At 45.9% G+C, this 72089-nt stretch overlaps 1 protein-coding gene across 1 annotated transcript; it reads left to right on the forward strand.

Moving 5' to 3' along the window:
• The first annotated feature begins 12291 nt into the window (after nt 1-12291).
• Nucleotides 12292-32120, forward strand: RSPH3 (radial spoke head 3). Its single transcript, XM_053668701.1, has 9 exons — nt 12292-12339; nt 12590-12906; nt 16393-16480; nt 23906-24047; nt 25549-25694; nt 27112-27315; nt 29067-29229; nt 30986-31072; nt 31700-32120. The coding sequence occupies exons 1-9, from the start codon at nt 12292-12294 to the stop codon at nt 31972-31974; spliced, it is 1470 nt and encodes a 489-aa protein (XP_053524676.1). The 3' UTR covers nt 31975-32120.
• Nucleotides 32121-72089: the final 39969 nt, after the last annotated feature.

Below are 72089 nucleotides of genomic sequence, written 5' to 3' on the forward strand. Positions count from 1 at the left end.
ACGTCCCTCTCTCTCAAATTAGTAAACACATCTTCCAGTGAGAATAATAATAAAATAAAAAATTAAAAATAAATGTGAATTAAAAAATATATATCAATCTCCGACCAAAAGGCAATTATGGGACTTATGGGGAGACACTAGAGACTCCCGCTGAAGTCAACAAAAAGTCAGGTCGGCACTATTCGCATTTATGATCTATTATCAATTTCTCTGAAATCTCCCCGCTTCCCACTTTACTGGAGCACTTCTGTTCAGCCCACTGAGCGTAATTAATCATAATATGCTTTAACATGTTGTCTGACAGTTTCATCATTTCAGTCATCTCCACTTCATTTCTTTTGATTCTTTTCTCTTGAAAACATGTAGCATTTTCCTGGTTCTTTATATTTTCAACGGCCTGGGATGGTACCCTGGACACAGGGAAGGTTATGTAGTCAAGACCCCAAACTCTGTCGTGTCGATGTCCCTGGTGATGTTTCATTTGGACGCGCAGTGGACCGGGTCACACTCAGCGCGCTCACGCTGTCTTGCCTGTGACAGGGCGGGCGGGGGGCGGGGAGGCGGCCATGCGGATCTCAGGCCACGCCTCTTCCCCTCAGCTGCGAGATACTTTGAGTCCGCCTCCTGCCTGTGTGGTCAGTGGGTCAGCGAGAGACTCGGGTGGAGTTCAAACACAGGATTTAGGTCACCCCTTCTTGGGGTAATCCCTCACCTTCTCATTATGGTGATGGCCCCAGGGTCTACCTTCAGATTCCTTGGGCCAGAAATATGACAAGCCTTCCATTGGGGTCGTAGACACATACACACACACTCAGCCAGAGCCTGTCCTCTGGCCGAAGCTGGATACCAGGAAACTCCCGCCCTCGCAAAGACTCAGCCCCCTCTGCCTGCTGTTGTTCCCTCTCCCGACCCCTGAGGTGGTTGTTTTGGGGGGTTCACAGCTGCGATGTCTGGGAGGGCTGGTGTGTTAGGAGCCCACCCCACTGCACCACTGGGTGCAAGACTTCTTCAGAACGGCCCGTGGAATAGCTAACCAAGAGCTCTCGGCCAGGGGGCACCCCCCTAGGCTTATACAAGATAAAATTCTTTTGGCGTGTTAACTGCAAGTCCATAGGGGACATTTAGACATAGCTAGAAACTGACCAGTTTCCAAAGACGCATATGTGGCAACTTTTCAAATAAATGTTGAGAAATAAATATTAAAGTGCTAAGGACCCAGAGAGATGTCAAGAGGGGGACTCCTACAGTAGAGTGACAGGAAAGCCATCCTGTCACTTCATTCAGGACCCCAATTATTTTTATCTGTGAATCTGTAACCAAAAAAAAAAGTAATGAGGTTTTCACTATGGTTGGAAATCAGAAAAAAATGTTGCTTGCTTTCTGGCAAATTTCTGGGTGGTGTTGGTATTTGAACTGCGTGTACTTAGTTCCTAAAAAGAATTTATACAGCAAGGCTTAGCTGTCTCAACCTAAAGCCCTAAGGAACTACAAACACGCACAGACCCCAGGGGGCGCACTGAGGTGCACACAGTCCGAATTCATTCCTCTCAAGGTTTTTAATTACAAGGAAGGTTCAGCAGTCCTTTAAAGATAGGAGTTGTTTGCACATTCCACAAACCTTATAGCAGATCCAAACAGCAAAACAGTCTGTAAAATTAGGCACTTAGCCCCCAAGGAAACCCCCCCTCCGACTGCTAAGGTGGCAGTGCCAAATCCGGCCGTTCTTGCCCCAGAATGCTGACAGGTGTTTGTTCCCATGTGCAATGGTGGGTTGTTATCTGTATGAAGCAAGTCACCTGAGTCAAGTTTCCAGTCTCATTTGTGAGCATTGGTATCTGAGTACCCATCCCCACAGCAGAGATGGCGGCACCTTTTCACAACTTTCCGCCATTCCTGAAGATTAAAGAATTAGAAGGTAGAAAGGCAAAATTGGAACTGCAGTCTACCAGTCCAAGCTCATACATGAAATGTCCCGGCTGTAAAAATGTCTCATTTCGGATTCCGGCCTCCATCGCCCTCGCCATGCAACTGGCCTGCATCTGGGGCTGGGAAACCTCAGCTTTCGAACCCCACTCCATGGCGCTTACCACCCTCCAGCCCCACCCTCTCGCCCAGCCCAGGAGACAATGTCTGTCTGCTCCTGGGGTCCCCTTCATGGCCACTGTCACTACGCCCAGATGTGGCCCCTCACAGACTCGCCGCAGAAGCATGGCAGCCCAGGCCCCCAGGATGCCTGCTTCTGACCCTGTCCACTCCCCAGGCCCACTGCTCTGGGCGTTACCCCCACTGCAGCTCCCATGCCCCGGCAGAGCCGACCCCACCTGTGTTCGGTTCATTCCATTTCCTCAACCTGAACTTGTCTACAGGGCCCACACCCTTCGCCCCCGCCGTGCGGACACCTCCCCTCCCCCGGGGAGCACTCACTGAGCCTGCCTCCTCCCTGTACCCCACGTTTCCTTGGCCTTATTCTTTTCACAGCTTTCTCCCCTTAGTACACTCTAACTTCTCTGGGGGCAGGAGTGGGTCGCATTTCTGTTTGTCGTCCTCAGTCCTAGAAGACTTCCTGACATAGGTTCGATGTTCTTTACATGTCCGCTGAGTTAATGAAAGAACAATACAAATAAATGAACATGGGTCTTTAATTGAACCCCCAAAACAGGCAGTGGTTCCCTGCACACGGTTCATCTGCTCTCACTCCTCGGCTCCATGCAGAACTTCCTTTGCATTAGAATTTCTCCGAGCTGCCGTCATGGAATGCCGACCACCACTCCCTTCAATATTCGTCATCTCCGAAGGCCCGTGACCTCTCCCTTCCCCCGTGGTCCTTCCCCTCTGCGGTCTTCCAGATCCCAAGTTCTCTGGGAGGAGATTAGGAGATTAATGGAGTTATCTTTTGTTTTTGTGTTTTTTACTTCAAGCATATACTGAGCTGTGCCTGCCAGCTGCTGTAACTAGACGGGGAGTTCTTTGTTTCCTTTTGCCTTAAATTCACTGCTATCTTATTTAATTCTCACAACTTCACGAGGTGAATATTGAAATCCGAGTTTTTATAGATGAGAAGACTATGTAACTGGCCCATGGTCACTACTAACTCTTTTTCTGCATCCCAGCAAGCAGGATAAGGGGCAAATATTAGAGGCTGGTTTTATGTTCTTTCTGTAATAAAACTGTTATATTCCACAGACCTGAAATATTTTTAAAACCACAGAGTATTTCCATCAAAATGGGTGATGTTTATCTCTGATCAGAGGGAAAAGCAAAGAAACTCCTGGCTTTAAATTAAAACCACATAAATGTGAGAGTAATTTTATCACCCAAGTCCATTTTCCCTGTGTTTTGAACTCGGGTAAGACCCCCCGAGCCCAGTGAGTGCAGAGGGAGCTGATGGGCTCCCCCAGGACTGAAATCACAGACTCCTGAGTCTGATCACACCTGCCGATCTCCAAAAAAATCTACTCACGGCTCAGATCCTCTGACAAAAACAACTCTTATTTTTAAGAATAGGAAGTGTTAGGGGTTTTTTTAATATCTCTTCACAGGAAGTTTCCATCCACTGGCTTTGAATTTTACTCTTTATTCAAAAGCCCGGCATGTTTTGGTATTGAAAACTTCCCAGGAAGTTGAGCGCCCTTTTCTCACACTCTTGAGTCATGGGTTTACTCTGACTATAAAGTAAGCAGCACCCTCACGTTCAGACTAGAGAGAGACACGGAAACCTCTTAGATCAGAAGGAGGGGATCGGTAAACACCCCACATCTCAGGGCTTTGGTAGGAAGCGGGAAAACCGAGAAGCTGTAGTCCTAAAGACTAGCCTCGGACTTAAGTAGCAACTTCTCAGAAGGACAGGATTATCTGGAATTTGGGCTCCTTGAGGGCAAATGCAGGTTTTGAAGAGCCTGATCTGATAAAGCTTCAGAGGCCTCTTGTAAGAGAAAGAAGGCAAAATAACAATACAAATTTAAGAATGAACACAAATATTAATATAGAATGAGAAACAAAATCACACATTATGCATTTAATGAAGTTGACGTTGAATAAATTATAAATGTAATTAAACTAGGGGTTTTTTTGGTAACAGACAAAATTATGTAATATTTTTTATTAACACCCTTCTGAGAGAGTTTAATAATGCTTTTTCTACATTTTTTGGCTGTATATCCTTTTTAGTCACTTCTTCCTATAAATAAAGATCTTGTAATAGTTTCTGTAGAGAGAATAAAAGTTAATTCTTTTTTATGTTTACTTGATTACAATTTGGGGTTCTCTCCAACACTAAAAGTTTAGAATAATTTACTTCACCTTCTAAATTCATCATTGTGATGTCATGTACATTTTTAAGATTGTTGTCGAATTTGGAGAAACTGTTATGTCTGTTTCTATCTTACAAGAGCTGTGAAATCTAGGAAAAAACTGACGGTAGCTACCTTCTGGCTCCGTAGAGGTCAAATCTTGTTTCTCCTCCACTGCCCACGTGCTTTCAGCCTGAGGTTCTGTACAAGCCGTCCTCGGCTGTGCTCCTGCATGATGTCAAAGGCGAAATAGGCAGACCGGCCTGTGGGAATACCTCCAGCGGTCCCTCCTACCCAGGACAGCACCGGTAGCTTACCTATTCAAGGAAGTGACTGCAAACCACACAAATAAATCTCACTAAGCCCAAATGAAAAGTATCCATAAGCCAACTTTCCCTTAGCTCAGTCCCCAAATCCCCACAATCACTACAAGGGGTGGGAGTCAGGGCCAGGGGGCAGAGTGGAAAGAGACAGCCATCTTGATTATATTTAAAATACCTTTTGCAGATTTTGCAAGGCCACGTGGCCATGTGAATCTATTTTTGACCTTGACCCTTCCCAAAGCCTTAGGTGGGACTTGGGTAAGAGGCCCCCAGCTCAAGTCACTTTTGCTTCACTGTAAAAGTCCCCTCTGGGCTCCCTAGAGTTTTAGGCCTTTGCTCTCCCGCCTAAAAACCAGTGAAAAAAAAGACATGCAGGAGCTCTTCCAGGGCTTCAGCTTTCACCCCCCAACCCCCTCATCAACAAGGTTGTCGGATAAGTTATGGAGAACAGAGGCAAGGTCCGGTTGACCACAGACACCAGGCGACTGGTTGCTTTCATTCGCATCTCCCAGCAGCCCTGAGAACTGCGCCCCACATTCAGACTGGGAAACAGGCCCCAAGGTCTAACAGCAGGGCCCACAGAAGCCCCCTGAAGCCCTTGCTCTTTCTACTTTCGGTGGCTGCTTCCTACAGGTTTTCCCCCTTAAAGTAACATATACTCTTTAGAGAAAACATATTGAGTATAGAGAAATAGAAGAATTTTTTTTACAGTTACCAATAGCTGCATTACCTAGATACAACCATAGTAAGATTTTGGTTTATTTCCATGTTTTATGGAACACAGAAGTTGAAATGATTACATGCAATGAACCTATTTTTCCTGATTGTTGCAGAAACGCATTGCTTGTCAAAAATATTAAAAATATTGGAAAGTATAGTGTAAAGAAACTAAAAACCATCTGTATTAGTTTTCCAGGGCTGCTGTAACAAAACACCACATAATGGGTGGTTTAAACAATGGCAATTCCTTGTGTCCTAGTTGTGAAGTCAAGAAGTCCAAGGTCAAGGTGCGAGTCAGGCTGATTTCTTCCGAGGGCTGAGGGAGAATCTGTTTCACACCACTCTCCCAGCTGTTGGGATTCGCCAGACATCTTTGGCATTCATTGGCTTCTAGAAGCATAACGTCGATCTCTATCTTTATCTTCACAGAGTGTCCTCCCTGTGTGAGGGTCTGTCTCTACATTCCCCCTTCTTAAAAGGACATCAGTCCTATTGGGTCAGGGTTCCATTCCATTCCAGTATCATGACCTCATTCTAATTTAACTAAATACATCTGCAATTACCCCATTTCCAAATAAGGCCTTCACCATAAGAATTTCAGGGGAAGACAATTTAGCCTAGAAAGAAAACCAATGCTAGCAAAGTATTATCAGGTAGTTTTTTTTTTAATATGACCACAAATACTGTTGGCCTCCTTCCTACTGAAAGTGTCTTCTCTCCTTGAGCCTAGGCAAGTTGGCAGCTGCTCTGCTCAGGGTCCTATTCAAGTCATCACAGGCCAGGCACCAGATAGAGAGGGAAAGAGCTTCCAGATGGTTCCAGCTCACAGCTACCCAGTCGTCCCCTGTTTGAGCCTAAAGCCGTTGAGTTATCCCCAAGCCTCATGGAGCAAAGACAAACCATCCTTGCTGCTTCCTCTTCCAACATTCCTGATCCACAGAACCCTGGAGCCTAAGGAAATGGTTATTGTTTCAGCCACTTATTTCTGGGGGAACTAGTCACACAGAAATAATAACTAGAAATGTTAGGATTCTTCGTCTTTTCTTTGTCTGTGTCTTTAAGAATATGTTTCTTACTGAAGTGAGTGAGTCACTAACTTCTTAGATCAAGAGGAAATGATAACTAGTTTATATGAGATTCTGAGATTTCCTTCAAGGAACAGAGCAATAGATCGGCTACGTTTCTAAACATCAGCATCCTGTGTACTGGTACAAAATGAAGTATGCCATAGGTAACATGGTGGGGAGGAAGATGAAGTGAAGCTTAAGGACTGATGGTTTTCTAGTCTTGCCCAACTAAAAGCAACACAAATAAGGCAAGCCACAGAGTCATAAAGATGGGGAAAATACGTAACACCCCCACAGATGAAAATGATCAACACCTTGAACCCTTCAGCTCTCGCTTTGAGAAAGGGGGAGCGTGGGTTCTTCTGGGCAGCGCATCTCAACCAGGTAAATAGTTAGGCCAATATTAACAGATGCTGGAATGAAATTGGTTTTAAGTGCTCATCAAACATGACATATCTTCTGAAACGTGGGGTAAAGTATGTGGTGCGAGACATCCATCTTCTGGGAAACGGCATTGGCCTCAGGAGGAATAGCCCAAGGATCCAGGCCAATGGAATACCCGCATTTCGGTCCGAAGTAAACAGGTTGGCCTTATAAATCCTGGGGGGTCATAAATTCCTCGTTACTGAGTTTTTAACGTTGACTGCTCTCTTGGGTAACAGAAGCCTTTTTTTAACAAGGGACAGGGTGGTCTTGCAAATCTGCCTTGAAAGATGACTGACTTGGTTCAGTGTGAAGTTGTTTCCAGCTTCCCCCCCTCACCCCCGGAATCTCTATTCAGTATTTAATTATCTTCTGACCTTGGGTGTTGCAGAAAAGCCTAAAGCCATTGGGCTTTTATTCTTGAAGGGTAATTTGCTTCATTTTGTCTTGATGCACATAAGATCTGTTTCCTATATCCTTGTAATATAAAAATATTGCCATTAGTTTTTCTTGGGATATGGTGAATGCCTTGGGTCTGTGTTTTCAAGTACTTTTTCAACTCAGGAAACACTTGTTATATTGAGTCTTTAGTTGGCGTTTCCTGTGGGAATGTGGGTCCCACGTTCAATGTTGTCCCCTCTCCTGTGTGTCTATCATCTTCCATGCTGGGTCCATGCTGTTAACCCTTTCCTGCAGATTCTGGGGGCATTTCTTCAGATGGTTCTCCAAATCATGGATTCAACATTCAACAACGTTCTCTAGACTGTGGATTTGAGTTCTGCTATTGCATCTTTAACTCCTTTGAATCCTTTATTTCTTGATACTCTCTGCCTCCTATTCTGATGCAGACACATCGAACTCTAAATTCCTCAAAGTGCTAGGCAACCCCTCACCTCTCGGGCTTCACACACGTCATTCTTTTCCCCCCTGAACACATTTCCCCCTCGCTTCATCTGGCAACCCCCCACAATTTCAGGTGACTTGCGCTTCAGCACCCTTCTGCACAGGAAGCTCGCCCTCAGCCCGGTATGGTAATGCTGTGCATTACCACCCAGTATGGGAGCTGTGCATCCACCCCGTGCCCTTTCTCACCCTATCACCACACACACCACACTGGCTGTCGTACCAGCCCCTGTCTGGCTACCCCATTCGCCTCCTGAGGGCAAGAACCATGGCGACTCTATCTGTCATTATATTCTCAGCCTGGTCCAATTCTTGACACTTCAAAAGCATATTTGCCTATAACGTCACTCCCTTTCAGTCACATCTAATTGTCTCTTTTACTCTCAAGAATCCTCCTCCTCGTGGCTTTCTGCTCTTATTCCTGGTGCAGGATTGTGCTTTTAGGGACACCGGTTTCACTCCTTGAGATCAGTCTTCCTCTGTTCAGATGCTCGCTCTCTTCCTCCTGTTTGACAGCATATTTTCACAGATTTCACGTTTCTCCTCCCCCTCCCCCTCATCCTCCAAAGAGAGAAATGAACCCAGACCTGGTATCTGCCAGCAAACACAACATCATAGTTTCTCCTGGCCTCACTCTTCATCTGCCTGGCTGCATTTTAAATCTCCTCAAGCTAAAGCACAGGCTGCTATCCACACTCCTGTCCCCTCCCCGGGTCTGCATCTTCTAGACAGGTGAGGGGCTTCCCACTTCAGTCAATACCATTTTAAAACTGGAGGCTCCGACCCTTTCCTTTCAAACAAATCTCAGGATCAAAGACATCTTTGAATAATTTTGGAAAGAATCCTTGAACACACTTTAGAAGCCCTCGTTATGTCCTATATATTATACTTGTTTCTTATCAAAGAAACCTGAATGTTTCAGGACACTCACAGTTGAGACATATACACAATAAAGCGCAATCCCACCAGCACCACAACGTTTTCAAACTGCACATTAGCTGCATGGAGAGGAGGGAGCCGACCCCCTTGCTTCGAGGAGAGCGAATCATCTCTACTTTCCGGACGGTTCCCTGTTGGCCGGCAGGGGGCGCAGTGCACGTGTCTTGTCTCCCGGATTCCAACACAATCTCAGGGCTGGGAAGAGATTCCATCCATTCAGTGCAAGAAAGTTTATTTAAAAACTTGCTTCTGCTTCTTGCTAAGGGAATTCAGGGCAGGAGAATTTATTTTCAGATAAGACCTCAGAGATAACTAACATCACTCGTGACTGATTAACACAGATGCAGAAAAAATCAGTAATGGGGCTATTTAAGGGTTTGTTTGTTGTAAAAAGCAATTAATGCATTTGTTAGGGTTTAAAAGAAGTTAACTTATATTTAACTTATATGTAACTGTCAAGTGCACCTCAGAATATGGTGATATACATTCCTGAAGAGGTATATGAAAATAGGTTTATTTTTTTTTATTTTTTGACTTGGAATACCTCTTTCCAGCCCCTTCTTGCCTGTAAGGTCTCTTTTGAGAAATCCGCTGACAATCTGATGGGGACTCCTTTGTAGGTGACTGTCCCCTTAGCTCTTGCTGCTTCTAGGATTCTCTCCTTCATTTTAATCTTGGCTAATGTAATTACGATGTGCCTTGGTGTGTTCCTTCTTGGGTCCAACTTCTTTGGTACTCTCTGAGCTTCCTGGATTTCCTGGAAGTCTATTTCCTTTGCCAGATTGGGGAAATTCTCCTTTATTATTTGTTCAAATAAGTTTTCCACTGGTGGCTGTTCCTTTCCCCCTTCTGGTACCCCTATAATTCGGATGTTGGAGCGTTTAAAGATGTCCTGGAGGTTCCTAAGACTCTCCTCATTTCTTTGAATTCTTGCTTCTTGACTCTTTTCTGTTTGGCCATTATTTGCTTTCTTCTGGTCCACTCCATTGATTTGAGTCCCAGTTTCCTTTTCATTGCTATTGGTGTCCTGTGCAATTCCATTCATTTCAATTAGTTTCGCCTTCATATATTTGTCTAATTTGTCGGTATAATCAACCAGTTCTGTGAGGATCCTGATCACCAATTTTTTAAACTGTGCGTTTGTGAGTTTTGCTATTTCTTCATCACTTAGATTTATTTCTGGGGCTCTGAGATCCTCCTGCGCCATTCTTGGTCTGTTCGGGCTGTTTAAGTGTGAGAAGTGGCGGCTTGGACTCCCAGGTCGCTGGGTTGTGAGGCTGTATGTGGGGGCGTGGCCAGAGCGGGGAAATGGCGACCCCCTCTGCCGCTTCTCACAGCTAGGTGCGGAGGAGCAGTGCCTTAGGTGGTTTACCTGGGCCGGGCCACTCAGAGTCGCTGGGTTATGACGCTGTATGTGGAGGTGGGGTCAGAGCAGGGAAATGGCGGCGCCCTCCACTGCCGCTTGCCGTGGGGACCTGCTGGCCCGGTCCAACCGCCCACTCCCTCGCCTGTCCACCCTCGCACAAATGCGTGACCTCAGTCAACACACAGCCCCGGGCCCGGCTGTCTCCCCCGAGGTCACTCGCCTGGTTGCTCGCTGGGTCGCTCACCAGGTCTGACCCTGCGCCTGGATTCCGCGGACCCGAGTGTGTCTGGCCGAGTCCTCCCGTGCAATCCCGCTCCGCCAGCCGCTGGTTTCGCCCCTTACCGGTCAGGCTGAAGAATTTGTTGTTAACAGACTTCCGAAAAGTTCATTCTGGTCTGGTGTGTTTTTTTGTTATAATTTTTTTTTCTAATTGGTGGGGGGAAGACGGCACTAAAAATAGGTTTAGAATTAACATATGTTCCAGATCAGATGCCTTTTAAAAGAATACCATGTGAAATGTTTTAAATGAAGATTTGTAAAACAAATTTACACTTATGGTTTTACGGTAAATTTTCATTTTTTTAATCTCTGATTTCTTTACGAAGAAAATAATAATGGAATACTGTTTATTTCTTTTTAAATAAAGACATGCAGACCCAAAGATATTAGCCAACACATTGGAGGGTTTTTTTTTTATTTGAAGGTTAGTAATAAACTATGATGGCTTTTATAAATTCCAATTAGTATTTTCCTCGCCAAAGTCACGGTGATTTTATAGCACTTATTTCTCCAGCACTGGCTTCTCATCTTCTCAACCTACAGGATGATGTCATGTGGATGCCCTACAACGTTCACAATATTGGAATGTTGCCTATTGTGCGGAGGAGGCAAGTTGGAGCCAGAGAGTAAAGACCTCAAAGCTAAAAAGAAAGTTGGGGGCTGCTCATACTGGTGTCATGCAAATTGTGATTCCAGTGGTGCCTGAAGCCCGCTGTCCCCACAACACTGTCATTCCTGAAGTCACATGAACTACCCTGATAAATGTCAAAACATTCTCTTCTTGCCAAACAAGTTCAGATGGGTTTCTACCATTTATAACCGAGAGTTTTCACCAGTACAACTGTTCAATACAATAGCTATACAGCTCTAGAGTCATGCATAATTTTTATAAAATTGTTGTAAATCTTGTATGTACATAACACAATTTTCTAAACACTGCTACTTCTTTTGATATTTATAAATAACTAGGTAATACTGGTGAAGCAGCACCTATTATGTGCTATTTTATTGATAAAATTACAAAAATGTTGTCTTTGTCAATAAAGCAAAGAATCATTTAAATTTTGCTTGAGGTCACACAGCTCACACGTGCAAACCTGTAGTTAACTCCAGTCCCTGACCCCAAATCCAGAGCTCTGAACTCCCAACCCTGGTCTGGCTGACTCCTAGCCTCGGGCTCCAGGCGTCCCTTTACCCCTGTGTACGCTTGGCAAACACTCCGGCTCCTGAAAGGAAATCTTTCTACAATGTAAATAACTACCTTCTAGTTGCTTTACTTGTGCTGCAATTATTTTACTTACTAAACGCTAACAAAGAATCAGTGACACCTTGTGGCAGAAACTCGTAAATTCATGTGCTACTAGGACCACCCATGTTCAGCTGAAAGGCTGCTCCAAAGTCTGTATGCAGTTCACGAAGTAGTGGAGACAAAAGCAAGACTCCTGATAAGAATAATCTATGATTATAAATTCTACTCCTTATAATCAGATCTTTCAGGAAAACCTATACTTCACTTATACGAACGACAATAGGAAAACCAAAGTCTCTGCCCACGCGTTTTGGTACAGACCCACCCCATGATTTACAATTCTTCAGAGCCTAGGGCTTTAAACGATTGAAATATAGGGGCCTAACCGAAAGACAACGAAGCGCCCACTCCAATCCCAATATTTTGTCTGTGATGCTGCCAGTGTCGCTCTGGGGACAGCAACAGGGCAGTAAACAGAAAAGAAAGGAGGGAGGTGCAGGCCAGGCTGCGGAGCGCGGCGGCAGCCCGCCCTGGGTCGGGAGAGGTGACGGTGCTGGGAGACACCAGGGAAGCCCTCGCAGGGCCCCGGCACTCAACAGAGCTGGGAGCCTGGGTGCCACACGTGAGCGATCGATCGTACGTCAGCCGCCTGGGGCAGCGACGCAGCATCAAGGCAGCGGGGAAAACAACCGCGGAGATCCCCTAAGGAGCGGAATCAAGTGCACCTTGGGGAATGGCGCCAGCACCAGCCCCCGAAAGCCACGTTCAAAAGTGTAACTGGGTATTGCCGCTTTGCTCCCCAAAGACACAGTAGGGGCTTCCACGCCCCCTTCCTGGTCAGAAAACTGCAAACGCGCAGGCGCTTCGCGAGGAGAAGCGGGTGGGCGGGGCAAGGGTCGGAAGTGCGCATGCCCCGGGGCCTTTTCTGGTAACCGGCCTCTCCGAACTGTCTGGAGGTCCCGCCCCCAGGCGGAACTCGGTGTTGCTGGGCAACCGGTGGCGGCACCGTGGACCGGCCGTGTGCTCTCTAGAGCGAGCCCTGGGTAGCTCCCACTTCTAAATCCGGCAAATTCCCGTCACGCCGGCTTCCTCTCTTGCTGCCAATCCTCGCGCCCCGGAATCCCTGCCCTTGGCACAAAGGAAACCTCTCCGGCTGCCACGACGACTTAGCGCCTACCAGGGTCGAAGCCGAGTTCCATAGAAAGCTAAGTGCTTCGACCGCAGACGTGGCCTCCATATTGACCGACCGCGCCTCTCGGACCATGAGCACCTACACCTACACCTTCACCAGCCGGCCCCGGGTCCTGCCCTGCCAGCGCCGCCGTTACCGGGACAGCCTGGTGCAGCCGTGAGTGAGCCACCAGCCCCTGTGTGTCTCCATCCTGTCCCCCATCCTGGCCCCTTCGCCCTCGTGAAACCTGCCGAGGTTGCTTTCTCTTCCCTACACGCTGCCGAAATAAAATTTCTTCCCTAAAGAACTCTTGTGGTGTGAAGGAATGAAGGCAGAAGGGGCCCGGGGTGGCCTCCTGTAGTTAACGTTTAGGGATAATGAATTGCTGACTTAACTTCTCTAAGTGTGAGTCAGCTAATGTTTATCGTAGGCCAGCTGTGTCAAGCACCTTACTAGGGTCATTTACATACATTTTATTAATGAGTTTGCAGGGCTGTGAATTTGGTTTTATAACTCCCTTATGCAAATAAGGAAACAGGCACAAAAAGTGTCACGCACAATAATCACATGTGCGTGGTTATTATGCCACGCACGTGTGATTATTGGGAGCCACGCCAGTCTTTGGTTAAGAATCAGGCAATCCACCACCTCTTTGGGGTGCTGGACCCCAAAATGTGTTTTTACATTAATGAGTATTTGCAAATATTCATGCTTAGAAAGGACCATCATCCTTACGGTTCTCTTGAAGTTCTTTCCATAAACCTCAAATTTTGGACTCGGCAGAACTTCCCAAGAATGAAGGCTCCATGGAAGCAGGAACCTTCTGTTTTGTCCAACTAGGACCATGCCTGTGACTTAGGAAGCACTCCGTGCAAATTGCTAAATTAATGTTTGAACGTCAGGAATGTGACTCTGGATGCTTATTTCAAAAACTGACTCCAAATTTATAATTACTTTATTCTGACAGACATTTTTATTAAGAAATGCCTATCACTTTTAAGAAAAAAACAACATTTAAACTTGGAGGGGGATTATTTATAAGGATTCTATTTCAAAAAGCAGTGTTTTCAAAAACACTTTCTGGCGCCCTTAAGTATTTACTTATAAATCATTACCGTTAAATCTGAGCAACAGATGAAATAAGAATCAGTGGTGGTTCATTAGGAACCTTTTTAAAAAAAATATAGAGAGTCAGTTAAGTTGCAGGACCTTGCTTATGTTGAACTAATCCATTGATGCAAGCCATTGGAAGGAGTATGGTATAAGTGTATTTGTTTTTTAGTTTAAAATTATCTTTATTGGTGATTTTCAGTTTACAAAGGCAATATATGCTTGTTGGAACAAATGAAAACTACAAAGTAAAATGCAATGTTAATTATCTTCTGCCCACCTTTATTCCCACTTCCCTATTGTAATCAAATTTAACAATCTTGTATTATTATTCTACAACTCCTTACTTGTACACAGATATATATGAGCATACGTATATTTAGACAGAAGGTTTAGTTCTGAAGTAGAATCAGACCACACATACTAATCTGCAGTTGGCCTTTTCCTCTTTTTTACAAGCTCTAATTTCTTTTTTCCCCTACTGTTATATATACCTACACAGTCATAGTTAATTCTGTAGAAGTACGTGTGTCATTTTGGATTGCCTACGATTCATGCTAGGGTGAGTTCTTAGCACCCCATCACTTTTCCTTGTACACCTGCACTTCCTCTCCTGCCCTCAAGGTAAATTATGTCAGTGGCTTTGTATGAGTGCTTCTGTACTTCTCTCCGCTGTCCCAGTTTAAGTACAAGTGTATGAATATACACATGCACATACACACATACAAGGGCTTTTGCTACTTCATAGCGATGATAACGTATTATACACAATTCTCAGCACCTTCCTTTCCACTTAATTCTTTGTGGAAATTCCTCCAACTATTTTTAATAGCATCATAGCCCCTTGTTAAGAATTTCCTACTCTTGACTGATACTCAGTTTGCTTCAACTTTTTGCCACAAAGAATGAGGTTTAAATAAACAACTTTATGCACTAACCTCTTTATTTTTATAGGCCAGATTCCCAGGGTAGAAATGTTAGATCATGTATATTTTTAATATAAACAAATGGAACAATATGCCCTTTCTCCAGGAATATTTGAACATACCCTTTTCCCCACATCTTCACCAGCAATAGGTGTTATGGATTTTTCTCTTTTTGGCTTTTGATAGTATAAAAACTAAACCAGAATTTTTCCTCATTATTACTTAATTGACACTGAAAGGCTTTAATCAAGTAAGAGCAATGTTTGGATTTTTCCATTCTAACATCACTGGCTACAACGAATAGAACAGATTGAGGGAGAAATTTTGTTCCAGACAGTTAAGAGACTTTTGCAATAGTCTAGTTAAAAGATAGTGGGGGCAGTGAGCACTGGATAGATGTGAGAAAGAGTCGGGGTAGAATTCACAGGACTTGCTGGGTGTAGGGAGTGGGGGAACAGAAAGCATTCTGTTGACTCCCGGGCTTCTAAATTAAGCCAAGTGCTTGGCCAGTGGAACCAATTAATGATATGAGGGACACTAAAGGAGTAACAGCTTGGAATGGGAGAATGTACACTTTAAGGTTGCCTTTGAGACGCCTTGGTAAGATGTTATCAGACGTATCAGTGGGAGAGTTCTGAGCTAAACATAAAGTTGGGAGTTTTAGGAACATGGATCGTGAGCAAAGCCTTGAGAATGGATGAGGGCAATGAAGGGCAAGAGAAGCCTGGGCCCCGAGGAAGTCCTCCAGTACAGGCTGGAGCCATCAGACAGACACAGGCTGAGGACGCACAAGCAGGGCAGTGAGAAAAACACAGTGTATCACAGAGTCTGAGAAAGGAGAGCGCTCCTGCAAGGGAGGGGCCGGCTGGTCTGAACGCTGCCCAAAGGCCCCGTGAGATGAGCATCAGCATGCCTGGGTTTTACGGGATTTGAAGTCAGGCTGCCCAATCACGGCTTCAACATGTGATAAGTGAGCAACCTCCTACCCCTTTTAAAATTGTTTCTGATAGAACATTATTATTGGAATAGATGGACATTTGGTTTTGTCACCATAAGTAGAATATCATTTAAAGAACTTTGAATGCAAATATCAACTGTATTTTTCACTATTGATCATTATGCCCCCAAATTAGAGCTTTATTAATATTTAAAATAATGTAATTGAAAAGATCTCTGAAGTTTAAGAACAATGAGAAATTTAACTTGCTTTATTTCAGTAAGCCTGATACTATTAATGTAACTTTGCAGTCCCTGAATCATACTTTCATCAGTTCTTTAGGGCAACTCCTTTTCGGTTTTTAAGGTTAAGTAGCCTAATGTCTGACAGCCTCAGTCAAGCTGTGCCCCTTACCAGCAGATTCCTTTCTGAGTTTACTTCCTCCTTCGACAAATGAGAATTACAATGTACTAAATTGCATTTATTGCAAGCAATAAATACAATAACATATGGGAAGGATCTGGCACATAATAAGTATTCCATAAGTGGCAGCCATTTCTCTCCTTATATTTTGGTCTGTGCTGAAACAAAAATCTGTTTCCTTAAAGTATTTTCATCTCAATCAAGTCTTTTTCGAAATGAGTTGACTCCACAGAGACCAGCGGTCATGTAGAATTTGCCCTTTGACAGAGCCGAACAGCCCATGCCCTACGCGAACATCATGTACGACAGGAGGGTGATCCGGGGCAACACCTACGCCGCCTACCAGGAGCCGCCCGTGAGTAGAACTTGAATAGAGCTTTTCACTCCATGAGGCGAAGGACCAGTTTGTCTGTCTGTTTCTTTTAATTTCTGATCTGTTGCACACTAAACATTTATAAAAATTTTTAAATGGATTACTAGAAAAATGAATAGTCCTATAACTATTAAATTGAATTTCTAATTTAAAAGTTTCCCCCAAAGAAATCTCTAGGCCCAGATAGTTTCACTGAAGGATTTACCAAACCCGTGAAGAAAGAATTTGCACCAATTCTGCACAATCCCTTCCAGAAAGTGAAAGAGGAGGGAATACCTGCCGACTTACTCTGTGAGGCCAGCATCGCCCTGGTACCCAAGCCAGTGATACCGATAATAAGACTGGAGGCAGGCAGCTGCCTGCGGTGCACATACAAAGTCCTCCACGAAGTGGTAGCAAATAGAGTCCAGCAGTGTTTAAGTAGAGCTACATCCCATGACCGAGCAGTATTTACTCCAGGAATGCAGAGGTGCTCTGGCATGTGTGAATCAATGTGATCCACCGTCTCGACAGGTTGGTCATTGGTGCAGAGCAAGTATTTAACATTTCAGCACTCATTCATGATAAGCACGACAAATTGAGAGTCAAGGGGAATTTCCTCAATTTGATGAAGAGCTTCCATAAAATACATACAGCCAACTCCATAATTGGTGGTGGAAAAGATTAATGCTTTCCTTCTTAGACTGGGAAAAGGCAAGGATGTCTGTCCTCACCACTCTTAGTCAGCGTGGTGCTAAGTTCTAGCCAGTGCTACATCCAGATCAGAAAGAAAGAAGTAAAACCACCCCTAACTGCAGGTGACAGGACCGTCTGCATAGAACAATCCCATTGACTCTCCAGAAAGACCAAACACTGATGATTGGGTTGAACAGCATCACAGGATACAAGATTGGCACACAAAGACCAGTCATATTTCTGTATACCAAAAAGGAACATGTAGAAAACAAAACTTGAAACACTATCATTTACAGCCCCTTTAAAAACCTGGAACACCTAGGTATAAATTGAAACATGCACAGGACCTGTAAGATAAAAACCGCAAAACACTGATGAAGGAAATTTAAAACAACCTGAAGAAATGGGAAGACATATACCATGTGCAGGGATTGAACACCTCACCATCGTAAAGATGTTAATTCTCCCCAAGTTGATCTATCAGTATAACACAGCTTCTGTCAAAATTCCAGCAAGAGTTATGTAGCTTATTTTGCCCTGACCAGATGGCTCAGTTGGTTGAGCGTCGTCCCACAAAGTGAAAGGTCGGGGGTTCAGTTCCTGGTCAGGGCATGTGCCTGGGTCATGGGCCCAGTCCCCAGTTGGGGCACATGCAAGAGTAACCGATCAATGTTTCTTTCATATGTTGGTGTTTCTCTCCTCTTTCTCTCTCCTTCCCCCTCACTCTAAAAATAAATAAATACAATCTTTTTTAAAAAGACAAGCTTACTCTAAAATTTATATGGAAAGACAAAGGAACTAAAATAGTTATACCATTTTGGGAAAAAAATAAAGTGAGAAGAATTACTCTACCCTATGTTAAGACTTACCAAATACAATATTAGTAATTGCATCAAAAAAAGCCATATTGGGGACTTCCGCCAAGATGGAGGCGTAGGTGGAAATACTTTGCGTCCTTGCACAATTAAATCTAAAAATAACAAAGTTTTAACAACAATAAATGCAACCGAACCACAGAAAATCAACAATACGGAGTCCGAAAACAATGAAATGCTCAGCTAAACCGGTGAGAGGGGAGAAGCCAGCAGCAGAGCACGTTGGGCAAAAAAGATCCCCCGACCCGGTGGTGCACAGGCAGCCAAGGGCGCGGATCCCAGGTACGAGGTAGCTAGGGGTGGACCCAGGGAAGAGGCGTGGCTGCCTGTCTGTGGTTGGTCGCACATTTGTGTGCAGATAAACCAGTGAAGAGGTGAGCATTGAGACAGATTGTGCAGGCCCTGGCGGCACAGGGCGGTGGGCTCGCACATTTGCACTCAGATAAATGGGGGGGTGGGGGGGTGAGTGGTGAGGTGGACTGGGCGAGCAGAGAGGACTGCCATTGCTCCCTCTCTGACCCCACCCCCACATACAACGTCACAAACAGCAACCTGGGTGGCCCCGCCCTGGTAAACAACTAAGGTTCCACTCCTCATAAGTAATAGGCACAAACAGATCAAAACATGGCTCAAGAACAACTCAGAGCCCCAGAGCCGATAAATCTAAGCGATGAAGAAATAGCCAAACTTTCAGATGCACAGTTCAAAACACTGGTGATCAGGATGCTCACAGAACTGGTTGCTTTTAGTCACAAATTAGAGGAACAAATGAAGGCTAAACTAATTGAAATGAATGGAAATGCACAGGAAACCAATAGTAATAGAAAGGAAACTGGGATTCAAATCAAGGGAGTGGACCAGAAGAAAGGAAAAAATGACCAAACAGAAAAGGATGAAGAAACAAGAATTCAAAAAAATGAGCAGAGGCTTAGGAACCTCCAGGACATCTTAAAATGCACCAACATCCAAATTATAGGGGCACCAGAAGGGGAAGAGGAACAGTCACGAGTGGAAACCTTATTTGAACAAATAATAAAAGAGAACTTCCCCATTCTGACAAAGGAAATAGACTTCCAGGAAATCCAGGAAGCTCAGAGAGTCCCAAAGAAGTTGGACCCAAGAAGGAACACACCAAGGCACATCATCATTACATTAGCCAAGATTAAAATGAAGGAGAGCATCTTAGAAGCAGCAAGAGATAAGGGGACAGTCACCTACAAAGGAGTCCCCATCAGACTGTCAGTGGATTTCGCAAAGGAGACCTTACAGGCAAGAAGGGGGCTGGAAAGATGTATTCCAAATCATGAAAACCAAAGACCTATAACCAAGATTTCTCTATTTAGCAAAGTTTTCATTTAGAATGGAAGGACAGATAAAGTGCTTCTCAGATAAGATCAAATTCAAGGAGTTCATCATCACCAAGCCCTTATTATATGAAATGTTAAAGGGACTTACCTAAGAAAAAGAAGATAAAAAAGATGAACAGTGAAAGGACAGCAAACTCACAGTTATTAACAACCACACATAAAACAAAAGCAAATTAAGAGGACAGCTAGATCAAGAGTGAACCATAGAAATGAAGATCACATTGTTAATATTTAGAAACAGAAACAATTACCATATTCCAGGGTATTATTTTGCATATGGATATCATTACTGGTTTCCAGAGGTACATTTTTAACACAAAAGCATAAATAAAAATGAAAAACACTCATATAGGTATTGAATTAGTAATACCCATGTATAATGCACGTCCTATTTCCCCCTCAAAAATGTGGGCTAAAAAGCGTGCATCATACACAGCAAAATCTAGTGTATGTACTTTGGAAAAAGCTACCATTGGGAAAAGCAGATGAAGGGTACACAGGGCTCCACTTCTTTTGCAACCTGCGGTGAATTTTTTTGAAATGAAACTTTTAAACAAATATTTTTTTTAATTTTTTTATTGATTATGCTGTTACAGTTGTTCTATTCCCACCCTTCATTCCCCTCCACCCTACCCCCCATCCCCACCATTACCCCCCCTTTAGTTTATGTCCATGTGTCTCAAGTTCTTTAGATTCTATATTTCCCATGCTATTCTTCCCCCCCATCTATTTTCTATCTACTGTCTATGCTACTTATTTTCTGTACCTTCTCCTTCCTTCTCCTCCTCCCACTCCCCTGTTGCTAACCCTCCATGAGATCTTCATTTCTATATTTCCACTCCTGATCTAGCTGTCCTTTTAGTTTGCTTTTGTTTTAGATGTGGTTGTTAATAACTGTGATTTTGCTGTCCTTTCACTGTTCATGTTTCTTTAACTTCTTTTTCTTAGATAAGTCCCTTTAACATTTCATATAATAAGGGCTTGGTGATGATGAACTCCTTGAATTTGATCTTATCTGAGAAGCACCTTATCTGTCCTTCCATTCTAAATGAAAGTTTTGCTGGATAGAGCAATCTTGGTTGTAGGTCTTTGGATTTCATGACTTGGAATACATCTTTCCAGCCCCTTCTTACCTGTAAGTTCTCCTTTGAGAAATCCGCTGACAGTCTGATGGGGACTCCTTTGTAGGTGACTGTCCCCTTAGCTCTTGCTGCTTCTAGGATTCTCTCCTTCATTTTAATTTTGGCTAATGTAATGATGATGTGCCTTGGTGTGTTTCTTCTTGGGTCCAACTTCTTTGGGACTCTCTGAGCTTCCTGGATTTCCTGGAAGTCTATTTCCTTTGCCAGATTGGGGAAATTCTCCTTTATTATTTGTTCAAATAAGTTTTCCACTGGTGGCTGTGCCTTTCCCCCTTCTGGTACCCCTATAATTCGGATGTTGGAGCGTTTAAAGATGTCCTGGAGGTTCCTAAGACTCTCCTCATTTCTTTGAATTCTTGCTTCTTGACTCTTTTCTGTTTGGCCATTATTTGCTTTCTTCTAGTCCACTCCATTGAACTGAGTCCCAGTTTCCTTTTCACTGCTATTGGTTTCCTGTGCAATTCCATTCATTTCAATTAGTTTCGCCTTCATGTATTTTTCTAATTTGTGGCTATGATCAACCAGTTCTGTGAGGATCCTGATCACCAGTGTTTTAAACTGTGCGTCTGAGAGTTTTGCTATTTCTTCATTGCTTAGATTTATAGGCTCTGGGGCTTTGAGATCTTCTTGAGCCATTTTTGGTCTGTTCGCACCCTTTAAGTGTGAGGAGCGGAGTCTTGGACTCCCAGGTCGCTGGGTTGTGAGGCTGTATGTGGGGGCGTGGTCAGAGCGGAGAAATGGCGGGCCCCCCTCTGCTGTTTCTTACAGCTGGGTGAGGAGCAGCGCCTTTGGTGGTTCACCTGGGCCGGGCCACTCAGAGTCGCTGGGTTATGACGCTGTATGTGGAGGTGGGGTCAGAGCGGGGAAATGGCGGCGCCCTCCCTGCCGCTTGCTGCGGAGACGGCTGGGTCCCGGTCCAATCGCCCACTCCCTCGCTTTTCTATCCGCGCACAAATGCGCGACCACAGTCAACACGCAGCCCTGCTCCCCTGCTGTCTCCCCCGCAGTCGCTCGCTTGGTCGCTTGCTCGGTCGCTCACTAGGTCCAACCCTGCGCCTGGATTGCGCGCGCCTGAGTCCGTCTGACCGAGTTTTCCGATGCAACCCGGCTTCACCAGCCGCTGGTTTCGCCCCTTACCGGTCAGGCTGAAGAATTTGTTGTTAACGGACTTCCGAAAAGTTCAATTTTCCATGTTCTGGCTGTGTTTTCTGTTGCTAATATTTAGTTGTCTCTAAACTTGGTTGTGTGAGAAGGCACGGCACATCTACCTATGCCTCCATCTTGGCAGAAGTCTAAACAAATATTTTAACTAGACCCTGTAACAGCTGAATTGGGCATTGTGTTTTGAAAAAGAACGTGTTGCATTTATTTTACCCCAAGTCTCTGAAGAGCTTACGTTTACACAGTCACACTCTGCTTAACAAGGATGTGTTCTGAGCGAAGTGCCATTAGGCGAGTCTGTAGTTGTGTGAACGCCACAGAGCCCACGCACATACATCGGACGGTGCAGCCGGCACACCTGGCTCGGCCAGTGCGGCCTGTTGCTTCTGGGCTAGAAGCCCGTACAGCATGTCGCTCTAGAAAACGACATGAAACTGATGCCATCAAGAGATGCGGTGTGTTTACGAGGCATGAGGGCTGATTGATGCCGGCATACTGCGGCAAAGCCTGTTTTTATAAGTAGAAAGAGTGCACACTACAATACTGATAAAAAGTGAAGTGTGGTCAATACATAAACCAGAACCGTAGTAACCATTTGTTACTCTTGTCATGTATTATGGCAGCACATCATTGTACGTGCTGTGCTTTTACACAGCTGGCAGTGCAGCAGGCTCGTCTGCTCCGGCATCACCACTAACCATGGTAACGCGCCACAGTGTTGCAGTGGCCACAGTGTCACTGGGCAATAAGACTCTTTCAGCAACTTTGTAATCGTGTGGGACCTCCATGGTATATGCAGTCCATCGTCAACCAAAACATTGTTGTAGCACATGTAATTCTGTTCTATTAAGAAAAGGGAAAGAAACCAAGCATGATATTTATAATAGTGTAGAATGTGTACCCCCAAAAGCCTTCAATAAATGATCCCATAACAGTATCAGTAATTAGGAAAATGGAATTGCAGGTGACGGGGAAGGGGCAATGTCATTATTTTGTAAGGAGAACATGGTAACTGCGGGGGAGAACTGCTGTGTGTCAGGCGTCAGGGCTGTCACGCCACCATTTGATCGGTTCCGTACAACCAGAACCCTTGGTAGGTGGTGTCGGTACTCCCACGGTGCAGGGGAGAAAACTGACTCCCTGAAAACTTAAGTCACCAGTCCAAGTGTGGCCAGCCCTGGTGCCTAGCGAGCTGAAACGTGGGCGTGTGTGCCCCAGAACCCATGCTCAGCTCTCCACTGCGTGACGCAACGTGGGGAGTTCATGCAGCTGCGTGACATCAGAGAAACGCTGTGAAACACGTGTGTCACCGCAGGTTCCGATGCACTTAAATGGCAGCAGCCATCATATTACGGATGTGTGATGATAGGTTTTGACAGAAAACTTTAGTGTTACTTACATTGTCATTTCAGGTAAAATTCCTTAGAAGTCTAATTATAGATATTAAAAAGATTTTTTGTGAAAAGCACTTTCATATTTTCCCAGTGCTTTTTTATTCGCTTTGAGATAAGACAGATTTAACTAGAGAATGATTTCAAAATGAGATGCAAATACAAAATCAGGGACCTCGAAGTAGTACGGAACTACTGGGAATAATGATAACTATCTTTTAGTTACTGTTTTGAGGGCTTGGATGGAAGGAAAAGAGTGAGTAATATCATAAGAAATCTGTGTGGTGCCAGGTAGCACTAGACTTATCAGGGGGCCACCGCATGAATTATGTAATTGTCTAACCACCACGATGTACACCTGAGAACTAGTAACAATAACTTTGAATGCCAGCTGTAATTGAAAAACTAAATCAGCTTAATGCTTTTTAATGTCTGAGCTAAATATTAAAATTTATTCTGCCCAAATGAGTGTATCAGTATGCTAGGTTACTAGGCATGAGAGGAAATCACGGTAAAAAAATATATATATACTTGAATAAGGAAAAACAATTTATTGCATAAGATTCTGCACCCATTGATACCACGTAACAGTGGTACTTTGAAGCTACATTTATGCGTGGTCAGACACCTTTCTAATTATCTGACACAGTTCTAGTAAAATTTTCATCACCCACTGATCAGGAAGCCATGAATGACGGGTGCTTTTATGCTGTCCCAGAATCACTTTTGCAATGGTGGCTCTATGTGCCTTGAGAAATATTTTCTAAACTTTAGATGCCTTTTCTGTCACTCTTAGCGTGGGCAGATCAGTGATTTAGATATGCAGAAACATCATCGGACTCAGAGGAGGGCTCTTGCCAAAAAACGAGCCCAAGAACAGCTCAGGCCGTGGACGCCAGAACCCGTGGAAGGCAGGAAGCACGTGGACGTGCAGACAGGTCTGTGGACGTGCCATCGGCATCCGGCTTCTCGGTTTGCTCATTTTCTAAGTCGGTTCTTTTCCCTTTGGCCCTGATGTTCGTTGTGTATCTGTTATGCTACCCAGTACTCTCCCAATCACTTGGTAGAAGTCAATTCGTTAGAAGAATACACAGATTGTGTATTGTTATTATATTGGGTACACATGGCAATGCAAAATGGGTGGTTTTTTAAAGAATTTCATGACCAGATTAATTCTCTCTTAGCTCCTTTTACATATTTATCTTCAAACTGGGATTATTTCTCACTTTGTTTTTATAGCTTAACATGAACCACTGCTGGACTCACAGGAGGGGAGAGAAGTGCAGTTCAGTTTTGACATTTTATTTGCCCCTGGAGAGGACTAACCCCTTTCAGGTCCAAGCCCTCCCCGTCCCTCACCATGGCCTCTTGTTTTGCTCTCCTTCCCCTCACGCTCTCCCCAGGCCCGCAAGGGCTCTCCTAGGCTGGCGCAGGCTTTTCCTACTCGTCACCTGTACGGTCTGGGGCTGGGCTGTGTCAATGACAGAATCTTGATAATCGGAGAACACTCAGTGTTTTTCATGGAGCTCCTTGCAGCTGGCCGAGGGGGTGAGCGAATTCATCAGAGTGTTTTCTGGGTAGTAAGGAAAAGTATGGTAAAAGAAAACCATTCCACAGTTCTCCCCCTCACCAAGTCTAGAATGAGTATGTCTGCGATTAGCCAGTATAGTTGTAATTCTGTAGAGATAAATTTTAATATTGATTTACAGCATCAGAATGTTAAGTGCTACAATAGTAGCCACCTTTTGCTGAGTATTTCCTACATCTCAGAGACTGTGCCAGGTCCTTTACTCATGTATCTCCTTTATTATTAAAAGACTGCATGTGAGAGACAGTTACAATCCCTTTTACAAAGAAACTGAGGCCCAAAGAGGCTGTCGTTTGGTTAGGCCCCGTGTCCAACACCTGACTCCAGATCCCCTGTTCTTTGCCTGAGACCACTCAGCCCTTGCCTCGTACAAATTTTTCCTGAGGTGAAATTGGTTTTCATGTGTATATTTATAATCTACAGGCTAGAGGAAACATCAATTAATGTAGAAACGTGGGGCAGGATTTTTTTATATATCCAGGAATTTTCAAATCTTTATGTGTTTACTATCTTAGGACTCAATTATATAGATGGATTATTAACTTTCCATCCTCTATTATACTTTACATTTTACCTACACATACATGTAAGGTTTTAGTTTCATTTCCAAACGTAGAGCTCAGTGCTTTCTCAACATTCGGTAAATATTCTAGTCTGACCAGCTCTGTGGTCTTCCAAACGTACACAGTGCTCAGTAGAGCACATGAATCAAAATCCCCGCCTCCGAGGGCTTTCTAAGACCTATTCTCTGATCCATTTAGTTCTATTTTGAAGGAGCTAAAATTTTAGATACAGGTATATGCTTGAAAGAGACCAGAATTTCAAACTCAGTGTATATGATATGCTCTTAGAATTATACCTCGAAGAAATTGCTGACCGCGTAATAGAAGTTGATATGGAATGCCAAACAGATGCATTTTTGGACAGACCACCAACACCACTTTTTGTTCCCGCCAAAACCGGCAGAGACGTGGCCACGGAAATACTGGAAGGAGAGGTACGGTACGTTATTTGCACTTCCCTGTGTCTTCATCCTAAATAGGTACAGCCAGGTTTAGGTGAATGCTTAACAGGAGTACAAACCACTGCACAGTCAGAAAGAGTGTAGTCGCTGAGGTTTTTTTTAAAGTTTGGTTCCGTTTATTGTAGTGTCAAGTAGATTTACAACTGTTACACTTATTATAATTATGTAGATAGAAGGCCAAAATTTAACAGGATATTTTTCTCCAATAAAACTAAGTTTTCATTATCTTGAAGGTAAGATGTTAAAGTTACACAAGGTTCCCATGTTCTGATTGCCCCTTTGCTGATCAGAAATAAAAATCATTAAGCCCTGGCTGGTGTAGCTCAGTGGATTGAGTGCAGGCCTGCGAACCAGAGTATTGCGGTTCGATTCCCAGTCAGGGCACATGCCTGGGTTGCAGGCCAGTTCCCAGCAGGGGACCCATGGGAGGCAACCGTACATTGATATTCTCTGCCTATCTCCTTCCCTTCCCCTGTAAAGATAAATAAATAAAATCTTTTTTAAAAATCATTAGCAAAGTTTTTTTTTATTTTTATGTGTCTGCATACTTGCCTAAATAGACTATAAGTAGGTTTGTACCAAATAAAGAAAAATAATATTTCTGGTATAAAAGATTTTACTATCAGTTGCCTATAGATTATAGGTTATCTGCATAACCTTTATGAAGATAACCTATGTTAAGAAGTTCTGAAAATCATTACATTTTCACACTAATGTGGGAGGCATTGATTGGCCAGTTTAGGAGACATGAGAAGAGAAAGCACTGCTTTATGTGTGTGATGTGATGATTTAAATGAGGTTTAAGATCTGAAGGAATTTGAACAAACTGCCACTGAAATTTGGAAAATAAGTCTTCATAAGCCACATAGAAAAGTATATTTGCTTCTAAATCCTAGAGATGAATCACCATAATATCCGTTACTCTTGTTCCTTTGTTTTTCAACTGTTATCAAAAAGCAATCAGTAAGAATTAGGTAAAAAAGGCAGGGAATAAGAAAGACAAGGATGTTTCTCCTGGGTTTCAGAGTTTGATCTTACAATGGCCGAGTATCAGGGTTCATTGTGAGGACCGCTTAGATCTTTGCTGTAACCCTGACTCAGTCATTTTGCCTGTGAGCAGGGCGCCCTCCTGTGGTCCTCACAGGCTGTTCTGAGGGTTGGGAACCCTGGTAAGTGAAGCACAAGCACAGCGTCTGGCACACAGGACACACTCCGTGTAAAGCACCCGGTTGTCACTATCGCTCTGGGTAGTTTTTCATTGAACACTTGGTGTATGATTAAAATTTGATGCATGGATGTGGGCAAAGAGGGGGGAAATAGGGGACATCTGTAATCATGTTTACAATTTAAATTTTTTTTATTGAAATTTGCTTTGTTTTGTGCATTTAAGCTCTTCGACTTTGATCTTGAAGTTAGGCCGATGTTAGAAGTTCTGATAGGAAAGACCATTGAGCAGTCTCTTCTGGAAGTGATGGAAGAGGAGGAGCTGGCCAACCTGCGGGTCAGCCAGAACGTGTATGAAGAGTTACGCAACGTCGAACTTGCTGAAGTGCAGAGACTCGAAGAGCAAGAGAGGCGGCACCGACAGGAAAAAGTAGAGTTTCGTCTTTCCCTCTTAGTCTTTGGCCCTGTAACAGTGTTGCTCAGAATCACATGTGGTATTTCACAGAGCCCAAGATCTTTAGAAACATGTTAGAAGGCACCTGTGGTGTTTGTTCGTGTCTCTCCCACTCTGTATGTCAGAGAACCTTCCCGAGCTGAATTGCATTCTTTAAATTCCAGCATACATAAAGGTACCTAAGTAGAGTTCCCCCAAATTCCAAGTAGAATAATGTAAATTATTTATGTCCCAGATGAAAGGCACTCTTAAATATCAGGAGCCCTAGTGAAAGAAATATATCAACTTGCCATCAGTCAGTGGCAGAAAAGGTGGAAGGGAAGCATGAGTGCACCCGAGACAGGTGGGGGGTGAGAAGCGGAGGATCTGCATAGAGTTCGGGGCCTTTTCTCCCGAAAGCGGCCAGACTTCTCTCTGTGCCTTTCGGCATACACCACAGCCACGTGGGTCCTTACAGGATATTTCTTTAGATTATAGGTGTTTAGAACCTTTAATAAAGAAAGTTTTGGAATCCAGTTTTTTTCATCCTTGCCCAAGGACACGTTGATTGATTTTAAAGAAAGAGGAGAGAGGTAACATTGATGTGAGAGACCAGCATCCGTCGGTTGCCTCTCACATGTGCCCTGGCTGGGGATTGAACTTGGTGCGTGGGACGACGCTCCAACCAACTGAGCCACCTGGCCAGGGCTGGAATCCAGTTTTTAAAATACGCCACCAACCTCCAGTCAGGAAACACCAGGCTCGGCAGCCTTTCCGGGCGTTGCTGGGTCAGGCGGCGTGGCCCCGAACTTTGCGCTGAAAGAATGTATTGCACAGGCCTGGGTGCCCGAGCCAGTTCAGATGACCTCGCAGGCAGTCCCACTTACCCCACAGAAAGGCTGGTTGTTGGGGTATCCCACTCCGCATCTGATCAAATGGACTTTCAGTTTCCCTCCATATTCACAATTAATGAACGATTAATTGCGTAGAGAGCATGTAGCTTATAATAAAAGTTGCGCAAATGCAAAACTTTTTACGAATGTAAAATGAACACCAACAACATTAGCTTTGTTGAAATAATCAGTGAAACCTATCAATGAATACTTATTTTTTTAGTTCATTTGCTATTAGGCAATATGAAAAAATGAAGACTATAAATCATCTAGATTTATATTTGCTTAACCTTTGAAAATGGATGGAGTTAGAAAACATGTTAATACTCCCACTTGCACATTGGCATAGAGAAAGAGACCACTAGCTTTGTGGATATGGTCTCTAAGAAGCAACAACAATAGGAAAAGGTTTTATAATTTTTGGAACTTTGTGACTTCAAAAATTCATGACAAATGAGACAATTCACTGGCCCAAGTTCTTTACTAAAGATGTCTAAGCAACTATATAATTTTCATACTGGCAGTACTTTATGATACTACTGCATAAAAATTTATATAACCTAATCCTTTGATGTTACCCGTGCAATCAAACAAGCATATCTTAAAATTGCTTTATTTGAAAACGGATCAGGAGATGAATTTTACCGTAAGCTCCCTCTCTTTTCTGAGTTCAGTGCCTACTAGCTGTTGAAATTCATCAACAACTCTGGAAAATATGAACCTTTCATAGGCAGACACCTTGCTGTCCATTTTTTGGACGGAACTCTGAGTCCAGCTTCCTCCACGCACTAGCGTCAGGACACGGGGCAGACGGGACCCCGCAGTCGGCGCCCATGACGGGTTTTCTCCGGGCAGGAGCGCCGGAAGCAGCAGCAGTGGGAGGTGGTGCAGAAGCACAAGCAGACAGCGGAGAAGATCGCCGCCCGCGCCTTCGCCCAGCGCTACCTGTCCGACCTGCTGCCCTCGGTCTTCGGCAGCCTCCGGGACGGCGGCTACTTTTTCGATCCCATCGAAAGAGGTTTGTGGGGGGTTTATGAGATTCACTCTTATACCAAGCACCACCTAACGGTTCAAATTTATCTCCTGCTCACTTTTATTTTGCACTGGACTCTTCCTACCTCTGAAGCAAAGTAACAAGCCAGTTATAGTTGTTCTAAGTCAGTGCTGTTGCTAACAAGTGTGTTAGAAAGCCCTTGATTGTAGAATGCGAGTTTGTCTTTACTCAGAAGCAACACTAGATCGTAGAAAAAGTGCGGACTTGAGGTCAAACCTTTGGGTTCGGGACCCAGCTTTGTCATGAAACAGCTTTATGGCCTTCATTTTCTTACTGTGAAATGAGGATTATTTGGAGTTAAGCGTCGTAATATATTTGAAACTTTTGTGGAAAGCATATTTCCGTGTAAGCTGTTACTCACTTTTTCTCAGCTGATTTTCTATTCTCATCAAAAACCTTGGGGGGCAGCAACTGAAGTTGTTTACTTATTGTCAGGTGTTTGCACCTTCCCCGGTGCTGTTCTGGGTGTCGGAGACAGAAAAGCAGACCGGTTTCTGCCCTTCCAGAACCCAAACCCGCGTCCCTCAGAGCTGTCTCTGCAGCCAGATGAAGGGCCAGTGTCCATATTCTCACCACCACCCTCCTTCCCGGCCCGGCGGCACCGAGCCCATAGTGCGGTGCACACAGGTCCTATTTCAGAGGTCTCACGGTGTTTGGGGGCAGGCGTCAGTGACACTCCTTTTCGTTGATTACACAGTTCCGATACGCAGAGGTCAGATTGCACACATGTTATTAGTTCACACTGATATGATGCTTTCTACCTCATGAGTATTTTTCATACATGACAACACATGACCTTCCCAGGAGCCCTGTCGGGGTGGACAGGGGAGATTAAGTCCCATTTTTCAGAGGTAGAAGCTGAAGCTCAGGAAGGGAAATGCCTTGCTCCCGCCCACTGGGGCGGGTCCACGCACAGGCCCAGATGTCCGGCCCTCCCCCCCCTCCCCACTGCTGCCTCACCACCCTCCTGCCCTCCTGCCCACCTGCTGGCAGAGGCCTGAGGCCTTGCTTTCCCTCGTGTATTTGGAAGCTTCTGGACAGATGTATGCCTAGCTTAAAAGTATTTGTATTAGGGAAGACACAACTCTGTCACACTGTTGTCGCCCCACTGAAAGATGAAAAGGGTAAATGCCCACCCCCCAAAAAGCTACTTTTGAACATTAACATGTGTATTGTAGTGGACCATGGTTTTAAAAGGCTTACATAGTAGCAGAGAAGATTCCCATTTCCGTTTGAACAGAAGTACCGCTGTGGAAACCCCTAGTTTCTAGATGGCCTTCTCAGATGGCCGTCTTCTCAGACGCCCCCGACCCGCGTCCTCCGCGTCCCAGGCTGCTGCTGTTAGGCCCCAGGCTCCAGGTGGGGGACATGCTCCAGGCGTCACTGGGTCCCAGACTGGCACTGCGTGGGGAGGCACTGCTGCTCCCAGGCCCCGCCCCGCCGGACCCACCTCTCGTGCAGCTGTACAGGGGGCTCCGACTGCGGCTCTGCTCCGGCCTCCTCGCAGACTTGGAAATACTGTTTCTACTGCACTGGAAGGGGAACGGACCAGAACGTAGAGAGAGGGTGTGGCAAAGTGATGCTGTGTGAGGCTATTTGACACTTTGTGTTAGGAAAACAAGGTTGACATTGTAACATTAGGGGGGAAAGCACAGATTCTTCCTACCTATAGACTCATGAGAACTACTTTGAATGATTAAAAGTAACTTTTTTGTCATAGATGTTGAGCTAGGATTCCTTCCATGGCTAATGAAAGAAGTTGACAAAACTGTGGAACACAGCATTGTGGGAAGGACAGTGCTTGACAGTAAGTTATTTTATTTAAAAGTCATCTCTAAAATTTTTCAGTAGTAAGAATAAATAGAAGATGTTGATTTTACAGTCTTAGTTCTTAATTTTTTTTTATAATTGTGAAGCTTTCTTTTTAAAGATTTTATTTATTTATCTTTAGAGGGGGAGGGAAGGAGAGAGGGAGAGAAATAACAATGTATGGTTGCCTCTCGTGCATCCCCTCCCGGGACCTGGCCTGCCACCCAGGCATGTGCCCTGACTGGGAATCGAACCATGGTTGTTTGGTTTACAGGCCCGCACTCAATCCACTTAGCTTACACCAGCCAGGGCTTAATTTTTCAATATATCAATTATATTAACTAATGTGCAAATTTTTACCCTCAATATTATTTTTGGTTTTTCTAGACTTGGTCAGAATTAATATCTTTTGTCATTACTCTATAAATATCTTGTTAAAACAGGTGTTGAGTATAACTGACATGCGATTCATTAGTGACTCAGAAGGTGAGCTCATGACTTTAAATGAAAGGCTATGATATAGGGAAGGGATGAGGTCTGGTGAATGTTTTATCCTCACCTGTTAGCGTTATTAACTGCTAAAATACAAAAAACCACAGGGACTTGCATACGTGTGCTCTTTCAGTGTTGATCCGCGAAGTCGTCGAGAGGAGACTGACTATGTACGATCGTAAGGGCAACAAGCATCAGTCTCTGAAACCCGAGAGCAGGCCCAGTGGTCCTGCAGCAAGGAGAAACCCACCGATGGGCCATGAGTTCCAGGACCAGAGGCCCCTTCCAAGCCCAGACTTTGTGCGGAGAACAGAGAGAGTGTCGTCCCAGGAAAGGATGCTTAGGGAAGAAGACAACGAACCTGTGGAACTGAGGAACTCCTCCCGAGGGGAAGCCTGGGAGGCGTGAGGCCCGCCCAGAGCCCGTCAGCACTGCAAGCGATCAGGTCAGGCCGAGCTGCTGCGGATGGGGGGGGCGGGGCCTCGGGCTGCACCAATCAGGTTGCGTTGCATCAGCGTGGTTTTTGTCTAATGGGCCAGGCCAGTAGAGAAATAATGTTGAAATAATAAAACCTAATAATAAGTGAAGCTTAAATACTTCATTTATTTAATAGTGAAATATCTTTAAAGTTGCAACTCTCATGAGAATTGTGTTTAATTATAAGCTTCCCATTGTCGCTATATATAACAAATATATTTTTTCTTAATCTTTCTAATTTGTGGGTTAGTGGTTTTTAGTGAACATGTTATTTAACACTAGGCGTTAGTGCTGTCAGCCATTGGGCTTCTCTTCTGTCCAGAAGACTGCGTAGCTCACGCTAGCAAAGAATGCCTCGTTGCTGGGTGACCGAAAGCTGTAGCCTGCCCTCTTTTAAGGACCAAGAAATACACCGTATTGGTATAAAACTAACAGATAGTTACCCCTTCCATCTCTAATGTTCAAAGAAGGCACATGGGCTTCTGTCACTCAGTAATATTCTGTCATCTATTTTTTTTTCCATTTCCGCTACTAAAAAATTTGAGGCAATGCCAGTAAAGTTAAAACCCCTGCTCACCCTGTGCAAGTCCACTCCCATCCTCCAGGACAGCCGCTGTCGTTAATCAGGTGTGTGCCTTTGGGCCTTTTTGAAGATGTTTACATATTTAAACACCTAGAAATATATGGGTTGAATTTTCTTTGCATAAACATAAATGTATTGTTTGTATCGTTCACTTCATAGTCTATACCTTGGACCTTTCGACTTTGATGCATATAAATGTCTTTTTAAATATGGTGAGATGTTACCCACTATGTCTACATTGTAGTACAGGGAATTCACATTTGACTGCTTAATCTGAACTTGTTTAGAGAATTTGCCTGCGCCATTGAGAAGTCAGGTATTTCATCTCTGAAGTCCGGTTACTCTGAAGCGGTCACTGGAGTCTTCGGAGGCTTTGGGTGCGTACGGCCTGCTGCCCTCAGAGTATTTGAAGATACATGAGCTGTAGTGATCGGAAATAACCTGCAGTTATTAACACATTTACCTCAATTTCTTTTTAGGTGCCCAAAATGTACCCTTGTGTCAACAATGGAGAAAGAATGTCTTTCTCCTGTTGGAAAAAGGACTTGTACTGCATGACCGTGTAGCATTATAGGGTTCTCCAACTGTTTTCCGTATGTCCCTCTGTCATTCACACCTCATGACACCCCTTCTCAAGTGCATTTGACAGTGTCTTAATTCGCACCCTCACTCCCTAGTTCCGTCAGCCAGCGAACACTGATGAGAGCCTGCTGGGTGTCGGGCTCCACGCGGGGTGGGGGGGGGGGGTGGTGCTGCAGGCACAGCTCGGCAGTGGAGCCCCATGCGATGGGGTGCCGGCGAAAAACGCAACAGCTTGGGGATTCGGAGTGATTTGCCTTCGCTGCTGAGCCTACTAAGTAACAGGATGAAGGTTGGACCCGAGATCTGCTTGCTTCTAATCTAGTGCGCTTCCCTCTAAACAACCCTGAGCCCTCGTGAGGTGGGTTCAAAGAATAACTCCAAGGAAATTATTGCATTAATAGCATTTTAAATATTGGAATCGTACCTGTTATCCATAGCTGGGCTAGTTCCGTCTTGCTAAACAGTCTTCGTGGTCATTCTAAAATTTATAAGATTAATTTTGGCAAGAACACCAAAGTTTTTTTTTTAATTAGGGTTGTTGCTGATATTATTATTATAGATTTTTTATTACCTACAATTTTAAGAATGTTTCAAAGTGGATTTGAGATTATCTTCTACAATTGTAATCCTTTACAATAATCCTGTCCCTTAAACACTTTGCAGATGCTTGGACAGCCCTTCAGACCTGCACTCTATACCTTCCTAAATTAACCCAACTTCTGAAAGACACAGTGATCTTCGCCCCGCCCCTGCCACGCCCCACCCTGAATGGGCTGAGGCTGACCCTGTCCTGTTGCGTTCTGGAGGGAACCGAGGGCGCCGTCCCTGGGAAACATAGGCTGGTGTTTCTGGTGTGAAAGTAGTGAACGGAAACTTTGCATGTTATCAAAGGTGATGAAATATTTTATGGTAAGACATAAGGCTTAGGTTCCAGGAGTCTAGGCTTTTGGTGACTGTAAGCAGCTCTGCAAATGGGCGATTGAATGCAGAGAAGTGTTCGAATTGCCTTTGGCTTTGCCTACAGTTGCTACTACTCTTCTCATGAGTTCTATTCCTTTCTGTTGTTTCAACAAACACTAAGCTAACAGAAGCTAAATATTAATAAAATAGATGACACATGGCATCTATGCCGCTCTGACTTCTGTTGGCACGGCCTGGGAAGTCCCTCATGTCTGTATGTGTGCATGAGAATCCATGTATCCTCTGGCTCAATAGTCATAGTGGCTCACCCCGATCTATTTAGGATAAAGACACTCTGGAGAGACTGAGCACGGGTTTAATAGCCCCACAGACCAGTGCGCACCTGTTGTTCTTGGCCGTAGCACCAACCTTTCCAAGCTTCTTCGCAGACAGAAACACAGACAAGAATGTTACCAACAGGGTGTCTCTCTCATTAAAAAGTATTAATGGTGTTGAGGCGGTGTCCATAATCCTCACTTTGAATTAGGGCATATTTATCTTTGATTTTTAGTGACATTGACTTACAAATTAAATTTAATAAATTGGTAGTTTAGATAACATTTTTCTGTGTTCAATAAACCATGGAAATAATATAATTTAAAAACATGAGTTTAAAGATGCAGTAATATTATCTTTGCTTATAAATAAAATCAGTCAAAATACTTAAAAGTTTGAAATTTCAAAATAAAGATATCTTAAAGATAACATCTAATCAATCTTAAATCCATTGAAAAATGAAGTTTAAAACCGGAATAAATTTTTATCACTACATGAATGTATAATTTTTATAGATATTGAATATTTTTATTTTTATAATAATTGTGTATATTCTAACATTTTACATTATACTGATTCCCATATTTACCACTAGGTGTCAGTAAAACCCTAAGGTAAACTTAACTTGCTTCCAACTTCTGGCAAAATTTAATGACCATAAAGAGACTTTAGTAAACAGTTCAAACATAAGATTGTATTCCTTGGAGTGTCTAGACTCACACTGAATATCCAGTCTTGCCCTAAACTCACCTGCCAACTCTGTAGGGATCTGAAGGGACCCCAGCCTGTATCTCAGACTGGACCTTGGCTGTTGTAGGCTTCCGTCTTCCATCCACTGGACCCTTCACGGGTGGTCATTTAGTCCGTGCTTAGCGCCTGGAAGGGTGGGCCTTCACTTCACGAGCTGCCCTAGAATAGCGTCTCTTCCTTCTTCAGTTTTGTCCCCGTACCAGGCCAAGGCTGCGGTAAATGCTCAGTCAACTGCATTATTGGACAGTTCCCATTTCTAGACATTTCTTTTATGCTGAGTTGAATTTGTCCCGTTATAATCTATGCTTTTTAGTCATAGTCATGCCAAATGGCATACTAATGATGGAAGGAGACATAATAATTTTATTATCATATCAATGCTATTCCGTACTCCAATGAGTTCGTCCTTTTTAACAAGTTTTTCTTTCTCCCAACAAAATACCACCATTCTGCCCACTTATTCCCCAGGTGGCATGGTTTCAAACTTCCTCATCCTTCGTCCTGGTTACTGTTGCCTTCAAACTCCCATTCAGTCAAGGTCACCTTAAAACACGTTTCCCAGGATGAGGCACTGCAGATGAACTCTGACTCAGCGAGTATTGTCAGGAGTGTTGTCCCCCATGGCCTGCGTCACAGCTCGCGTCTTCTCAGTTCAGATTTCTAGAAGCTTCACTTTCAGAAGATAGGAGAGAGCAGCCAGGGTGTCACAAAGCCCGCACACTTTGTAGCAGGCCATCCAAACCTGTTTTGGCTGTTGGACCATTAACCGCAGAGCATATTAGCATGTTAACAAGGAGAGAGGGCCTGCTATGGGAAGACCCAGGGGCTAACAAAGTGAAAAGGCAGGAAAAACAGGTAATCCAGAAGCGCAGCAGTCTGGGACCAAAACTGAACCTTCCTTAGCAAGTCCCAAAGGCACTACTGCATCACAGCACCTTCGGAAGGGAATGTTCTTTGAGGACGTGCACCGGGAGTGCTGGGGTTCAGACCTCTGGCTATCTCCTCCCGGCGGCAGCAGTGAGAACACAGGCAGAACTGTCCCTGGATCAACATTTTCAAAACTCCAGGAATGAATGAAAGATTTGCAACAACGAAGAGCTCTCATTCAAGAAAAATGGCCAAGTCTTAAAAGAACAGTAAGCTTTGTGGAGCTCATCTTGCCCTGTTTCTACCTCATTCTTCTTGTTAGCCTTGAAAACCAATGAACCCAAAACTGTGGTGACTCAGAAAACCAGCAGCCGAGCAGCCACTGGAGGAAGCCAGCAGGCTCAGAGCTCCCAAAAGCCACATCCCCAGAAAACTGTCACTGTTTGACTTGTCTGGGAGCCCCCTGGAAACATCCATTCATAGGACTTATCTGTATGTGACCTGACTCGGAGCTTGCTCAATGAGGACAGTCCTAACACGGGGACATTTGTGTGTGTGTGTGTGTGTGTGTGTGTGTGTGTGTTTTAAGTGTCAGCAGTTATTTAATATCACAGTGGCCCAAGGCAGAAACACCAGTGGGAACAAATTGGAGGCTGGCCAGAACCTGTAAAGGGAAGTCTGGGGATTGAGGTGTCCACAGGGGAATTGGAAAAGCTTCAGTACATTCCTGGGAATCTGGATGTAAGGGGCTTTGTAGGTGCGTGCCCAGAAAGACCTGAGAGGCATCTCTGCTAAGCCTGCGGTTCTGCTCAGGCAGGAACTGAAGTGTAAGTCAGAGATGTAAACTACTGAAATACTGCGGGCATGTCCCAACTCACGTAGAGCCCATCAGCAAAGGGTGAAAGACCTGCTGGTTCAGGGTATTTAAGGGCATCTCTGCCTAATGTTAGCTGGTGAGGAAGCCGAGCAGAGACTTCAGTGGCAGCCCACAACGACGACTACAGAATTTGGTCAGGAAGACCATGAAACAGAAAAACAGCAAAAACACACGGTCTGTGTGACAGACGATGCTTCAGCCAACTGAGCCACGCCAGCCAGGGCCCACTCATGATTTTTTTTTTTAATTCTCAGTGAACTAGGAATACAGGGGAATTTGTCAACTTGATAAAGAATATCTCAAAAAGAACCATCATGATGAGACACTTAATGGTGAGAAATGAGTAGTTTTTCCACTGAGATCAATCAGGTGCAAGGCAAGGCTGTCACCTCTCACCATCCCTTTGCAACATCGCACTGGAAGTCTAATGCAATAAGACAAGAAAAGAAAATAAAAAGTATACAGATTGAAAACGAAGACACATTTAAGAGTTGGGTAAAGAAAAAAAAAGAAATACTACTACCTTTTTTTAATAGATGACGTGATTGTGTGGAAAGTCTGAAAAAAACTACCAAAAAAAGCAACATGATACACATTCTTCTCAAGTGTATGTGGAACAGGATAGATAATTTTAGGCCATAAAATAAGTTGTAATAAACTTAAAATATTGAAGTCATACAAAGTATATTATCCAACTACAACCCATTTAAATTAGAAATCAACAGCAGAAGTCAATGTGGGGAATTCACAAATATGTGAAGATTAACATGTTTCTTAATAAATGAGCCAAAGAAAAAATAACTAGGAAATTAAAAAGTAATTTCAGATGAATGAAAACAAAAATATAACTATCAAACTTGTGGGATGCAGCTAAACAATTCTCTTTTTTAAATTTTTTTATTGTTCAATTTATAGTTGTCCCCATTTTTCCCCCATTACTCTCCCCTGCCCTACCCACCCCCACCTTCTATATTCAATTCTCCCCTGACTGTTGTCTTTGTCCATGGGTCCTTTATACATATGTTCCTTGACTTGACCTTTCCCCTTCTTTCCCCCATTGTCCCCCTCCCCTCCCCTCCGGTCACGGTCAGTTTGTTCTTTATTTCCACGTCTCTGGTTCTGTTTTGCTCGCTTGTTTGTTTTGCTGATTAGGTTCCACTTACAGGTGAGATCATATGGTATTTGTCTTTCACTGCCTGGCTAGTTGACTTAGCATAATACTCTCCGGTTCTTTAGAAGGAAATTTATAGCAGTAAAAGCCTATATTTAGAAAGGAAAAACATCTTAAAATAATAATCTAAGCTCCCATTTTAAGAAACTAAAATATGATGAGTGAAATAAACCCGAGAAGAATGTATGAAATCATAAAGGACAGAACAGAAGTAAAGGAAATGGAGAGTAGAAAACGGTAGAGAACCAGTATAACCACAGGGTGGTTCTTTGCAGAGGTTAACAAAGTTAACAATCCCTTAGCTCCACCAGCCAAGAGAAAAAGAAGATTTAAATTACTCAAGTCAGGATGAAAGAGAGGATATCACTACAAGTCTTACAGTAATAAAAGGGATTATTATGGGAATATTTTGAACATCTGTATGTGACCAGGTTAAATGATCTAAGTGAAATGGACAAATTCCTGGAAAGACAAAATTTACCAAAACTAACTCAAGAGAGGAAATAAAAACAGGGATGGGTTTAAGACAAAGAGATTGAATTATTAATTTTAAAAACTTCCCACAAAGGATCCTGACTGGTGTGGCTCAGTAGATTGAGCACCAGCCTGCGAACCGAAAGGTTTTTAGTTCGATTCCCAGTCGGGGCACAAGCCTGCGTTGAGGGCCTGGGGTCCCCAGCTGGGGGCGTGTGAGAGGCAACCGACTGATGTATCTCTCCCACGTCAGATGTTTCTCTTCCTCCTTTCTCTTCTCTCTAAATATAAATAAATAAAGTCTTTAAAAAATAAAACAAAAAAATCTTCCCACAAAGGAAACCCTGGACCCACGTGGCTTCTCTGGTGAATTCTAAAAGCATTTAAAGAAAAAGTGATACCAATCCTTTGCCAAATCTTCAAAACCTAGAAGAGGGAATGCTTCTCAACTCATTGTATGAGGCTATTTTACCCTGACATCGAACCAAAGACATCAAAAGAAAAGTACAGGCCAACAAACCTTAAAAACATAGATATAAAAATACTTAGTAAAGTACTAGCAAATTGAATCCAGCCACATATAAAAATGATTATATATCGTGACCAAGTGGGATTTATCCCAGGGCTGGGAAAGTGAAATCTGCAAATCAGTCGATGCAATACACCATACTGATAGAATGAAAAACAAAACCACAAGATCATCTCAATAGATGCGCAAAGAACATTTGACAAAATTGAACACACTTTCATAGTTAGCCAGTGACACGAGGACTAGAGAAGAGCCGCGTCACCCCTCCAACAGGCGTCCAGGAAAACCCCACGGCTAATGTCGTGCCTGGTGTGAAAGGCTGACTGCACTATGGGGTAGGAGAGACATGCAGATCAACAAGACAGAACTGAGAGCCGAGCTGAGAGACATAAACCACACATCTGTGGTCAACTGATGTTTGACACATGTTCAAGGCCATTCAATAGGGAAAAACGGTCTGCTCAGCACATGGTGCCTAGATACCTTGTTACCCACCTGGGAACGGATGAAGCTGGACCCTACCTCACACCATGTTCAAAACTTAGCTCAAAGTGGATCAGCTCTTTTGGATCCAGGTCATGGGCCTAAATGTAAGCACTCAAACTTTAAAACCCTTGGAAGAAAATAGGAGTATGACTGTGTCACCACAAGTTAGGGAATGGCTTGTTACAGATGACATCACAGTACAAATGACAAAAGAAAAAGATAAATGGGATTTCATCAAAATTTAAAACACATCAGAGGACACCATCAAGAAAATAAAAAGGCAAACCACAGAATGGGAGAAAATATTTTCGAACCAAGTATCCAAAAAGGTACTTACACCCAGAATATACGAAGAGCTCCTACAACTCGGCAGCGAGACAGCAACCCCGTGTCTGCAGTGGTCATTCAGAGCAGAGCCGGTGCCTGATTTCACTTCTGCCTGATGCCCAAACCCGGGCTGTCAGTTGCTTACACCATGCTGCCTCTGGAAGGACCGATCTGTTTGGACTGTAAGATTTGACACACACCTGGCAATACCTTGGGAAGGGCCAGAAAAGAGACACAGGCACAAAGAGCCTGCATTGTCAGTGACAGGAGGGATCAGTGTGGACTGCAGTGAAATGGGAACCCTAAATGGAGAAAGGGGGGTCTTTCACAGGGTCTGCAACAGTGGCTGGTTTTGTGTTGGTATTAAGGCAGGAATCAACTAAGCGTTTTGGAGAGGAAGGATGGAGTTAGTAAGTCTATCAGACTTATCCTGGTATTTCATGCTGGAAACTGGTGTGAAGTTGGTTTAGAAAAGTAAATGGGAGTCAAACTGGGAAACCTTGGCTACGAGGATAAGATATAGCTGTGTGTGTGTGTGTGTGTGTGTGTCTTCTATCAGCAGCACTTTCCAAAACCCGAGGCACCTCACTGACTGCAGCCCTCTGCCCTCCATCCACTTCCTGAAACACGGACGGGGTGCACTTGCCTCGCTCTCGCCTCTTGCTGGTTTTTCAGTCCCTGGCAACGTGGACTTTGTCTTCATTATTGCCGGCAAAGGAGTCATACTGAAGTCTCCAGTGATTTCTCAAGTTTCAAACCCCCAGTGCTTATCTTACTGACTTCCACAGTCATTCACATTCCCAGCCACTCCTGTGTGAAGCTGAGACGTTTATTCTCGGATCTCCCTGTCTTGGCCTGTCCCATGTTCTCTTCTCCCTTCTCTCTCTTTCTCTCTGTCTGTCTCTCTCTCCCCTGATAGTCGGCATTCTTCAGGGTTCTCTTTCTCATTTCTCTCTCAGCAGGACCACTCTGCCGACCCTAGGTAGTCTTGCCGGCCCCCATGACCACAGCCCCCGTCTGTCCTGGGCCCCAGGTCCCCGTCTCTAACCACCTCTGGACAGCTCTCTTCAGGCTGTAAAGAATCTGAGATTTTATCTGCTTCCAAGCTATGCAGTTAGCTTGCCCGGGTTTCAAGGGTGCTGGTAAAAGACGTGAACCTCCTGAGTCAGAGGCAAAGGGCAGTGTGTTACTCACAGCAGTAACAGCACACGGAACCTTGGTTCCCACAGGGGCCATGCAGAAGGTCAGGAGAAGCTCGCCCTGCAGCAGCTGCTCTACAGGAGAGGAGCCCTGAGCCTCACTTGGCGACCGTGAATGTTTCGTAGTGCTCAGAAGCCTGTTCTTTGCTCCTTACATCTACACCGAAGTATAGGCTAAAAGCTGGAAAAGATGCTTGCAAAATAAATTCAGAAACCTCAACAGCTTAAAGACAATGGAACTCTGTGTCACTCTTACACAAACACAGCTCAGATGCTCCTGGGAGGGCCACCCTCCAGAGTGGCTCCTTTCAAACGGGTGATCAGGCACCCATGCTGCTTCTGTCTTGTGGCGCCACCATCTCATGGCTTCGAGGTCTGCTTGTCACAATCCCATGGGCGGTCACTCAACAGGGTCCCCACCCATCATTTTCCTCTGGGCCACCACCACTGTCTGCCTCACTTCTGCCACAGCAGCCCACCCACACTTTAAAGCTGACTGTGTCACTTTCCCCCAGGGACCCCCTGGAAAACACTCCCTGTGTACAAAGCAGCCAGGCCAGACTCCTGAACAGAACTTGGAAGCTCCTGGGGTCAGGTCCCTTCCTGCCCGCCCAGCTCATTTCCCAGTACTTTCCCACGCAGTGCCTTCCGATCACACCGAGTCAAACCACTAACAGTCTCCTGGTCTTGTTTCTGCTTTCGCCCCTGTTCTTTCTCTGGCCTGTGTCTCTCGCAGTGTCTCTTTAGAGTTGCCAACACTGGCCTCTCAGTCCATGAGGTTGAAATGGTGGGAGAGGTGGTGGAATGGAATGAGGTGCCCTCTGAACTTAGGGAGGTGACCTGAGGGGTGAGGAGCAGCTCCTCCAGGGCTCCTCTGTGCAGATTCGCCCTCCAGAAGTGGAGCTGGACCTTGGGGGCAGGACCCCCGCGTCCAGACCCTGCTGCACAGGAACTGCTGCAGCGGGCGCGTGAGGCGGCGCAGTCAGCCCTGGCAGCGTGCTGAGTGGTGGTCAGGGCTGGGAGTCACTGCCCACCACGCTGGGAAGCCGCAGCTACTGCAGGAAGCCCTGACGGCACACCGCAGCCCCAGGCCGGGCGACTCTCTCTCCCCGACCAGGCTCCTGGGGGTCAGAGCCAGGCGGGCACAGCAGGCTGGGGAGATGGGGACAAAAGAAGAAGAACCCGCCACACCAGCCCCAGCCCTCTGCCACCCCTGGCAGGCACCGCACCCAGAGCTGGCCGAGTCACCGAAGGGGGGCTTCCAGTCAGGTGAGAGTCTGGGTTTTGACTATTGCACTGCATTGGACTCACTCAATTACCAGACAGGAGGTTCAGGGCCTTAAGAGTAACCAGAGAAGCTGTAGAATCTGCTCAAGATTTCATCCCAGAAGCAAGGAGAAACAAGTTCACAGCGTGGCCTCGCGAGCCGGTGGAGCAGAGCCAAGTTCTGCCCGCCCCTCTCCAGCCCAGCAGGGCCATAGCCTGCATACACTGTTGGAGCAAGACGTGTGCCTTACACGTTGGGAAGGCAAACTTCGGACAGACATAGCCACCCTGTACAGCTTCTTTTGTGTTGCTCCACAGTCGTTTATCCTTCTCTAAACATAGCACAAAGGGAATGCAAACATGCATGTTTACAGGACATGGGGTTTCTAACAGACCTACCACCAGGTTGCCGTGTTGCCTTGGCAAACGTTAGTGCTTTGCATCCAGCCGGGGCTCGGCAGGTCCCAGAATTGTCAGCGATGCTACTGTCATCAGTAGGAAATATGGAGCAGTGACTTCACATCCTTTAGTCTGTATTATCATATCGGGGCGAGGTGAACTCGAGAGAGCGATAGAGTTTTTAAGAAAGGAATGACATCTGATTTGTATTTTTTAAGGACAATTCTTTATCTTTAAAGAATTTTCAAGTAGAATTTGGATCAGCTGGGAAACAGGAAAGGACAGTTCCAGTGGTCCAGACCAGGGACGGCAAGGCTCGGGGAGGGTGCCGTTTGGAAGTATGGGACGGTCGTGAGTGCCGGAACCACGAGAGTAGAGATGAAGCCAAGCCTGTAACTTAAGAGTAAATCGTGAAAACTTCTCAAACATCAGGGATGACTTGCATGGACTTGCTCAAAAACAAGTGTACTCAGGAGCACGCTGCTGCTAATGCGCCTACTGTCGTGTTGTGACTGACAGTGCGGTGATCGCCGCCGTCCGGTCCGTGCCACAAGGATGTTGTGCACCTGTGGCCTTAGAGACTCCGTGTTGGCACTTGTTTTCCTTGCCTTTTTGTTCAGATGCATTTGATGCCTTTTCTGAGCTCAAGTATCATGCAGGAACTTGACCCGTTGTCACGGAGAAAACACCAGTGCGAACACCGTGCAGGGATTGCCCCAGCTTGTCAGCACAGCCCTGCCCACGGTGGGTGCCCAATAAATGCCTTTTGAGCAAATGAGCAGCGTGAGGCCCAGCCAGGAGCGCTGGGCCCTTGTCCCAGCCCCTGCTCGGCGGCCGTGGAAGGGGAGAGCTTTCAGTTCTCTTGTTTTCCTTCCTTCATTTGTCCCGTGAGGGCCTCGACTTGATGGTCTATTTCAAGTGCCTCCTAAATTTCTGATGACAGCATCGTGTTTACTCATCACTGCTTACAGTCAGTGACGGCTGTGAAAGACAGTGTCAGAAACCTCCACTGTTTTCACCCGGGACCCTCCTTCAAAGGCCCACTTTTTAAGTCACTGCAAATGTCACCTGCCTTGAAGCTTCCAAACGTCCTCCAAGGAGCCTTCTCTGCAGGGCTTGGAGGGGCAGCACAGCGGGGCTTGAACCACAGCACTAAACGTGACAGGATCCTGCTGTCCCAGACATCTGCAACCGACACTTAAAGGTGCCACCTGCCAGAAAAACAGCCACCAGCATGGGAAGCTTTGTCAAGTGTGGGCAGTGACTGCTGAGTGGGTGAGACCTAGCGCCAGGCGAGGCGCCCTACCCTCATTCTCCCTGGGGCGCGGCCACATTTCCAAGGCCCCACAAGTGGCGTGCACCATTGTCACCTCCCTTGATACACTGGGAGCTGGGACCATGACGCCATGTGATTTGTCCCAGGGTCACACAGCTAATCCGGAGGTAGGCCAGGATTCATACCCCTTGGGCTGGCTACAGAGGCCCCTCCCCATACCGCCTCCCCACCGGTGCTGAGCATCGACAGTGAGCTCCACGGTTCCCATCTACTCAGGAAATTAGGGACTTCATTCCAGAAACGATGTTTACGTGACAGTGTTGAGAGACCTGACACTGCACCAGAGCTGTGTCAGTGGGTGGCTTTGCAGGTCAGCACGGTGCTGACCTGTCTGCTCCGCACAGAAGGTCTGCGGCGCTTAAAGAGTGGGCTTCGTTCATTGTAGAGCAAGTTCCACATGGACCGGACATGACGATGGAATATTGTCACCTTCCCAGAATGGTAACAGAGAATAGTTTGGTTTATGTGTGTGTAATGCATGTTCCTTTTTTTTGTAGTATCTGATAAGTTGCTGTGCTTGGGTATTTTCCTAGAGGTATTCAAACAAACAAAAATGTCCCTAATTCCAGTGAAATTTTATCATTTAAAATGTGTTGAAGATTCAGGTTCCTGTTCTTTAATTAAAATAGGCAACAGGAGCGCCCTCAAATGACTCCGCAGTTTCTGGTTACTTTTTTAAAATCTTATATCCTCCATTTGGGAAAATTAGAATATTTGAATTAAAAAAAAATTTTAAAGCTATGGATAGCACCTTAAGAACAAACCATGTGAAGGACATGTAAATAAACAGATTTGTCATTTCTAATAGCTCCCCTTCTTGTTTAGTATCTGCTAAAACTGTTACTAACAGAATCACAAATAAGGGAAATATGTTTACAGTGGCACACCTATTGTAAAATTATAAAATAATTTAAGAGATCTAGAGATTACAGTACTTTCATTGCTTTAATATCATTCACGAATGAAATGTTAGTCATGATGTCAGTAACGCCCCTGTGAGCTGGTAAAGAAAGGCAGGCCTTCTTTCCCTCCGGGCATGTCGGCCACCGTATTTCCACCGACCCCCCAGGCTGGCCCCTTCTTCCTGTTCCTGAAAAGTGGGGCCCCTGGGAAGTCACCCTGTTTGGTCTGTGCTCCAGGTTTTTACAGTGACATAACTGCCTTGTGGTCAGTGGCGTTTTTATATGTTGTGTATATGTGTCTTCACGGGGGACCTACCTGACCCAACATCATTCTCTGTCCTTTGCCTGCAGATGATTTTGACCACGACATTTTGAATTACCTGTTTATTTGGAGGATGGGGGAAAAAGTTGTAAATGAAAATATGAAGATTTCTATTTTGGGGGTTGACTTCTGGATTCAATTTATAGATCATTCATGTGAATCAGAAAACTCACAAACCACTGTCTACTCCTCCCAGAATAAAGAGAAACCAACCTGAGAAGCTATCATTCAATAAGAAAAGGCTTAAGGTCTCTGCCGTCAGACGTGGCCATTTCTTGTTGGGACAGTTGGGGAGGGGCCCGCCGCTCGTGTGCAGGCGGCGGCTGGAGAGCACGCCTGTGCCTTGGGAGGAAACAGTTTGTTCTTTATTTTTTGTCAGATATTTATTTAGTGCCTACTGTGTATCAAACTCTGTTTGTGATTAGGACACGGTGGAGGACAAACAGATAAAGTTACCGCCCTGCATCTCCTGGGCACAGAGAAATAAAACCCTGCCCGCCCTCCGTTTGCAAACTCTGTCAGCCCCGTGGTGACCATGATGAGATACACCTGAAGGAACTTTTTAAAAGCACTTCTTTCTTTCTTTTTATTTGTTTATTGATTTTAGAGGGAGAAACATCGATTTGTTGTTCCACTTATTTACTGCATTCATTGGTCGAGTCCTGTATGTGCCCTGACTGGGGGTCGAACCCACAACCTACTTGTGTAAGGGATGATGCTGCAAGTGAGCCACCGAGTGAGCCACCTGACCAGGACAAAAAACGTCCTGTGTAACTGATCTTTTTTTTTTAGTTAGTGAGATAAATATACCTATATTATTTTTACAATACTCTTTATGTCCCATAACTTGCTTTGGTTGAAAATGTAATGTTAATAAAAGGCAGTTTATGAGCTTCTAAGTTGCTAATGCCCCATAAATTGTAATGAATCCGACAGGGTGGAAAGTCTCACAACGTGGATAGTGTGGTCCGACCGACCCTGACCCTTAAGCCTCCCGCCGAGCTCCTTCAAACCCACCCCGTGAGTACTCGCCCACCCCAACCACAGGGTACAGTCGTGCCCCTTCCGAAGGCAGGGTCTCCAACCTTCCAAATCGAGGGAGACTGAGGGTATTTTCACTGCTGTCTGGGAGAGCAGAAGGGGGGATGGAAGTCCTCATAAAAACCATTCGGAATTCGCCAGCACCACTAATAAATTCCCTTTCTCCACTCATTCATTCCTTCAGCAAACATTTATCCAGCTCCCAGGCTTTTGAGATAGAGGGACGAACTAGACAGGCCGGTCCCTGCAATGGGAACAGAAAGTTGTGCCTCACACTTTGATTCGTTTTTCTGCAGAACAAGTCACGTCCACAGTGTACACACGCACCATAAACAGAGCGGGCTCGGGCGGGCACTGAGCCGCCATCTGACCTTGTGCACTGAGTGAACAATGAATGGCAGAGAGGGAACGTGGTAGTGATCTCACACCATGTTCCTCTGGAGGCTGAGCAATGGCCTCTGGAAACTTCCAACTACACTGTGTAATTGCCTGACACATGCCTGCCCCCGGAAGGAGGCTCAGTGGTCTCCAGTGTGGCACTGTCTGGGACACAAGCAGGTCTAGGAGCACGTGTCACGGGGCTGGACGCACCCCAGCTGTTTGTTGATTGCACCCCCACAAGCCTGTCTCCGCCCAGAGCCCGAGTAAAGGGGCCTGGTATTTCACACATTCTTCGGTGCTGGGTCACCGAGCAGAGAATCAATGTTCAGGGACAACGTAAAACCGCCTGCTGAGACATTCTAGCACCTCTGTCTTCTCACCGCCCACTCCCTGGGTTGGAGGCCTTCAGACCGAAGGGGCCATGTCAGGCCTGGAGGCAGAGCAGTTCAGCTGAAGCCAGGAGGCTACTCAACCCTGAACCCCTTTCTGAGCCTTTGAGGGCCTGGGAAAGACACTGCAGACGGTTTTCTCAATTGGACTCCATTTCACCTACAGAGCAAGGTTAGCGAAAGCACCAGTGGGCATTGCCTGCTGCATCACAGGGAGAACAGAAGGTGCTCTCCATCCAGCAGGGCCCAGGGCGCAACACCGAGCACCTGTGACAGCCGACCACGGCTGCCATTTCAGTCTTTGGGACCAAGGACTCTGAAAAGATGGGTTGATGCTCCAATAAGTACTCCAGTCTCTTCAGATTTAAAAATAATGGAGTCACATTCATTGACTTAACAACAAGGCAGGGCTGATCCGTAGCTTTGTTTTACAGCCATTTTGTGCACGCACCATTTCTTTATAAGTGAGTTCTTAGTGTTTCTAGTGCTGAATAAAAACGGTCAGTAGATTTTGGTAAAGAAGGTTGTTGGTCTAGAATTCTTAACTGAAACCAAACATGAATTGCAAACGTAGAAATGAGGTCTTCAGTCCGTTCTGGTTTGAACATGGCCAGCGTCCTGTCCCTCCCTGTCTTAGTGGCGGTGTGCATTCTTGGACGCTGACATCGACGTGCTGGAGCGCCCTGCGTGCTCAACAGGAAGCCTCATTGTGTTGTCCTGAACTGTTAGTGTGAGATGCTGTGGACTACAGTGAGCTGTTACAGCTGCAGAAAGCTTAAAACAGGAGAATGTACATTCCAAGATTACGTTCTCTGCCGTGTGACCAGACAGTATGACAGAGTATTTTGAACCAGGGTTTCCTGGAAAGTCCAGCAGCTTTACTGCATATACACAGTCAAACTTTTGTGCATTTTATATCGGGCATTGTTCATCTAAAAAGAACACACAAAGCTTATGAGTAGTTCTTTCCCTTCTGGCTTACAATTAGTTGAATGTTGCTAAAGTTCTAATAGAAGAAAATACTCTCATCTGACAACAAAGTCTTTGTGGATTTTCTGCTTTTGAGAAAAGGAGAACAGTCCACACTTGTGAAAAGCAACTCTAGTATGCAGACAAAACCACTCATTTTCTGAAAGATTTTATTTATTTATTTTTAGAGATAGAGGAAGGGAGGGAGAAAGAGAGGGAGAGAAACATTGATGTGTGAGAGACACACCAATCAGCTGTTGCAAGCGAGCCCCCACCCAGGGACCTGGCCCACAACCCAGGCTGGTCCCCTGACTGGGAATTGAAGCAATGACCTTTTGGTTCACATTTACTGGATGATTAATGATATTGAGCATTTCTTCATGTTCTTGTTGGCCACCTGTATGTCTTCTTTGGAAAAATGAGTACTCTGATCCTCTACCCATTATTCAATTGGATTGTTTGTTGCTCTGCCATTGAGTTGTATGATTTCTTTATATATTTATTGGATATTGATTGTGTATCAGATATATGATATGCAAATATTTTCTCCTATCCAGTGGAGCGCCTTTTCATTTGTTGACGGTTTCCTTTGCTGTGCAGAAGCTATTTGGTGTGATGTAGTCCTTCTTGTTTATTTTTCCTTTTTTGCCTTTGCTTTTGCTGTCAAATCCAAAACATCATCACCGAGACCTGTGTCAAGGAACTTACTACTCATATTTTCTTCTAGGAGTTTTATGGGTTCAGGTATTACATTCAAGTCTTTCATCCATTTTGAGTTGTTTCTTGTATGTGGTGTCAAATAGTAGTCTCTCCTTTGATTCTTTTGCATGTGGCTGTCCAGTTTTTCCAACACCACTTATTGAAGTGACTGTCCTTTCCCCGTTGTGTGTTCTTGGATTCTTTGTCATAAATTAATTGACCATATATCCATGGCTCTATTTCTGGGATCTCTCATCTGTTCCATTGATCTCTGTGTCTGTTTTCATGTCCGTATCATAGTGTTTTAATTACTATATTACATTGTAATGTAGTTTGAAATGGGGGGCGTGATGCCCCAAATTCCTTTTTTTTTTCTCTCAAGACTGCTTTGGCTATTCAGGGTCTTTTGTGGTTTCATACAAGTTTTAAGATTTTTTTTTCTATTTCTGTGAAAAATACCATTGGAATTTTGATAGGAGTTGCACTGAATCTATAGATTACTTTGGGTAGTATGGACATTTTAACGATATTAATTCTTCCAAATCCACAAGCATGGAATTTTTTAATGTTTTCTTCACTTTCTTTCATCAATGTCTTAATGCTTTCAGAGTATATGTTTTTCATTTCCTTAGTTAAATTCATTCCTAGGAATTTTATTCTTTTTAATGCAGTTGTAAATGGGATTGTCTTCTTATTTTCTCTTCCTGAGAGTTTGTTATCAGCATATAGAAATGCAACAGATTTCTGTATATTGACTTTGTATCATAAGATTTTACTGAATTTATTTATTAATGCTAACAGTTATTTGGTGGGATCTTTGGGATTTTCTATATATAATATGTCATTTGCAAATAGTGACAGTTTTACTTCTTCCTTTCCAATTTGGGTGTCTTTTGCTTCTTTGTCTTGCCTAATTGCTCTGGCTAGACTTTCCCTCTAATACTTTGGTGAATAAAAGTGGCAAGAGTGAGCATCCTTGTCATGTTGCTGATCATAGAGAAAGGTTTCAGCTTTTCACCATTGAGTATGTCGTTGGTTGTGGATTTGTCACGTAAGGCCTTTATTACATTGAGGTGTGTTCTCTCTATGCCACTTTGTTGAGAGTTCTCTTTTTATCATAAATGGATGTTAAATTGTGTTAAATTTCCTGAATTTGATAATTATGTTGTAGTTGTATAAAATTGTGTCTTTCTTTGAAGACCTGTACTGAAGTATTTGGGGGTAAAATGTGATGTCAGCAACATATTCTCAAGTTTACCAATATGGATGGTAATAAAAGCAATACTAGCAATAATATGGCGAGGGAGAGAGAGAATGGTAAAATGCTAAGAGCAAAAGAAGGCGAAGGGCTTATTCTCTTTGTTATTCTTGCAACTTTCCTGCAAACTTGAAATTTTTTAACATAAAAGTTTAAAAGTATATAAGCTAGCCCTGGCTGGTGTAGCTCAGTGGATTGAGTGTGGGCCTGCGAACCAAACAACTGCTGTTCGATTCCCAGTCAGGGCGCATGCCTGGGTTGCAGGCCAGTTCCCAGCTGGGGACACATGAGAGGTAACTATACATTGATATTTCTCTCCCTCTCCCTCTAAAGATAGATAAATAAAATCTTTTTAAAAAATAAAAGTAGAAGTATATAAGCTAACTGAATCAATGCAAATTAAGTAACACTTTAAATAACCCATGGATCAAAGAATAGAAAACTTAGAAAATATCTTGAACTGCACTAAAATAAAAACATTAAAACTTATACTCTCTACCTGAAGTTTTTAGGAACATTTATAGATTTAAATGCTTACAATAGAAAAAAGTTCTACAATTAATTATCTACTTCTCTACCCTAAGAAACTAGAAAAAGAGGAGCAAAATAAACTCTAAGTAAAAGACAAGAAATAATAAAGAGCAGAACAACACTAAAGGAAAACAGAAAACCAACAGAAGCTAAAAGGAGAAAAGTCAGTTAAACCAAAAGTTGTTTCTTTGAAAAAAAATAAATTGATGGATCTTTAGCTAGACTGATCTAAGAAAAAAGAAGATACGGCGTCAGAAAAAGAGGAGGCATAATCAAAGACCATTAATGAACAATTTAAGAGAAATGTTATGAAGAGTTTATGTCAAGAAATTTCACAAGTGACATGAAATGAACAAACTCCTTAAAAGGTACAACAAAACCCAAGAAGAAATTTAAAGATCCGAATAGGCCTATATCAAGTAAAGAGTCCGGCATTCAGGAAACAGCAAGGCCAGTGTGGCTGCAATGGAGTGAACGAGAAGGGCAGGAAGAGAAAGGGTAGAAGTGGTAAGAGGGCCAAGTCATGCTTAGCCTTGTGGGTGATTTGAAGGACTCGGTTGGTCTTCCTCTGGGTGAAATGCAGAGTTATTGCAAGATTCTGAGAAAAGGAATGACCTGAGATTAGTTCATTTCATTCGAATGTCAGCATTACCAACTTGCTAATAAAGAGCACTGTCCATAGGACAAAATTCCGACCAGGTGTCAATACAGAGGGGAATGAAAACTTATGTGTGAAAATCAGCGAAACAGAAATAGACTCATAAGACATAGAGAATCGACCAATGGGGGCAAGGGTATGGGTAAAAAAAATAGAAGGGGAATAAGAGGTACAAACTTCCAGTTGTAAAATAAATAAGTCACCGGGATGTCATGTACAGCATAGAGAATTTGGCCAATAGTATGGTAGTAACTTTGTGTGGGGACAGATGGTTACTGGATTTACTGTGATGATAACCTTGTAGATATATAAATGTTGAATAACTGTTGTACACCTGAAACTCATAATATTGTATGTCCACTATACTTTAATGAAAAATTTAATTTAAATAAGTTAAAATTAAAGGAATCAAAAATAAGAATGAGAACCGTTGGTAGATTGAGAGTTTCTGTCAGTGTGCCCCTCTGGCTGCCATCTGGGCCTCTTCAGGGGCTTGGGCAGGAAGCAGAAAGAGTGCGTCCTCGATAATCATGAGTAACCCCTCTGTGTAATCCCATGCCGACCTCCCTTGTTGACTGGCCCATAAGAAGACAAGTGACCCAAGATAAACAAGTCGCATTCTCTCTGAGAAAGCTGGAGTTTTGAAGATATGGAAAAAGATATTAGTCACGGTAATGGCAGTGCCTTTTACAAAGTACAGTTGTTCAAATTCCCTGAAATACCCTGGCCTCCTTCCAATAAATTTCCTTTTCATTCAAAAAAAATTACAGGGTTGTTTTCTGATACTTAAAACCCAAACCATGGCAATAACAAGCATATTACTTCGAAGGAGTAAAAACCATGGCATACAATGAACACAGAGGTCAGTGGGGGTTATGTCACGGCTGGTTGTAATAATGGTTTAATAGTCATTAAGTGACCATCTCTCCACCTCCTGCCATGATCTCGTCAAACAGAAATGTTTCACTGATCCCCGATGGGAGAGCTGAAAGAGCCCCTGAGGCCTAGATCAAATGTACCCTTCTTTACTGCTCCTACTTTCATTGTTTGTGTGTTAACACAATCTGATTATACTTTTATAGGAATTGTTTCTTAGTGATGATAGTCTGGCTTTTATTGTTCACATAAAAAACAACAGGAAGATATCGTCCTTGCTAGGTTGTTCGGCTGGTCACATAATCATAATGCTTTGTGCCTCTTTCTACTTCCCGCAAAAGGAAGTGTACACTATTAAAATTTCTGGCTATATTTACTGGATAAGAAGCACGAATTAGAACATTCCATCCAAAGTGTATTAGTTCAGCATACTGGGTCTTCGTAAACTGTGTGCGACGTGTGGCGGAGCCCCCCGCTCCACCCTCGGTGGTTGTTGTCATCAGAAAAGCAGGATCCAACCAAAGCCGTGTTCTTTCTTCTTGCTGCCGAAGCTGCTGATGTTGGCAGTTGTGACTCTGCAGCAGCTGGATGTTGTCTTCCATAAACATCAGTTCCGTCAAGTTCACTGATAGTGTGGGTCATATTTCTACAACATCCTGGTGGGGTGTCCAGCCCGCGGCCCAGGATGGCTTTGAGTGCAGCCCAACACAAAATCATAAACTTACTTACAACTTGTTTTTGCTCATCAGTTTTTGTTAGTGTTCATGCATTTAATGTGTGGCCCAAGGCCCAAGACAACTCTTCTTCCAGTGCGGCCCAGGGATGCCGAAGGGTTGGGCGCCCCCAGTTCTCTCAACTACTGTGAGGAGGCTGTTAGAAATCACCAGCTGTAACTACGGATTTTTCTATTCCTCTCTTTAGCCTTGTCGCTTTTGGCTTTAAGCATTTTAAAACTTTTCATTAGGCAAACACACTTAGGATTCTTAAGTCTCCTTTAAGTAATTGATCCTCTATCGTAACATTTCCATCTTCTTTCTTTACTAATACCCCTTATAGTCTTCTCGGTGGGACATTGATATAATCATACCACCTTCTCACACTGACTGATTATATAGTGTCACTCTTTCATCCTTTACTTCAGCCTGTCTCTTTGTATGTAAACAGTGTCTCTTATGACAGCACGTGGTGTATCTTCCCCTTTTCCAATCTGACAATCTGTAGATTTTAATTGGTTTTTAATCCATGTATATTTAATGTGGTTATTGTCTAGTTGGGTATAAATCTGTATAATTATTGATGTGATTGGATTTAAGTCTACCACCTTCCTATTTGTTTTCTACTTGTGCCATCTGTATTTGTCTTGTTTTGGCTACTCGGTTCCTCCTTCCCAAACTCCTTTGGGGTAAATCAAATATTTTTTAGCATTACATTTTGTCTTTTTAACGATGCCTCCTTATTTATTTGATAGCTACTCTGAGATTACAGTATTATCCTTGACTTATCACGGCATGTATAGTTAACATAGTCCTTTCTCATGGAGTCTTATCAGAGTTAAATCCCAACCCTGGCTGGTGTGGCTCCGTGGATTGAGTGCCAGCCTGCAAACCAAAGGGTTGAATTCCCAGTCAGGGCACATGCCTGGGTTTCGGGCCAGGTCTCCAGTAGGGGGCTTGAGAGAGGCAGCCACACATTGCTGTCTCTCTCCTCTCTGTCTCCCTCCCCCTCTAAATAAATACAGTCTTTTTTTAAAAAGGAGTAAAATTGCATTTTCTTCCCCATTTTTGTGCTATTATTGTCATATTTTCATCTATATATGTACAGTTTGCAGTACATTGTTACTGTTTTGCCTTTAACCAAAAGTCGAGCCCACAGCCCAGCACTCAGCTTTGCAAGTTCTACTGCAAAGCTGTTCTACTGCAAATGAAGTTCTACTGCAGCACCGCTATGCCCATCTGTCTGCATGTTATCTGTGGCTGCTTTGTTGCTACAACAGCAGCATTGAGTTGTTTTTCAGAGACTCTATGGCCCGCAAGCTTAAAATATTTATTCTCTTGCCCTTTGAGGAAGACTTTGCTGACTGCTGCTTGATATAGTCAGGTGCTTCTCAGTGATTAAGGGAAGTAAATAAATACTATTTTATATTGACCTACATGGTTACTATTTCCAGAGCATTTATTTTTTCCCCTATAGATCTGAGTTTTCATCTGATAACTTTCATCCTTCCCTTTAATGCAAAGAACAGCCTCTAGAATTTCTCATAGTCCAGGTCTATGGACCTGGAAGGTGAGACATTCTCTCATCTTCCATTTATCTGAAAATGCCTTTTTTTCCCCCAACATTCATTTCTGAAGAGTATTTTTTACTGGATATGGGATTCTGAGTTAACAGTTTTTTTCTTTCATGTAAATCCATTATTTTTTGGCCCCTATTGTTTCTCAGGAAGAGTCAGCCATCACTGAATTGTTATTTCCCTGTGTGTAACACATAGCTGCCCTCTGGCTGCTTTGAATTATTCTTTTTATTTGTGGTTTTCACCAATCTGACAGGCCCAGGTGTGGATCTCTTTTCTTCACCTTGTATCCCTGAGTGTCTTGGATCTGTAGGTAAATGTTCATCATCGAATTCGAAGGATTGGGGCTGTTATTTCTTTGAATGATTTTTATGCCATTTTCTTTCTCTTCTTCCACTTGGTATTCTAATTACTTGTATTTTAGACTGGTTGAATATGACTGACAGAGTCTCTTCAGTCTTCAGATTTGATCTTCTTAATTCATCTATTTTCAGATTTCCACTAACCCCTTCTTCTGTGGTGCTATTAAGTAGTGAACTTTTTATTTTCTATAATGTACCTTTTAGTTCTAAGATTTCCACTTGGTTCTTCCCTATAGTCCTGTTTCTCTGCTGGGATTCCTTTTATGTTTACTCTCCAGGACCGTCTTTTCCTTGAAGCCTTTGGGTGTTTTCATGTCAGCTGCTCAAAGCCCCTTTCATGTCTGAAAGGTCGGAGAGCCACATCCAGTGTCCATATCTGCATCAGTCTGGGGTCTGTTTTTACAGGCCTTTTAAAAATTATTTTAGTTGTTCAAGCACGGTTTTCTGCCCTTTACCCCCATTCCAGCCCCCCTGCCCCAGCCCTTCCCACCTCCCTCCCGTCTCCACCCCCGATCTATTTTTAGAGCATGGATTTTGTTTTCCTGTTTATTTGCATGTCTACAGTTTTTTTATTGTAAGGTGGACATTGAAAATAATATATCATAGAGCTCGGATTATGTCACCTCCCTTTATGGGATATTGGGTTTTGTTCTGACAGGCATTTAAATTGCTATTGTGTGCTTTTGATCAGAATAGGCTGGTATTATTCTTTGTTAGGGAGGGATCTGTTTTGGTTTTGAAATGAGCCCTGAGGTATATCACCCTTACGCTACGGCATCGTCCTCACTCCTTGGGCACAGCCTTTCCAGGTCCCAGCACCAGAGCCCATGTGTTCGGCCAGGTGTCTGTGTTCGGGCCAGGCCAGAACTCCGACATCTTCCGTGATGCACAGCTCCCCGACGACCATTCTGCTCTCAGCTCCACGGCAGGCTCTCTCCCCTGGGCCCGTAGGTGGGGCGCGTCTCGGAGGAACACGGTCGAATCCTTGGTTGAGGACTCACACAATTAAGCCCCACGCAAATTTCTATCTCGGGATCCTGGACAGCCCCCTCTCCCTGGTAACCCCCCCATTCTCGTCCCAGCTCAGTGCCCACTCAGCGGGATTCCACCTCCCTGTGCAGCAGCCGCCGAAAGCCAGGGTCAGAGTGGGACTCACGTTATGTGTTTCCCAGACCTCAAGATCACAGTTACGCAAATGCCTCAACATAGTTGACTCATGGCTTCTGTCCGTTTTGCTAGTTGTTTTCAGCAGGAGGACGAGTCTAATGCCCGTTTTCATTTAATGTCCAGAAGGAAATGCCAAGCAGATGCAACGATGCTGATGGCTTTAGAGCAGTGGTTCTCAACCAGGACGGCACACTGGCGTGCCTGGGAGCTGTTTTCTCACGACCCGCGCCCCAGAGTGCGCTTTACTAGCTCTCCACGTAACCTGAATGCGCGGCCAGAGTTGAGGGGCAGCCTGGATGCGTCACAGCCTTTCTGCTCTGGCTTCTGGCTTTCGTCAGTGTTAGGCTTCTCGTTCTTACGTGGGGCGAGGAAGTCCTTGAACCAGCCCGTGAAGAGGTTTAGACAGCTTCTTCACAGCCAAGGACAGCGAGGGTGCTGTCCTCTGCGATAAGCCTTGCTTGGTCAGCTGCTTCTGGGAGCTGTGCTTCCCAGTCCTCACTGGCTTGTTTAATCATTTACAGTCATCCTGAGAGTTGCTGGTTTTCAAGGTCATTTGTTAAACTATACCATAATCACGTGTTCTATCACAACATCGACATGTGATCACTGAGTGCTCCGGAGGTTCTTGGACCTGGGACTGGTCTGGCAGAACCGAGACAGTGCACTGGATTTGTGTGTCAGAAAGCCCGTAACTGTCTTAGGACAAAAGTGTGCTCAGGCAGTACACCGAGCCGTTGCACAGCACGAGTCCCCGATCACAGGGGAGGGTGGCACCCAGGGGGAGGGAGGAAGCGCCCGGAGATGCGAGTGTCTTCAGAAACCTCCCCGAGTCTCGTCACCACTTTTTTATTTTGCATCCCTGTGTGCGGGTTTTCCTAAAATAATGTTTCATTTTCATTTGGTAATGGCACCAATGATGTTCTGTCCTCATTCAGAATTATAAATTAGAATTAATATTATACTTACATATCAATACTGTATGTCATAATAAGAATTAATACTATGTATAATACTATTATCATGGAGAGAGCAGTGTGATTTAAAATGGATAGTTTTTTACATCAGTTTAAAACTTTATGGCACAATGAGCTGAAGGACAGGTGCTCCTGTCATTTCACTGCTGGTCCTGACGGGCACCTTCAGCCACAGAAGGTGTCTCTGGGAAAGATGAGCAGACCCAGACAGAAAAAGGGTCATTAACTGTTTCTATCAAATCACAGCATTCATTTATCAATCTCATTCACCACTGACACCAAGTTTTTCATTGGAAATTAGCAAATTTAAATCCTCCTGAACAACCAATTCGTTGTTCCTGCAAACTAATCAGTGTTCCATTGTTACAATTTCAGTAAGTGGTTTAAAGGCCTAAAATTTTAATTTAGAACATTTAAAGCAGGTTAGAAAATTCTGTACCCAATTTTTGAAGTGGGAAAATATTTTTAAAAAAACAATACACATCATTCTCAGTAACACAATCACATAATGATAGAACCAGTTCCAAACATCTGTTTTAAAATGCTCTACCTAACGTTCCTTTTATAAAGCAACTACTGACCTACTCGATGTGAAAGTATCTCTTGACCGTAAAGGATCAGATTGTGTGTATATATTGAGCTATGTGTGTATATATTCGGTTTTCAAGAAAAGCCACCAAGAATTCTTTTCGATGGGAGGAGGATAGCACCCAGGGGGGTGAGGAAGTGTCCAAAAAATGAGAGCATCTTCCGAATGGCAGAAAACATAAGCCAATTCGGAACACTGTCTTTTTACGTAAGAAAATAATGTAACTCATCTTCCAGTTCAGTAACTTTTTAAAGGCTTTTCTACAAGAACTAGGGAGCATTTCCGTGGTATAAAAGATTTTCATGGCCATTTCCTATCTCATTAAAATCATTGCAAATTACCCTAGTTTAGATATTTTTGCTCACGTATCTTTACTGAGGTATAATTGACATAAAACAACAGCACACAATGGAGTTGTGCAGTTTGACGAGTTTGGGACACGTCAACGCCGGCGTAGTCATCACCTCAGTCAAGAGAAGGAGCACACCTATCGCCCTCGGCAGTGTCTTCACGCCTGTTGGTGATCCACACACCCCCACACCCAGGCAACGGCCGCTCTGCCTCCTGCCACCGTAGATGTGTTTGCACAGTCTCACATTCTGTGGAACTGGAATCACAGAGGACACAGCCGTCCCTTGGTGTCTTCAGAGTTTTGGTTCCAGGATTCCCTGCAGGTACTGAAGTCTGCATACGCTCAAGTCCCTTCTAAAAAATGGCATCATTTTTTTGCACACAATCTACATTAGCTTATAGGCTACAGCCAGGTATGGCTACACATCACCTCGTTTGAGTGGATTCAGCACTGTGCTGAGCATTGGCAAGTTCAAGTTTTGGTTTTTGGAACTTTCTGGGATTTCCTCTCCCTAAATATTTTTGATCCCCAGTTGGTTGTTCCCATGGAAATGACACACAGTGATAGCTGGCTGTATACTCTTTTTGTCTGGCTTCTTTTACTTGGCATGATTATTTTGGGACACAGTGTACTGTTGTGCATACAGTAAGTGATTCTTTTCTGGATGAGTGCTGTTCCATTACCCGGCTACTGTCCATTTATTTGTGTGTCTGCCCTTCACGATGGACCATGGGCTCACGGTCCCGTCCTTCTCCAAGCTTCCTATTCCTGTTACATGAGTCCGTCAAGATGGGAACGACAGTTGTTGTTTTTTTAAGGTGTGGGGGGGTGCTCGCACGTGGAATGGGGAACCGGCCGATACGTAGGGCTGACGTCGAGTGTGGCACGATATTCCTGCCGACTCTCCACCTCTGCAAGGTCACGACCAAGCAGCCGGGAGGTTCCTGAGGGTAGGAGAACATCTCCTGGGAAGGGCTGAACTATCTTTGTGTCTGTTAATGATCCCCACGCTCAGATGTGACTGTCTCTGGTCCTCTGTGAAGCTGAGCTATTTACTATTTCTTCTAGAACATCTTTTTATCCTGAAGGGATATATCCTTTACATCCTGAAGGGGGGAAAAAGTGTACATGTGTGTGTAGGTGAGAGAAAGAGATGTTGTCTCGCAGAAATGGAAGATCCCGCTTTAGGAGATCCTTATCACGGAACGACTACCTGACTTTGCATTGACCTATCCTGCGCTCACCAGTGGGCCCCACACAGTGAGCTCCGGATGAGTTGATAACTCCAGGGGGTAATTTGATGCCGTTGTTCAATGGTCCACCGCCATAAAAGAGGCATCCCAACAGCTCTGAGGCTGGCGCTGGTCCTTACCCCAGCAGCCCGGCAGATCCTCACCCTCAGCACTGTGCTCACACCCCCACTGCTCCGGACCATAAAGGCAAAATGGGAAGAGATACTCCCTGCACTTGTTTCAACCTCTCCCATCGAGATGAACAATACATAGTAGCTGTTTAATCAGTACAAAGATTCCTACCCCCCTGGAGCTTATCTCCTGCAGGACAAGTTCCCCAGGAGCTGAGAGAGGGAGGCACAAAGGAAAGCACATGGACTAGCAGACGCCGGCCGCTGCAGAGGAAGCCACTGCAGAGGGGATCCTGCCCACCCGGCAGACCCGCCCGACTGCTGTGGAGATGCCGCATTCCACTCCCTCTGGCAGGCTCTCCGTGATTCTTCATTGATTCTGGCAGTCGGTCCTTTCCTCCCTCCCCACGGGCCAGGCTGTCCTCCGGGGCTGACTCGTCTCCTGTCCTGGCACCAGACACGGTCCATCCACTCATCCTTTCATCCAGTGGATTCCTTCCACCACTCATCCCTTACCCTTGGATTGACTTCCTGCTCGGTGCCAGGTGCTGCACTGGGTTCTAGAGGCGCACAGGTGCATGAGACAGCCCGCGGTCCGTGGCGAGCCTGCCGCAGGACCTTCGGGTGGGAGCACCAGAACAGACGGTGAGAAACACCTTTAAAAAAGCACAGACTTGCAGAATTGTTTCTGGTTCCTCCTGGTCTCTTCCCATCACAGCCCAGGGGTCGGTTAGAGCACAGAAGGTTAGGACGGAAGATGTACTTGGGTGCAAATATCTAAATATTAATTCTAGGTATGCAGGACTTTATTATTTTAGGACTTGTTTAGTACTTTGGTGATGTGTTGTCACTATGAGTTTTTAATTTTTTTTTGCAACGAGTATGTAACACTTTTAAAGAAAAAAAGTTACACACACATGAAACTGACAGAGAGAAAGCCCAACCAAAGGAATCTGTTTCCAACCAGGAAATTTCAAAACAGCCCCTCTTCTCGCGGCAGGGAGCTGTCCTCTCAGTCTCCCTCCACATCCCGTCACGCCTCCCTCCCATTCCCACGCACATGGCCAGGTCAGAGCACCAGGTGGCACCTTGGCGAGACACATGGCTGCCATGTCCCAGCCTGGAGTCCAGGGTCCCCACTGTGGTCCGTGCCAGGGAGCTGGGGCACTGGTCCGCCCCCTCCATATCCAGCAGCCAGCCTGAGGTCTGGACTGCTAAGAGGTGACACCCTGTAAAAAATAAACACGGAGGAGAAAGAAGGGACCCCCTTGGATGACACTGAACCCAGGACAGGAGGCTGGGCCGTTCCCCGAAGGCAGTGAAGGTGCCCGGGGCTCACCTGGGGTTCCCGGCACAGAGGAGCGGAGCTCCAGCACACGCGCCAGCCTCGGTGAAGAGCGTGCGGTGCGTGTAGGTACGGTGTCGCTCTCTAGGGGCCTTTTCCATTAGACTCGCTGACAGTATTTTGTGTCAAACACGTTACCAGCTGAGCTGAAAAGACTGCAAGGAGGCGGCCCAGAAGGGAGGAGCACCGGAATGCGGAGGGCCGGGGTTAACCCAACATTGCACTGGCCTGATCAGTGCCGACCTAAGGACGCCTTTGAAACCCAGCATTCAGGAAGAGTGGGGCATTCCGCCCCCGTGTAACCACCACACCTGAGGGAAACCCAAAGGCCAAGAGGCACCGCCCCGAACACCCTTTCAATGACCCTTCTGGGCCCTGATTCAAACAGCTGGACGGACCCTTAGGGAGCCATCCGCTCATTCGACCTTTGGAAACACGAGCTCCACCTCCTGACCTGACCCGAAGGTAAGCAGCTGGTCTGGGGCTGCAGTGGCCTGGGCCTGCCCATTCCCCAAGGAAACAGCCTTTTTTGAGAACCGTGTGTTAGCATTTACTAGGGGCACAGGTTACAATACAGCAAGTTCATTTTCACCCTGAGAGGTCCCAGGTGTGCAGAGTTGCCTAAGATCCCTAAGTCCCATTTTAAACATCCGAAGCCTGTAAGGAGAGGCTCCATCAAGGGAAGGGAAGTATTAAAATAAACGGCAGAGCAGTGAAACCTCACGGCTCAGATACAGAGTAAGTCAAGTCTGCTCGGGGAAGCGAAACATCTGCCCCATTTCCTAAGTTCTGCCTTAAGTGGGGACACAGGACTCGGACCCTTAGAACTCATAATGACAATTGGCAGTTTAAGGGCCCAAGGGAATATTTTGCCTAGTAACACCCCCCCCCCCCCCCCCCAACTCTCTGGCTTTCACCCTGGGTCCCAAGCAGCAGCAGAGATTAACCACACAGAGGGACAGACACACAGACGCCAGGACGTATTTGCATTTCTTTGTTCTTAAGTCAATTAAATAAGTCTTGGCCTGGAGGAAGATCCAGCCTGAGCAGGGGTAGGGGTTGTCCCTGTCTGGGGTCCATAGGGACTCAGAGAGCTTCGGGGAACGGGAGAACCAGAGGAAGAGCCTGCGGGCCATGCCACGCGGGGTCCTCCTGAATCGGGGTGCGCATTTCTTCCTGGCTGAGCCTCAGCATGAAGCCTGGAGCTGAGGTATCCAGGCCGGGCTGGCTATTCTGTGAGTGCACGCAACTCAGATGCCCCCTCCAGATATCGCAGGTACGCAGGGCACAGTTCTGGCCCAGCTGCCACTGCCCAGCCGTGGGTCCCCCCAGAGTGCTAAACTCGAGCCATCCACTCCTGGTCGCTGTCTCAGCAGCAGCCTCCTTCCTCTGCTGGTGTTGGGGGCTGAGTAAGGGGGCAATTCCAGCCTCATAACACCCTCCCCCAGCTTAAAGGGCAGTAAGACTGTAGCCCAGATGTTACAAACCGGGTGCCTGGAAGCAGGATTCTAAGTTGTTTTGGACCCCACTGGGTTGGTTTGCTTTTAGTACTTGCCAGCACATTACAAAGTCTAGAATGTTTACATTAAAAACCTTACTTTCTATCTTCCATCTAAAAAGCAGATGCCCAACAATACCAGGCCCCCAGTACCACAGGCCCCGATGGCTGGGGCTGGCTCCAGGGGGACACGTGTTGTCTGCTTGGCCACAGTCTCTGCTGTCCCCTGTCACCCAGCTGGGGCCTCTCAAACCCACATTATTACCTGCTTCCAGAACTGGATTTTGCAATCCTTGGTCTAGGCTTTAGGGCAGAGAGGTTTGGCTGCCTTTCTGGGAATAAGAAAAGGAACAATTACCTTTTCATTCTTTCAGATTCCCCAAAGAACAAGAGAAAACAATGTTTCAGTACTTTCCCTGTCCTCTCCCTCCATTCATCACAGCTCTGACGGCAGCGCCTGGGAGAAGCTGACCACGTGCAACCGCAGACTTGCTGCCCACCCTTGGCAGACAGACTGGTGCACCAGCGTGGGAAGAAACAGTGGTTCTGGTGCTTGTGAAGCTGGAGAAGCCAACTGCCTTTGGCACAGGTGGGGACCAGTGCGCTGGGGGTTTGCAGCAGGGGAGAGGGGTTCCGTTGCCTCCAGAAACTACAAGGGAAAGTGGGGCTTTATAGCCAAGTTGTAGAGCTGGGTGGGGTCAGTGGCTAGGAAATGACTCAGGAAACGCTAGGCATCTGAGGGATTCTGGCTGAACCAGCCTAAGAAAATCCTTGCAGAAGGCAGGTGCAGGTGGCCAGCTGTCAGTCCCTGGGGGCTGGGGAGGAGGGATTTGGTCAGATAGGAGGTGATTCTGGGTACGCTTGTTACCGAACAAGAGGAGGAGGGAGGGGCAATACAATATTTGGCCCACCTAGGGATGCCCAAAACTGCTGTACAACAGGGGCCCCTCCCAAAAAAACCAAAATACTAAAATCTACTGGGCCCTTCTGTCCGCCGCCAATTGGAAGCACATCTCTTAATGCCAGAGATTTGTGAAAAGGAAACAAAATGTTTATTTAATGCTATTCAGGCCTAATGCCACCACTAAAATATCAAAGTCCTTTAGGTTGTACACCTACACCCACACAGCGCTCCCTTCCCTCTTGTCCCAACTCCGGGTACCGTAAATCAGGAAAAGAGCACACGTCTGTGTTGCAGGCCGCTGGCACCGTCAGCTGTGTCACTGTGCAGGATCTCGAGTTAATCCAAAGTACTGTGGTACCCTATCATGGTCCACTGGCAAGAGTCCTTTGTACCCAGTTCCAGTCAAAGTCTCTGTTGCTTTTCAGGCCCCGCGGCCAAAGGGGGCATCCCAAAGCCGCGTGGGCCTCTTCTACCAAAGCTGCAGGAGTCCGCACTCCACCAAAAGCATGTGGCTGTCTTCTTCACCTGGCTGCAGGGATCTCCATTCTGGCCAAACTGCGTGGTTCTTCCCTTTCACCTGGGAAAGAGGGGTTCCACACTCTGCCAAAACCACGTGGCTCCCTCTTTCACCTCACCGAGAGGGGGTCCTCACTCTGCTGAAACCGCGTGGCTCTCACTCAATGGCTGCCGTGCCTGGCTCTTAAATCCCAGCACCCATCTTCCTCTGTACCCCTATTTCCAACTCCTCCCAAGATCAGTTACACCTGCCAGTATTCTGTATTAATACAAGTTTACTGGGCTGCCATCGTTAGTCTGGGCAGTAATCATCCCATGTCCTCGAGCCAATCTTCTCCAAGCCCCTACGCAGGCGCTGTAACTTGCGGGGGCCTGCCCCCAGTTACATCTTGGGGGGAAGTGACTTCATCCCCCTAGCTCCAAACCTGGCCACAGCCATTTAACATATCCAAGTGACCGCCAGAGGCTATAGATATGTTAAAAGACAATGCCATGGATTAGCTGCAAGGCTGTGGCTGTACAAAACTGTCCCTTCCCCCCCCAACTCACACCTGTGGGGGTGGGGTGAGGACATCTTATATGTCTCTCCATTATTCCCATACACTTTGAATTCTGGACACCATTCCAAATCTTTTTTGGGGGGGCTCCCTTTGGCTGCACCCTGTATCACGCTGATGTAAGGTCACTCGCAAGGAAGGGCCTCAGAGAGAAAGGCTCAGAGGAGCCTGGGGAGCGGCGGGGCACAGAGAGACCCCCGTCGCACACCCCCCTCCTCACAGACACCCCCCTGAAAGAATGGGGGGGCTGGTCCCTGGCTGGCAAAGTCTCCCAAACACCTGCCTGTGCTCCCGCAGTTCAGGAGCCGTGACTGCAGGCAGGGAGCGCCCAGAAAGTGGGGCCAGTCCCAGAACAGCAGGAGTGGTGTTGGTAAAGGCGGCACCAGAAGTGACCTAGGACACTGACAATCTATCCCAACAGTGTGACAGGGGACAGGCGATCCCACCAGGGTGGTCCACCAAGGGCCGAAGTCCGCACAGGTGTTAGATCACAGTGCAGCAGCAGAAGGGAGGGCCGCATCACACGTTCCAGAAGCACATCGAATGCGTGGAATCTAAAGAGTTCTGGGAGCCCTCCTACAGTCCGCCGCACTCCCTTAGCCAGAATGACGCTGTCCCAGAAGGCAGTAGGGGTGGGTTATCAGGTGCATATGAATCTCAAGGAAAGGCCCCCTTCCCCGGCACCAGATGCGTGCCCAGCCAGAGAGCTCTCCCAGTGCCTTTGCACAGTGAGCAGAGGGTGTGATCAGAACCAGCGCTGCCCCTTTTACTGACCAGTGTGCAATCTTTCTCCTGGTCACAAACTAGCTCTGGACCACGTATGGTGCAGAGGCTGGGGTGGGAGTCAGGAGGAAGGGTGGAGTTGAAGGTCGACCTTCGGGGCCCAGGAGGGGCTAAGACACTGACTGTAGTCGGTGGAGGGGCAGATAAAGTGAGAAAAAAATCTCCATGACATTAGCTAGCATCTATGAAGAGCTTACTCCGTACAAGACCCTGAGTAAAGCACTTACAAGTATTGTCTTATTTAATCTTCTCCCAAATGAAGGAGGTGCTGGATGGCCCCATTTCACAGGCAGGGACCTGTGGTGTGACTGAGTTCTATGACCTGTCCCGGGTCCAATGACAGTGAACAGAACGCTAGAATGCTGGGATCCGTAGCCAAGAGTCTGGGCCTGCCAACCCAGGAAAAAAGGACAAAGAGCCAGAAAAACTAGAAGCCAAAGAGATCAAAGGGAAAACCCAGACGAGGAGCAGAGTTTGAAGAAGGAAGTGAGCCAAGCACACCAGCGGAGCTGCCGAGAGGCCTGGCTGGAGAGGCCTTTGATTCGCATGGGGACCAGCAGGGGGGAGGCACTTCGATGGAGCGCCGGGCAGAGGCCCCAACTGCAGGTGGTACATGGATGGCCAGGTGGAGACGGAGAGTCTCAGCCACCAGGAGCCCTGTCTGAAGGTCACCTGCCCGCCAGGTGTAGCAGCTTGCTAGGCAGGGACCACCCCATCCCACCTCTGCCCCGCTCTCCCGAGCAGCCCCCGGGGCTGTAGAGCAAACACCTGCCTGACCACAGGTTTGCCCTCCTCCCTCTGCACTGGGAGAAACGCCCCAGGTGTGACGTGGCCGGCCGTGTGTGGCAACTCTGTAAGCCGATGAACAACATCCCTTGCCCATCATCGCTCAGGTTTGCTGAGGTGCCTTGACCCCTGTGACCTACCTGAGTCTCCGGGAGCAGAGGCAGACTCAGTGATTCCCTCAGGGGTTAGAGACCAAGGAACTCAATGACCAGAAGTCACAATAAAGATAAGGAACGGGAGAGCAGACTGTCTCTGCAAGCCTCACAGCCCTCTTTCGAAGAAGCCCAGGGCTGGAAAGACAGAGGAGACAAACGAGGGAAGGAAAAATCCGGGGCGACCGCAGAGAAGCGGGGAGAGAGCCCCACCGCCAGGCTCCCAGATGCCCGAGAGCCCATCATGCAGCACTTCGATTCTTCAAGTCGACATTTTCATTAAAAAGAAAGTGTCGAAGCTCTAACATGTCGTGGAACAAGGGTGAAAGAGAACTGACCGTGGAAATTCAAAAACAGTGTCCCTAACGGAAGTAATCAGAAACCCAGAGACGTGAAGGGAACTGAAATAGGTTCCCCTCGTTCTTTTTTAAAGCTTGTGCTTACGTCTCCCTCAAACAGGGCTGGGGAGAGGATTAAACCCAAAGGAGGAGGGAGGGCTGCCCCAGACGGGACCTCCAGGTCTCAGCAGCCCCTGTGTTCCCACCTGCAGAGCCCATTGCCAAGTCCAAGTGCCCTCGGGAAGGTCAGTTAAGGTGGGGGGAGGTTCCAACTCCCCCAGCATTCCTGGGTTCAATGTCTGCTAAGTCTTTTTAGATGTTAATTTTATGATTCACCCACAGACTTTGAAAAGAAAGAGGCTTTTAAGTAATGAAAGAATCAAATGGGTTTTAAAGCCCTGGCGAGCTGATTCGGGGCAGCCTCTGCAAGGCACAAAGGCATGCTGCGGAACTGGTTTGGCCGAGAACTGAAACCGCTCGGAGGAGAAACTGTTTGCAATACAGGGAGGCGTCCCTTGCAGCGAGGGGCCGTTTCCCAGCGAGGCTGATTTATTTAGCTCGAGAGGTCTCTTCCCGGTGCGAGGATCGGTGTCAGCGGCCGCTGGAAAGAACCACCCGTGAAAACTCCTACATTTAAACACTGGCGATTCACATCAAAGAGGCAGAAACAGGGGCAATTTAAAAGATTAAGTTTCAGTGCAGAACTATTTTTAACCAGTCTTGTCCAGGACTCAGAGTTTTGGATGACTTATACTTAACGTTACCGTGGAATTTTCATTTGCAAGGTTGAAGTGTGTAGGAAGGATTTGGTGGCGAAGGGACTAACAAAAGCCCGGATGAGTCACTGAACTCGACAAGAGTCACTGAACGGCCGAGATGGAGGGCAAGTGCAGAGGAGGGGGTCCCAGGGCAAGGGGTAAAGGTTAGGATGCTAGACAGGTCTCGGCAACAATGTCCCCCACTCCCCCTCACCCCCTAGACCCCCCTGAAGCCCAGCCACCCCACCCCACACAGGCTGAGTGGCTTCTTTTCTTCTTTCTTCCTTCTCAATGTTAATGAAGTATTTCCAGCACATACAAAGGAATAAAAAGTAATCCCATCAACACCTTTCCTTCCCCGCCTCCCAGGGTAGGACCCGAAACGTCACAGAAATGGCTCCCAGCGCAGCCCTACCCCACCCTCATCCCCCTCCTCCCCTCCCCCTCACTCCCATAGACCTCTTTTACTAACTATGTATATATTTCTAAACACCATTTAGGCAGTTATTTTGTACATTTTAAAGTTCATATGAATGTCAAAAAAATTCAGCTGGGTGCATTTGAAGCTCTAATTGGCTTTATTAAGCAACTCGTGAATCAGGCAGCTCGCCACCTACAACCAAAAGGAGGGGTTTGTGCAAAACCGGAGGACTTTATGGGAGGGAGGGAGGGTGAGGCAAGGGAGCTATTAGCAAAAGAAAAGAAGGGATTATTCTGGGCCCAGGCTCCTTTCTTCGGGGGAAGGGAAGGGGGAGGGCTTTGATCCTGCCCATTGCCTCTTGTTTCCATGGGGGAGGGGGAGGGGGAGGGGGAGAAGGACCAGAGAATTCCAGAGGGTTGATTATCTTCCTGGGAGAGGCTGAAACTGCAGTCAGACCGAAGTATTAAATCTAGGTCTGTTTATCGTGTGCTTTTAGCTTGAGTGACGCCGTTTGGGCCTGTGGTTATTTTTCTTTAATAAGTCCTACCTTTTGATCATGTTCTCAGTTTAACTGAGAGATGTGATTTAAAAAAAAAAAAAGTAAGGCATTAGCCCTGGTGGGTGTGGCTCGGTTGGTTGGAGCACCGTCCCACACACCAGAAGGCTGGGGTTCCATTCCCAGTCAGGTCGAGTGCCTGGGCTGCAGGTTTGATCCCCAGTAGGGGTGCTTTGGGAGGCAACAATTGATGTTTCTCTCTCTCTCTCTCCCCCTTCAATCAATAAACACATTCTTTAAAGAATTTTTTTAATTAATTAGGCATTAGTGTCACTCTCGGCACCTGCCCTGCAGCTCCGTCAGTCCTCTGTGCGGCCTGACAGTTTTGCTTAATCTGCGACATTTACAGGTCACCATTCTGGGTTCGTAATCCTTAAATCAGTCATTCTCTTCATTCCCTCTGTGACATTCCAGTCTAGGGAGATGATTTACTAGGCAGTCAGCAGCCAAGAACATGCACTTGAATGCTTTGGGTGGAACATGGCGCCCGGGAGGTTTTGACGAGGACTGTAAGCAGGACCACTGCCCGCATTCGCAGTGCGCTTCGGAGCCACAGACCCCGAGACCCAAACCAGTCAAAGAAAGACCCGTGGAAGGCGTCGTCCTTCTGTGGACAGAAAGCGGCCACCCCGCACTAAACTGGACAAGCTGCGGGGAGGCCCGCAGGGCGGGCCCTGCATACTCAGAGACAGGCATTAACCTCATAGGATGGACCGAACATAAAAATTCTTCACTAGAAGTGAGTCATGGCAAGTAGTCATGTCCTAGACCGGTATCTTCCCTGACAAAGGTCAGTCTTTGCCTTAAGTGAGCCTGTCTGTTGTGTTTTTGCATCTGTGATATCACACCTTCGGAATGTCAGGGTAACTTCCTTTGTCCAGACCCCTGGGGCGAAGTCTCCCACCTGAGCAGGAGGCCACAGGCCCCTCCTTGTGGTTGTCATCCAGTTACTTGTGAACAGTTTTACTTGTGAACTGTCCTGTAACTGAGTTTCAGCCTGCCCAGAAGCCTCGCCGCAATCAGGGCGGGCAGGCCGTCTGGCCACAGCACTGACCCCTTCTTGCTCAGCTAAAGAACTGAGAGCTAGTCCGTCACCAAAAACCACTCTGGTCAGAGAGTCTAGGGATCTTTCCTGGGCAGCTGATGCCTTAGCCATGGAACCTGCAGTGTCTCTAAAACTGAGGGAGGGATTCCTGATTGTATTCCCATTCATCTATTCCTACCCAGGAAAATGTGGCACTGCCAAGGTTAGCAAAGCCTGGGTCACAGAAAGCCTGGTAGGTCTTTTCTAGAACAGTCAGGGGCATAGTTAAATCCTCCAAGAGGCATTGCCCAGCTGTGCACCAAGGCATCGATAAGCTAAGGCTAAGGATGACCGCCACTGACAGGGACGGTTCCTGTCAGGGCACAACTTCATGTTCAGGCCAGAAGTGAGTTAGGTTTTCTCCGACCTGAAATAAAAATTTTTAAGTTCCAGAGGTCACCCCTCAGCCGTGGCCTGAGAGATGTGGATGATGGAGCTGTCCTTCCAGGGTAAGGCCAGAGTGAGGGGAGGACAGAGAAGAAAGGGTTTCCTGTTAGGTGACTGAGGGAAGTCTTGCCCTAGCATCCTAGGCAGACAGTCCACACGGGCGTCGGCCACTTCCCTCCCGGCGATCTGATGTGCAGGTCTCCAGCTGGGGTGAAGAGTAGAAGGTGAACCTTCCTGATGTGACATGTGTGCCCAAGGTTCGATGCCCTTTGGTTCTGCAACAGTGTCCGTGGTCTCAGGTCCTCCTTGGTAAGGTCCTTTTCAATGGGGCTCGAAGGCTGTCATCCTCTGAGGAAGCTTCCAGAATACTGGCCACCAGGCTGCAGACTATAACCAGCAGGATCACTTGAACTGCAGCCTGGGAAACCTTTAACCTGTGAATAATCAGTTTGAGCATAAGACATGAAAGGGTGACGGTGGCTGGCCGAACTGGTATGAGACAATGGGGGAGATCACACAGTTACATGCCAACAGACGCTGGCCCACCGGTGACGATCCTGTGATCCTGTGCGGCGTGCAAACACATCTCCTAACAGCTCCTTTGCCTCTGTGAGCGTATGAGCCTGATGGCTCCAACCCACCTGGGAAACATCCATACTACAAGGACATGTCGATCACCCTCCGTAAGTGCGGCTGAATGCAGTCTAGCTTTGGTGCAGTGGAGAGGATGAAGGTATACAGAAACCCAAAAAATGGATTTTTGCCAGGGACCCTTGAGACCAGGCGGCCACCTGGGGTTCCCTATAACCCCCCTCGTTTGTTCCCATTACAACCACGGTCTACCCATCTCGGTGGCTCTGGCTGGAGAGCAGCCTGCTGCCCCGCCTGTTACAGTGCATCCCAAAGCCCAGCAGCGAGGGGCCGTCTTCTGCAGAATGGATTCCATCCGCATGTCCCACAATCTGACACTCAGCGTTGGTGCCTTTAGGATGCGCCTCAGTTTTGACGATGGAGGTCTTATGCCAGGCTATCTCAGACTCCCAGGGGTTGCCCATAATTTCTGGAACATGTACAACATACACTTGTACTAATGCAATTTACAGAAGGCTTAGCGCTACTCCTTGACTGACAGTGCTTCCCATGGAATTTAAGGTAGCAAACAAGTCTACCAAGTTCAACATCTCCCTCTTCAGAAGGAGAAAGCCACACTCTGAAGTTTTCCAGCGTCCTCTCAGGATTCTCAAGGCGGATGCCGGGAGCATGGCTACAAGCAGGGGAGGAGGGGGGCTGAAGGGAAGCCCTGGGGCCCAGAACATTTTCTCTGTTGAGCGGGGAAGCACACGTGTGCCCACACATGTGCAACTTGATTGAGTCATGCACTTAAGATGAGTTCCCTGTGTGCAGTTTATGATGCGTAATGTAAACCTCAATAAAAAACATAAAACCTTTCTGCTACGGTGTCCCACTCCCTGCTCCCAAATGCCACCACAGTCACACTGGAGCAGGCATGTGCGGCTTGTCTGCAGACGGGGTGGGAAAGCCCCACTGACCCGCACGGGCTTCCTGCTGCGCTCAGTCCTCCTGCCTCCCTGAGCCGAGCCCAGGGCTGTGCCGGCCAGCCTACCATTAGACTCCAGGGGGGACTTCCTCAGGCCCCTGGCCACGTGTAGGCTTGGACTCTGTCCCTGCCCATGGGGATGACCCCATCTGAAGTCATCCTGGGGGATGAAAAAGGCAGTGAGAGAAGCACGTTCCTGGGGAGGGGCAGGGTGGAAGTGAGGTAGGAGCACAGATACTGAGAGATCTAGTTCAAGGACTTCCCAAGCAGAGACAGGGGTTAAAGACCTCCCAGTGGGAAGGTATAAAGGAGGGGACAGTGGGAGGGAGGGGCTGGCAGGAGAGGGAGGATGAGAGACGGAAAAGATGTACACTGAAGTATGATAGGGTTATGAGTGGTTTTTGGTTTTTGCTTGTCTGTATTTTCCAAAATTTTTTACAACAAATGTGTATTAGTTTTTGCCACACAAAGAGGTATTTTGTTTGCACTTTATAGTATTTCAACTACACGCCATAGTAGGAAGGGCACAGTATCAGCAGTCCTGACAGACCCCGTTCAGTTTTGATGGCAAGTCAACCTGCCCAAGTCTTTTAGGTGATCTTGGGTTGATCCACCCTGGTCTATAATCATCTTGGGTGATTTATCACCTTCAGGATTGAGCAAGCAACATGATTTTGTTGGGAGTTTCTTTCCTTGACAACGAATTACTAGAGCCCTGGCATACACAGGAGGGGCGGGCTGGGTCCTCTCCAGCCCCACACAGGGGCGGGGCCTGGGCCCAGGGCTGTGCTGGGAGCAGGCTACCTCGGCTCACCCTGCCCCTCCTGCCTTTCAACAGGGGCCCAGAAAAGGCTCTGTGGGCGCTTTCACCTTGTGTTTCAAAGCCCTTAGAGAGAGCTCAGACCCCTCAGGCGGCTCAGGATCTGAGGAGGAGCTCTCTGGCTGTAGGTTTGGGCAGAAAGAAGGGCCTGCAGCCCAGGCGTTTCCCACCCCAGTCACTCCCCTGCTCTTGCTTGGGATGCCCCGTGTTGTTGCCACAATTTAAAGTCATGTCAACATTGATTCAACCCCATTCTACACTTAGTTTGGTGACTAAGCGCTACTGAAGGGTAAGTTGGAGGTGGCCTAGGATGCTACGGGGCGGGTGGGCTCACCAAGTCCTGGAAAGATGCGAGTTGTTGGGACAGGCAGGGAGGTA

This window comes from Artibeus jamaicensis, unplaced genomic scaffold (assembly GCF_021234435.1).
Source record: "Artibeus jamaicensis isolate MK-2021 breed Jamaican fruit bat unplaced genomic scaffold, CSHL_Jam_final contig_497, whole genome shotgun sequence".
Classification (NCBI taxonomy): domain Eukaryota; kingdom Metazoa; phylum Chordata; class Mammalia; order Chiroptera; family Phyllostomidae; genus Artibeus; species Artibeus jamaicensis.

Excerpts from the sequence above, each read along its gene's own strand:
- RSPH3 (XM_053668701.1), top strand. The coding sequence starts at position 12,292 with ATGGCGCCAGCACCAGCCCCCGAAAGCCACGTTCAAAAGTGTAACTGG. Across the intron at positions 12,340-12,589 it reads ACGTTCAAAAGTGTAACTGG|AGCGAGCCCTGGGTAGCTCC; the intron begins GTATTGCCGCTT and ends TGTGCTCTCTAG. Across the intron at positions 24,048-25,548 it reads GCACGTGGACGTGCAGACAG|AATTATACCTCGAAGAAATT; the intron begins GTCTGTGGACGT and ends ATATGCTCTTAG.